The sequence below is a fragment of the Mustela nivalis genome, assembly GCF_964662115.1.
Source record: "Mustela nivalis genome assembly, chromosome: 3".
Taxonomy (NCBI): Eukaryota; Metazoa; Chordata; class Mammalia; order Carnivora; family Mustelidae; genus Mustela; species Mustela nivalis.
Window position 1 is genome coordinate 31,247,444 of NC_139022.1, and position 60,948 is coordinate 31,308,391.

At 52.5% G+C, this 60,948-nt stretch overlaps 1 protein-coding gene across 35 annotated transcripts; it reads left to right on the top strand.

The window, feature by feature from the left end:
• The first annotated feature begins 17,930 nt into the window (after positions 1-17,930).
• FLT4 (fms related receptor tyrosine kinase 4) lies at positions 17,931-56,831 on the top strand. 35 transcript variants are annotated; one of them, XM_082723521.1, is made up of 30 exons: positions 17,931-18,126; positions 32,052-32,148; positions 32,555-32,799; positions 32,971-33,083; positions 33,213-33,378; positions 33,536-33,675; positions 34,010-34,178; positions 34,462-34,579; positions 37,216-37,370; positions 37,491-37,653; positions 38,880-39,006; positions 40,041-40,149; positions 41,112-41,474; positions 41,754-41,900; positions 41,999-42,130; positions 42,315-42,421; positions 42,670-42,805; positions 43,231-43,257; positions 43,689-43,802; positions 43,947-44,035; positions 44,166-44,316; positions 44,825-44,919; positions 45,280-45,402; positions 46,482-46,593; positions 47,675-47,774; positions 48,085-48,190; positions 48,740-48,885; positions 49,877-49,997; positions 50,892-50,953; positions 51,102-53,421. In XM_082723521.1, exons 1-30 carry the CDS (start codon positions 18,060-18,062, stop codon positions 51,382-51,384), a joined length of 4,083 nt encoding a protein of 1,360 aa, XP_082579647.1. In that variant the 5' UTR covers positions 17,931-18,059; the 3' UTR covers positions 51,385-53,421. The 35 variants fall into 35 exon arrangements, with proteins under 35 accessions (XP_082579647.1, XP_082579661.1, XP_082579650.1 ...); XM_082723535.1 differs by having other exon boundaries at positions 17,932-18,126; positions 43,231-43,335; positions 48,743-48,885; XM_082723524.1 differs by having other exon boundaries at positions 17,932-18,126; positions 38,883-39,006; positions 43,231-43,335.
• Positions 56,832-60,948: the final 4,117 nt, after the last annotated feature.

The window sequence follows — 60,948 nt, forward strand, 5'->3', positions numbered from 1 at the left end:
TGTTTCCCTTCCTTCCCTTCCTTCAATCTTTCTTTCTTTCCTCTTTTTTTCTTTCCTCCTTTCTTTATTTCCTTTTTTTTCCCTTTCTTTCTCTCCCTTTCTTTTCTTTCTTCCTTCCTTCTTCCCTTCCTTCCTTCCTTTCTCCCTTTCTTCCTTGCTTGTCCGTGACTATGCTATTTTAAAATTCTTATCACACTGCAAGCCGTGTTCCACAGGAGTGCCACAGTCGAGTACCACATTCATCAGGGGGCAGCATTAGTGCCAGAGCTGAGAAATGCAAAGAAGAATCCGTGCTTGAAATCACATGTGCTATAATGTTATGAAGCCAAGGAAACGTCTCCCAACGTCTCCCACTGTATGCCATGCTATAATCCCAGAGAGTCTGTGAGGTGAAAGAGACGACCATGGAGGAGAGAAAAGACAGTATGAAGGTAGACATGCACAAGAGCCATAAAGAATGGGCACCAAGGAAATATACACTCACACACACGGGTAAGGGGAAAATTAGCCTTGATAAATATGTTTTCAATTACACAGGGTCTTCAGAAGCACATCATTTCCAGCAAAATGGAACCACTTGAAAAGACTGTGTTCCTAAATTGGCCCCCCAGCGACAGACGTCCCCCACAATAGCCCATTAGGTATTTGAGCATAAGTACTGTCCCCATGTGGGCCAGTCTCAGGGGGAATGAAGTCGAGGTCATGCCCTGTGCAGTGGGAGGGAATGAGGATGAACAGATAGGGTGGCCTGTACGGCAGGATCCGGGCTCCTGCTGTGCGTGGGGGGAGGGGCTCCACGTGGGCATCTTCCTTCCTCCATTCAGGTGGGCCCTGCAGCTTGGAGCAGCAGCACACTGACCATGAGACAGTGGCAGAACTGGCAGATCCTTGGATCTATCTGACCTTCCCACATGTCTTCCTGCCTGCCTTCCTTTTTCTGACACTATATGTTTACCCTGTCATTTGCTTTTTTTTTTCCACTTAGTCATATCTCATGGGCATCTCTCCACACGAGTCCATATAAAACAATCACCTCCTTTAATGTTGTCTGGTATTCCACAATATGGAGCTCTATTAATTTACTTAATCAAATCTCTTCTTGGATTTTTCTGTCTCACAACTGTGGAATTATTAGACATATAGCCTGATAGTATTAGACGTAGACAAATTGTAACTCAGAGGTACAGAAATACATGGTTCTTGGGATGCCTGGGTGGCTCAGTCAGTTAAGCGTCTGCCTTTGGCTCAGGTCATGATCCCAGGGTCCAGGAATCAAGTCCGGCATTAGGCTCCCTACTCGGCAGGAAACCTGCTTCTCCCTCTGCTTGCTTCTGCCTCTGCTTGTGCTCTCTCTCTCTCTGACAAATAAATCAATAAATCTTGGAAGGAAGGAAGGAAGGAAGGAAGGAAGGAAGGAAGGAAGGAAGGAAGGAAGGAAGGAAACAGACAGACATGATTCTTTATCCACAATTGAGTGAAATTACTATCGGGCAACCTCCTCCATTTCCACAGATATTGTAAACAAACTGTCCTCACACATTTCTTTAGCCATTTCTAGATTAAATCTCAGATCCTCCCAAGCTGACTCAGGCTCCATTGGGTAAATGCTTGGTCTGTCAAGTCTCCCACAACTCTCCATCACCTCCCCACTTCCCTGAAGGTGATCTAAGTTTGGGGGTTGTACAGGCTCCCTGGAGGTCACTCTCCAGCCTCAGCAGCTCTGGGAAGAATTAGGGTCTCCTCTTCTGTGATCACCGGCATATAGCCTACTGGCCTGGGGCCAAGGTCCTGCTGTTTCTTCCTATTGTGACCCTTCCTCCAGGCCACACCTGCTGGGGTGCGTGGTAGAAACCAGTTCTTCAGAGACAAAATGTCTGTTCAGCCTTCCTGGCATGCACTGCATGGGGCCCTGTCACTTGGAGCAGCTCCTTCAGCCTTTGCTTTTCTACCTTCTTCAGGCTATGGGCCTCCAGCACTGTGCTGGACATGGGCTTCCCTCTGTGAGTCTCATGTTATTCTCAGGCAACCCGCAAAGAAACAAGGAACTGCCTCCTGCCCTAAAGTATCCCCTGACCATCATTTCAAGACCAGCTTCCTGGGACAAGGTTCAATTACTGGGGACACCAAGTGCCCCCTGAAGACTGAGGTCTCCTTAAGACTTGGGTCCCTACCTTTCTTCCTGTCTACCTATGACATGCATGTCTTTCCCAGGAAAATGGTTCTTACACCATAGCTACTTCCCTATTCTGTGTCTTCATTTTTTAAACTCTATGGCCTGAGTCATCCATTCTTGGCCTTTGTGGGAGTTCAACCCAAATTTCTTCCTAACACTTGCAAATCGAAAGCTGCCTAGTTTTCAGGCTGGTTTTTCTGCTCTGAGCTTGATTATGTTTGAAGGTCTTTATTTTAATTCCAGTTAGTTAACATACAGTGTTATATTTGTTTCTGGTATATAATATGATTCAATACTTCCATACATTATGAGGTATTCATCACAGATGTCCTCCTTAATCCCCATCACCTGTTTCCCCCATCTTCCCGCAATCCTCTCTCTGGTAACCATCATTATAAAGTTTGTTCTTTATAACAAGGAGTCTGTTTCTTAGTCTCTCTCTCTCTTTTTGTTTTTCCCCTTGCTCATTTACTTCTTAAATTCCATATATGAGTGAAATCATTTGGTATTTATCTTTCTCTGACTTATTTCACTTAGCATTATACTCTCTATCTCCATCCATGTTGTTGTAAATGGCAAGATCTCATCCCTATTTGTGGCTGAATAATATTCCATTGTAGGTATATCTTCTTTATCCGTTCATCTATCTGTGGGCACTTGGGCTGCTTCTATAACTTGGGTACTATATATAATGCAGCTATAAATAGTGTTTTTGTATTCCGTGTGTAAATACCCAGTGGTACGATTGTTGGATCATAGGGTAATTCCATTTTTAACTTTTTGAGGAAACTCCATACTGTTTTCCAGAGTGGCTGCACCAGCTTGCATTCCCACCAACAGTGCACGAGGGTTCCTCTTTCTCCACATCCTCGCCAACACCTGTTATTTCTTGTGCTGTTGATGTTAGCCATTCTGACAAGTGTAAGGTGATATTTTATAGCAGTTTTCATTTGTGTTTCCCTGATGGATGAACATCTTTTCATGTGTCTGTTGGCTATCTGGATGTCTTCTTTGGAGAAATATCTGTTCATGTCTTCTCTCCATTTCTTTTATATATATATATTTTATTTATTTATTTGTCAGAGAGAGAGAGCACACAAGCAGGCAGAGTGGCAGGCAGAGGCACAGAGAGAAGCAGATTCCTCACTGAGCAAGGAGCCCGATGTGGGACTCAATCCCAGGACCCTAGGACCATGACCTGAGCTGAAGGTAGTGGCTTAACCCACTGAGCCACTCAGGCATCCCAACTTCTCCCCATTTTTTGACCGCCCATTTTTAAATTGAAATATTTGGTTTTGGGGATGTTGAGTTTTATTAGTTCTTTGTATATTTTGGATACTACCCCTTATTGGATATGCCATTTGCAAATATCTTCTCGCATTCCATAGGTTGCTTCTAGTTTTATTGATTTTTTTTATTGATTGTTCCCTTCACTGTGCAGAAGCTTTTTACTTTGATAAAGTCCCAATAGTTTATTTTTGCTTCTGTCTTTCTTGCCTCAGGACACATATCTAGAAAGAAGTTGCATGGCCAATGTCAGAGAGATTACTGCCTGTGTTCTCTTCTAGGATTTTTATGGTGTCCTTTTGTACATTAGGTCTTCAGTCCATTTTGAATTTATTTTTGTGTATGGTATAAGAAAGCAGTCCAGTTTCATTCTCTTGTGTGTTGCTGTCCAGTTTTCCCAACACTGTTTGCTGAAGAGACTGTCTTTTTCCCATTGGATATTCTTTCTTGCTTTGTGGAAGATTAATTGAGTATATAGTCGTTAACTCATTTCTATGTTTTCCCCTCTGTTCTATTAATTTATGTGTCTATTTTTGTGTCGATACCATACAGTTTGATCACTACAGCTTTGTAATAGACTCTGAAGTCCAGAATTGTAATATCTCCAATGCTTTACTTTTTCAAGATGGATTCAACTATATGGGTCTTTGGTGGTTCCATACAAATTTTAGAATTGTTTGTTCTAGTTCTGTGAAAGAATGCTGGTGTTTTGATAGAGATAACATTAAATCTATAGATTGCTTTGTGTAATATAGCCTTTTAACAACATTTGTTCTTCTATTCCATTGTCATGGAATGTTTTTCTATTTCTTTGCATCCTCTTCAATTTCCTTCATCAGTGCTTTATAGTTTTCAGAGTACAGGTCTTTCACCTCTTTGGTTAGGTTTATTTCTAGGTATCTTACTTGTTTTGGTGCATTTGTAAGTGAAATTGTTTTCTTAATTTCTCTTTCTGCTGCTTCATTATCGCTGTATAAAAATGTCACAGATTTCTGTGCATTGATTTTGTATCCTATGACTTTGAACTCATTTATCTGTTCTAGCAGTTTTTTGGTGGAGTCTCTTGGGCTTTCTATCATAAATGATCAGGTCATTGGCAAATACTCAAAGTTTTACTTCTTCTTTGCCAATTTTGGTACCTTTTATTTCCTTTTGTTTTCTGTTTGCTGAGGCTAGGATTTCCAGTACTATGCTGAATAACAGTGTTTAAAAGTGGACGTCCCTGTGTTGAAGCTCTCAATTTTTCCCCACTGAGGGTGATGTTAGCCGTGGGTTTTTCGTATATGGCCTTTATTGCATTGAGGTAGTAAGGGGTTTTACCATGAGTAAAGGTTGTAGTATGTTGAAATGCTTTTCTGCATCTATTGAAATGATCGTATGATTCTTGTCCTTCCTCTTATATATATGATGTATCAAAATGATTTGAAAATATTGAACTACCTTGCAATCCAGGAATAAAACCCACTTGATCGTGGTAAATGATTTTTTAAATGTAATACTGGAATCAGTTTGCTAACCTTTTACTGAGGATTTTTACATCTCTGTTCATCAGGAATATTGGTCTGTAGTTGCCCTTTTTCATGGTGTGTCTACCCATTTTTGGTATCAGGATAATGTTGGCTTCATATAATGAATTTGGAAGTTTTTCTTCCTTTTCCTTTTGGAATAGTTTGAGAAGAATTAGGTATTAACCCTTCTTTAAATGTTTGATAGAATCTGCCTATGAAGCCATCCAGCCCTAGACTTTTGTTTGTTGGTATTCTTTTGGATTACTGATTCTATTTCATTGCTGGTTATCAGTCTGTTCAAATTTTCTATTTCTTTCTGTTTCAGTTTTGGTAATTCCTATGTTTACAGTAATGTATCTATTTCCTCTATGTTGTCCAATTTGTTGGCATACAGTTTTTCATAACATTCTTTTACAATTATTTGCATTTCTGTGGTGTTGGTTGTTATTTCTCCTCTCTCATTGGTGATTTTATTTATTCAGGTCCTTTATCTTTTTTTCTTCATAAGTCTAGCCAGAAGTTGATCAATATCATTGACTTTTTCCCCAAAGAACCAATTCCTCATTTCATTGATCTGTTCTATTGGGTTTTTAAAGTTTCTGTGTCCTTTACTTCTGCTCTAATCTTAATTAATTCCCACCTTCTGCTGGCTTTAGGCTTCCTTTGTTCTTTTTTCTAGTTCCTTTAGGTGTAAGGTTAGGTTGTTTGAGATTTTTCTTGCTTCTTGAGATAGGTCTGTATTACTATATGTTTCCCTCTTATGATCACTTTGGCTGCATCCCAAAGGTTTTGGACCATTGTGTTATTTTTTTTTTAAGATTTTATTTATTTATTTGACAGAGAGAGATCACAAGTAGGCAAGAAGGCAGGCAGAGAGAGAGGAGGAAGCAGGCTCGCTGCTGAGCAGAGAGCCCGATGCGGGGCTCGATTCCAGAACCCTGAGATCATGACCTGAGCCGAAGGCAGAGGCTTTAACCCATTGAGCCACCCAGGCGCCCCCCCATTGTGTTTTCATTTTAATTTGTTTCCACATATTTTATTTCTTTTTTTAATTTCCTCATTAACCCATTCATTGTTTAATAGCATGTTATTTAACCTCCATGTATTTGTAGTCTTTCCAAATTTTCTCTTATGATTGACTTCAAGTTACATAGCATTGATATTGGAAAATATGCATGTGTGATCTGTATTTTTGTACTTGTTAAGGCCTGATTTGTGACCCAGTATGTGATCTATTCTGGAGAGTGTTCCATGTGCACTGGAAAAGAATGTGTATTCTGCTGTTTTAGGATGAAATGTTCTGAATATATCTGTTAAGTCCATCTGGTCTAGTGTGTCATTCAAGCCATTGTTTTCCTGTTAATGTTCTGTTTTTTAAAAAACTTATTTATTTGAGAAAGAGAGAGAGCATGAGCAGAGGGAAGAGGCAGAAAGAAAGGGAAAATCAGGGCCCCCACTGAGCAAGAAGCCCAATGAGGGGTTCGATCCCAGAATCACAGGATCATGGCCTGACCTGAGCAGAAGGCAGATGCTTAAGCAACTGAACCACATAGATACCCCTGATGCTCTGTTTAGGTAATCTGTTCATTGATGTAAGTGGGGTATTAAAGTCCCATACCATTATTGCATTATTATTGATTAGTTCCTTTATGTTTGTTATTAGCTTTTTTATGTATTTGGGTGCTCTTATGTTGGATGCATAAATATTTATAATTGTTATTTCTTCTTTTTTGGATTGCCCCTTTATGATTACATATGATTATATATGTCTTTGTCTCCTGTTGCAGTCTTTGTTTTAAAGTCTATTTTGTCTGATATATTGCTATTCCAGCTTTCTTCTGACATCCATTTGCATGATAGAAATTTCCCCAACCTCTCACTTTTAACCTGCAGGTGTCTTTATGTCTCTCTGATTGGCAGCATATAGATAGGTCTCGCTTTTTCATCCATTCTTTCACCCTATGTGTTTTTTTTTTAATTTTTTCAATTTATTTATTTTCAGAAAATCAGTATTCATTATTTTTTCACCACACCCAGTGCTCCATGCAATCCATGCCCTCTATAATACCCACCACCTGGTACCCCAACTTCCCACACCCCACCACTTCAAACCCCTCAGATTGTTTTTCAGAGTCCATAGTCTCTTGTGATTCACCTCCCCTTCCAATTTACCCCAACTCCCTTCTCCTCTCTAAAACCCCTTGTCCTCCATGATATTTGATATGCTCCACCCTATGTCTTTTGATTGGAGCATTTAGTCCATTTACATTTTAAGTATTTATTGGCAGATATATATTTATTGCCATTTTATTACTTGTTTCATGGTTGTTTCTGAAGAATTTCTCAGATCCTTTTTTGGCTCTTTTTCATGATTTGCTTATTTTTCTTTAGTGAAATATTTGGATTTCTTTCTCTTTATTCCTTGCATATTTATTAGTGGTTTTTGATACAAGGTTACCATTAGGTTTGTATATAACCTCTTCTGCACATAGAAGTCTATATTAAGTTGATGGTCATTTAAGTTTGAACCCATTCTTTGCTCCTCTCCTCCCACTTTTAAGGTATATGTTATTACATTTTATATCCTTTTTTGTGAGTTCCTTGAGTTATTTTTTACAGAAATATTCACTTTTACTGCTTTTGTGTCTCCAATTTTAAACTGTAATTTTTGTTCTCTCCTTTCCACTTATAGAGTCCACTACAGAATCCCCTCTAATATTTCCACTATAGAGTCCCCTCTAATTTATTTTGCGGGTCTGGTTTAGTGATCACAAGCTCCTTTAGTTTTTACTTGTCTGGGAAACTCTTTATCCCTCTTTCTATTCTGATTGAGAGCCTTGCTGAATAGAGTATTCTTGATGGCAGATTTTTCCCATTCAGCATACTGAATATATTGTGCCACTCCATTTTGGCTTGCAAAATTTCTGTTGAAAAATCTCCTGTTAGCCTTATGGGTTTTCCCTTGTAAGTTACTGACTTCTCTGATCTTGCTGCTTTTAGAGATTTTTTTTTCTTTATCACTATATTTTGAAAACTTAATTACAGTATGCCTTGGTGTGGGTCTGCTTCTGTTGATTTTGATACAAATTCTCTGTGCCTCCTGGATCTGGATATCTGTTTCCTTCCCTGGGTTAAGGCAGTTTGCAGCTATTATTTCTTTGGATAAATCTTCTGCCCCCTTTTCTCTCTTCTTCTTCTGAGACTTCTATAATAAGAATGTAGTTATGTTTGATGGAATCACTGAGTTCCCTAGGTCTATTCTCATTTTGTGTAATTCTTTTTTTCAGCTTGGATTACTTTCTGTTACTCAGTCTTCTAGTTCACTAATTCTTTCCTCTTCTTGCCCCATCCTGCTGTTCATTCCATCCAGAATGTTTCTCATTTCATTCATCAAAATCTTTATCTCTATTATGTTATTCCTTATCTCTGTGTTAAGGGTCTCACTGATGTACTCTACTCTTTTCTTAAGTCCGGTAAGTACCTTTATGATCATTCCTTTAAATTCTGTATCAATCATGTTACTTATCTGTTTTGCTTACATCTCTGGCTGTGGTTTTGACTTGTTCTTCCATTTGGGATAAATTTCTATCTATCTCTCTCTCTCTTTTTTTCACTCTACCTGTTTCTGTGTGTTAGGAAAGTCATATATGTCTTCTGCTCTTGAAAATAGTGATTTTATGAAGAGAAGGCCCTAGAATGCTCTGGTGTGCAGTGTCCCCTGAGAACCTAGAACTTCAGGAGAGTACCCTATGTGTGTTGCTTACACCATGCTGCCATATCGGAGTCACTTTTCCTCTCAGTACAGTTGTCATACTGACTTTTTGCCTGTGTGTGCTATACTTGCTCTCTTTGGTATTAGTGGGACCCATGCAGGCCAGCTCTGAGGGGACATGTATACCAGGGAAATTGGGAGCAGAGCAGCAGTGTTAGCAAAATTTGTATTGGGCCCCCTAGTTCTATGTCAGATCTGTCTTCCATTTGCCCTGGCATTATGTCAACTTCCACTTTTATACTACCTCTCTGTGCAGGCTGCTGTCTCTTTAAGTGTGGCAACCCAGCTATCACTCACTCTACCTGGTCACCAAGTGCTGGGTCAGTTGACTTTTAAAGATGAGGCCCTAAGTCCCAGTGATCCTAAAAATTCATGGCATTCAGCCCCTCAGGTTTATTCTGTTTCATTTTGTTATCTTAGAGAGAGAGAAGAAGAGAGAGCGCATGATCTGGGGCATGGGAGGACAAAGGGAGAGGGAGAGAATCTTAAGCAGACTCCATGTTCGCTACAGAGCCCAATGCGGGGCTCAATCTCACAAACCTGAGATTATGACCTGAGCCAAAATTACAGTCTGATCCTTAACCAACTGAGCTACTCAGGCACCTCTCATTCACGTCAAATTGTTTTCTAATTCCCTTTTTGATTCCTTCTTTGACCACTGGGTATTTAGAAATATGTTGTTTAATTCTGCATGTTTCTGAGTTTCTCAAATTTCTCTCTATGATCAATTTTTCATTTCAATCTACTGTTGTAAGAGAATATGATTTATCTAATTTCAATTGTTTTACATTTATCAGCATTTTCTTTATGGCTGAGCACTTGGTTTCCTCAGGTGACTCTTGCTTGTGCACTTGAGAAGAATGTATGTTTCTGCTGTTGGGAGGTTGAGTGTCCTGTAGGTTCTATGGATCCAAGTGGTTTATAGTATCACTCAGGTCTTCTGTTTCCTTGTTGATCTTGTGCCTACATGACCTATCCATTGTTAAAAGTAGGGATTAGGGGTGACTGGGTGGCTTAGTTGGGTGAGTGTCTGACTCCTGATCTCAGCTCAGGTCTTGAACTCAGGATCATGAGTTCAAACTCTCTGTTGGGTGGCTCAGTTGGTTAAGCAGCTGCCTTCGGCTCAGGTCATGATCCCAGCGTCCTGGGATCGAGTCCCACATCGGGCTCCTTGCTCCGCAGGGAGCCTGCTTCTCCCTCTGACTCTGCCTTCCACTCTGTCTGCCTGTGCTCGCTCTCACTCACTCTCTCTCTGACAAATAAATAAATAAAATCTTTAAAAAAAAAAAAAAAAAAAAAAAAAGTTAAAAGTAGGGTTTAAGATCTCCAACAATTTATCTATAATTGTCAGCATATTTGTTTATAATTGCTATATTTTCAGGATGGATTGATCCCTTTCTCATTATAAAATGTTCCTCTTTATATCTAATAACATCATTAGTTTTGAAGACTACTTTGTCTGATATTATCCTAGCCACTCCAGTTTTTGTGTGACTGCTGTTTGCATGATGTATCTTCTTCTCTCCTTTTACTTTCAATCCATTTGTATCTTTGAATCTAAAGTGTGTATCCTGTAGAGAGCCTATTGTTGCATCTTGTTTTTGTACAGTCTGATCATCTCTACCTTTAGATTGGATTATTTAATTCACTCACATTTAATGTTATCATTGATATGATGGGTTTATATTTACCATCTCATTTTCCTGTTTTCTATATGTCTCATATTTTTTTGTTATTCTATTTTCTTCATCTATTGCTCTTCTATTCTCTTTTACAATAAGTGCCTATTTTTTAAGGTTTATTTATTTATTTATTTTTAAAGAAAGAGAGATCAATCATGAGTGGGAGGAACAGAGGGATAGCATCCAAAGCAAACTCTGCTGAGCGCATAACCCAACTCGGGGCTTGATCTCACGACCCTGAGTTCCTGACCTGAACCAAAACCAAGAGTAGGACACTTAGCTGACTGTGCCACCCTAACTGAATATTTTCTTATGTAACTTTTTTTTCTTTAACAATTTTTCAAACTAAACTTAGTGATTGCTCTTGGGCTTACACATACATCTCGACCAATCAGAATCTACTCACATTTATACTAATGTAATTCCAGTAGAATATACGAATGTTACTGCTATATAGTTCCAGTTCCTTTCCCCCTTTCCTGTGGTATTATAGTTATACATATTTCATCACTATTACAAATGAAATACACTTTTAAAACTTTATAGCCTCTCCTATCATAGGATCCCCACTTGACAAACTAGCTAGAGTGAGGGTAATCAGGGATACGGATTCTCAGTGCACCATAGTTGAGGCAGACCCTCTGTCTGGGGGCCTCTCCTCTTGGCTACCTACACTCACCCAAAACATAACCTCTGCAATGGGTAGCCAAGGGACAGGATGAGAAACGCTGATATCCTGCCCATCCAGGAAAGAAATCATGGGCTTCCAATTGAGAGCTAGAAGGGAGGCTACCCTGTATTCTCAGGCACACAGGTCTGGAGTGGAATGTCCATCATTCTGAGCTTGGGAAGGGGAGGAAGGAGGCAAGTTGTACTTCAGTGGCCAGAGACTGTCACTGTTTTTGCCGAATTTTTATAGGTCTTCTTGAATAAATGTTCCTTTATTTTCTATTCTATTTCTATTCTAGGACCATTTCCAGAGACTTTAAATGATTGTTTTACGATAATTTTCACCAATGTCCACAGACTCCTGACGCTGCTCTGCCAAAAGTAGAGCCTCTGCTACCATTTTTACTAGGTTCCTATCTTTTTCTTTTTTTAATGAGTTCTGATGACATTTTTGAGTATGTGCTCCTGGTCCCATTTCCCCACTACACTGTGGTTTTGTTGTGGGATTTGCATAGTCTGATAATTTTTAGCAATGCATTAGAGGAGAATTGACTGTAAGTTGGGAGAAAAAGGATAGTGAAAGATAGACCAACACCTTCTAGTAAACAGAAAGCTGATGTGCCTGTAATAATGTCAGACCAAGTAGACTTTACATTAAGATGTATTACAAGAGATAAAAGGTACAAGTATTACATAAAGGGGCACTGGCCTGGCTCAGCTGGTAGAGCATGTGACTCTTAATTTTCAGGTCATGAGTTCAAGCCCCTTACTTGAACTTACTTGAACTTAAGCCCCATGTGGAGCTTACTTAAAAACAAAACAAAACAAAACAAAACAAAACAAAACAGACATCATGTACAACTCAAAATGTCAATTTAACAGGAAGTTATAACAATCTTAAATTTACATGCCTCCCAAACTATTTCCTCACATTACATGAAAGGAGGACCTTCCAATCACATTGTAAAAGGCATGGACACAGAGAGAAATAAAGAATGGTGGCCATCTTTACAATCTACCACATTAATTTAAAAAGAAGTGTAATGATAAAAAATACTTTATTAGTCTATTAAAAAGGATAAAAACACCTCATTAGCCCATAGAAAATAAATATGTAAATACATAATAATATACATTCAAATCACATAAAGCAAAAATTAACCAAACTAAAAAGAAAACTGACAAATGAAAATTTACATGCCTCCAAAAATATTCCCTCAGAATACATGGAAGGACCTGTCAATTACATTGTAAAAGGCATGGACACAGAGAGAAATAAAGAATGGTGTCCATCTTTGCAATCCTCTACATTAATACAAGAAAAAAGTGTAATGATTTTTTTAAAAAACCTGATTAGTCTATTAAAAAGGATAAAAACACTTTATTAGCCCATAGAAAATAAATAAGTAAATACAGAGTAATATACATTCAAATCACATAAGGCAAAAATTAACCAAACTAAAAAGAAAACTGACAAACCCAAATTGTGGGTAGAATCTTAATATACCCGATTCACTAACTGATAGAACAGGAAAAAAGGAAAAAAAAAACCCAAAAGTTAAAGATACAGGAGCTCTGTATAACTTAATTAACCAATTTGGTTTAGATGCTATGTGCCATGCTACACTAAACAACCTCTTAAAACATGTTCTTTCCAAGTACATATGGAATGTTTACCAAGATAGACCACATCCTGAGCCTAAAAGGAAGCTTCAGTAAATTTCACTGGATTGAACTCACTGAGAATACACTCTCTTGATCAAAGACAAACTAAACTAAAAATCAAAGCTGACTAAAAAAATCCCCAAATATTTATGAATTAAATAATTTCTTTCAAAGTCGCTCATAATTCACAGAAGAAATCATACTGGAAATTTTTTAATGTTATGATCTGAATTATAATAAAGATAGCAAATCAAAACTACAAAACATTAGGGATAGAAATAAAAGATTAGACTAATAGATGGACATAGTGTATTCATGATTGAAAATGATTAAGACGGTAATTCTTCCAAATCTATTCAATGGAATTCTGATTAAATTTCTGGCATATTTTTCATTTCCAAAAATGGACAAGCTGGTTCATTTTAGAATATGGAAATGCAAAGAACCAATAAAAAGGTAAGACACTCTGGAAAAAGAAGCAAGAGTTTTAAGCACTAACAATATCACATATTAAAATTTGTTACAAAATCACGGCAATTACAACTGTTTGGTATTGGGACAAGAATATGCAAGTACACAACACAAATGAAACAGTCCAGAAACAGACCAGAAATAGACCTCTCCATGTAAGTAACATTGTTTATGACAAATGTGCCTCTACAATTCAGGGTAGAAAGGCTAGTTATTTCAACAAATTATACTAAGGCAATTAAATAATAATATAAAAAAATGAATATTGACTCTTACCTTACACCATATACAGAAATCAATTCTAAATGGACTGGAAATTGATTTTTTTTCTTTCTCTCTCTCTTTTTTAAAGATTTTATTCATTTATTTGACAGAGAGAGACACAGCAAGAGAGGAAACACAAGCAGGGAGAGTGGGAAAAGGAGAAGCAGGTTTCATGTAGAGCAGAAAAGCACTGGGCAATGCAGGGCTCAATCCCAGGACCCAGGGATTATGACCTGAACCAAAGGCAGACCCTTAATGACTGAGCCACCCAGGTGCCCCTGAACTGCCAATTTAGCTGTGAAAAGGGAACACTAACATATTGAGCAAAAAATGTGGAGGAAAATATTTTTATGAGTTTGGAGTAAGCAGAAAATTTTTGGAATAGAATACAATAGAAGGTTATGCACAAGGAAAAGATGACTATATTAGATGGACTATATTAGAAATAACAACTTCCATTTATCAAAAACAGCATTAAAATAATGCAAAGGCTAAATACTTACCACAGCCAAGATATGGCAGTAACACAAGTGTCGATCCATAAGTGAATGGATAAAGAAGATGTGGGATATATATATATATATATATATATATATATATATATATATATATTAGAATATGACTGGACAATTGAAAAGAATGACATCTTGCCATTTGCAACATGGATGAACCCAGAGCTCCAACACTAAGTGAAGTAAGTAAGTCAGAGAAAAACAAGGCATGATTTCACTCATATGTAGAATTTAAGAAACAAAACAAATGAGCCGATAAAGAAGAAAGAGAGACAACACAAAAATGAGACTTAAATACAGAGAATAAACTGGTGGTTGACATAGGGATAGTGGGGAGGGGAATGGGTGAAATAAACAAAGGGATTAAGAGTACACTTGTTTTTTTTTTTTTAAGATTTATTTATTTATTTGAGAGAGAGAGCAAGCATGCAGGGAAGAAACAGAAGGATAGAATCTTCAAGCAGACTCCCTGCTTAGCACAGAGCCTGACCCAGGGCTTGATCTCACAACACTGAGATCATGACCTGAACCAAAACCAAGAGTCAGATGATCAACCAGCTGAGCCACCCAGATGCCCCAAGAGTACACTTACCTGATAAGCACTGAACAATGTATAGAATTGTTGAATCATGTTCTACACCTGAAATTAGTATAACTCTGTATGTTAATTATACCTCAATTTAAAAAATTAACTCAAAATCAAGTAAGACTTGAACAAGAACAAGTAAAAAACCTGAAATCATAAAACTAGAAAAAAAATATAAACAATAAACTCTTTGACATTTGTCTTGGCAATGACTTTTTGAGTGTGACACCAAAAGCAAAAACAACAAAAACAAAAATAAACAAGTGAAGAAAACTACCTACAAAATGAGAAGGCAGCCTACAGAATGAGAGAAATATTTGGAAATCATATACCCAAAGTATTAAAAGAATTCACACAACTCAACAGGAAAAAAATAAACAACTTTATTAAAAAATGGGCAGAAGATCTGAATAGATGGTTTTCCAAAGAAGATATACAGATGGCTAAGAGTTACACAAAAATATGCTCAAACATTATTCATCATCAGGGAAATACAAATCAAAACCACAATGAGATATCACTTCACACCTGTTAGAATGGCTATTATCAAAAAAGACAAGATATAACAAGTATTGACAAGGATGTGGAGGGAAAAGAACCCTCATGCAACTCAGGGACTCAAAAAGATATTTGCACACTGGTGTTCATAACAGTATCACTCACGATAGACAGAAGGTAGAAGCAACCCAAGTGTACATTGACATGAATGGATAAACAAAATGTGGTATATGCATACAATGGAATAATAGTCCACCTTAGAAAGGAAGGAAATTGACACATGCTACAACATTGGTGAACACTGAGAAAATTGTGCTAAGTGAAATAAGTCGGTTGTGAAAGGACTAATACTCTATGATTCCAATTGTAAGAAGTACCTAAGAGTTGTCAAATTTATATGGATGAAAAGTACCGCGATGGTTTCCAGGGGTTTAGGGGAGGGGGGAGTTATTGTTATTAAACAAGATAAAGAGTTCTGGAGATGGATTGTGCTGATGATGGCACAACAATGTGAGTGTTAAAGAAGCTGGACCTAAAAATAGTTAAGATAGGGCTGTCTAGGTGGCTCAGTTGGTTGAGTGACCTACTCTTTTTTTTTTAAAAAAAAAAAAAAGATTTTATTTATTTATTTGACAGAGAGAGATCCCAAGTAGGCAGAGAGGCAGGCAGAGAGAGAGAGGAGGAAGCAGGCTCCCTGCTGAGCAGAGAGCCCGATGTGGGACTCAATCCCCAGACCCTGAGATCAGGACCTGAGCCGAAGGCAGCGGCTTAGCCCACTGAGCCACCCAGGCACCTGAGTGGCCTACTCTTGATTTCAGCTCAGGTCATGATCTCAGTCAAGGTCATGATCTCAGCGTCCTGAGATGGAGCACCAAATGCGGCTCCACACTGCACAGGGAGTCTGCTTGGGATTCTCTCCCTTTCTCTCTGCCCCTCTTCCTACTCACGCACTGGCGCTGGCTCACTCTCTCTCAAATAAAAAAATAAATTTTTTAAAATATGTGCTGGGACGCCTGGGTGGCTCAGATGGTTAAGCATCTGCCTTCAGCTCGGGTCATGATCCCAGGGTCCTGGGATGAGCCCAGCATCAGGATCCCTCCTAAGAAGGGAGCCTGCTTCTCCCTCTCCCTCTACTCGTGCCCCTGCTTATGCTCTCACTCTCTCTCTCTCTCAAGTAAATAATTAAAATCTTTAAAAAAATATTAAAATTAAAATGTGCTCAACCTCAACAGTAATTAGGGGAAAGCTAATGAGAGTTATAATGAGATGTCACAGAATGGCTAAATTTAAAAAATCAGAACTGATGTCTGTGAAGATGCAGAGTATAGTTACACTGCTGCGGAGTCCAAAATAGTAGCAAAAAGAAAAAAAAAGTAGTTGGCACTGTCTACAGAAGTTGAAGATACACATTCTCTGACCTAGCAGTTTTACTCCTGGACACACACCTAGATAATAGGTCATATGTACAACAAGAAATATTTAAGCATGTTCTTAGCAGCAAAAAGTGGAAACTGATAACAACTCAAACTTTTATCAATAATAAATGGACAAATAAATTGTGATTATCACACAGCTATGAAAATGAGGAGAGCGTGGTTCATCATACTGGTAGATGAATCTCACAAAAGATGCTGGGGAAAAAGATATATGTGGGATGAACCAATTTAAATAAAGTTAAAAAACAAAACACATATTTGGATTTTAAAAAAAAAGATAATTGATAAAGCCCGGATTTAGAAGTCAGGGAGGCGTTTGTGATGGGAAAGATTAGAGACTTTTGGAATGCTGATGCCCTTCTGTATTCCCTAATCTGGGCAGCGGAGACAGATTTTAAATTTCCATTCATAACACATTGACATATCCTTCTTTCCGTATGTGTGTTACACCTTACAATAAGTTTTTACTTTAAAACTAAAACTATTGGAAGACCATCAACACACGGCAGAGAAAAAGTCTACCTTCATTTGTTTGGTTGTCCCGTTCCTCCAACATTATTTTTTTTACATCATCTGAACTATCACCCACCGATTTGTGGTTCCAACCTTACAGCATACTTAATACTCGCAGTTTGAGAGTTGGTCATGGTTGTTATCAACAATCCGGTCCTGGTCTTGGGCCAAGACCTACGGACTTTAGCATACAGGGTGGGGCCGGGGAGGGAGGCCGCTATAGTCATCATCAGGGGATTTATTCTTAAATAGGAAAATTCTAGAGACAGAACTGAAAAGAGAAAGGAAGTCTGTGAGAGGGTTGCCAAGTCTGACAGTAGAGTGTCACCTGATACAAGGACTTATGAATGAGCTCAGAGTAAAACTATTCGGGGGAGATCTAAGGAAGAGGCCGTGCGTCGGGGGGGTGGGGGATGGGGGTGGGGAGTGGTTCTACTGGATGCCGCCCGCGAGGGTACAGCCCCCATCTACACTGCGCAGGTGGTAAGATGAAGCTTGCAGAACATTCCCAGAGATCTCTCATACCGCTATCTTTAAGTTGTACCCATTGCTTTTTTTTTTTTTTTTTTTTTTTTTTACTTTGAACACTATTTATGGATGAAAGGAAATTACAGAAAAGTAGGCGCTGACACATTTCGTCCAGTCTTGACCGGGACGGGGTTCGTCGCCTTCTTAGCGCGCAGGGGAGGACTGGTGCCTTCCCTGCGTTCTCCGTCCACCCGGAGCCGCCCGCAGGCTTCGGAAGTGGGACCCTAACTAACCTCTAGCGACCGAGCGAGACGCGTTCGCTCGGACCTCGCCGGCAAGCCACCGGGGCTGGGGAGGGGGCTGGACCGATAGGTGCGAGAGGCGGTCCGACGGGCCTTGCCCCGCCCTCGGGGGAGGGTCCCGGCCCCGCCCCGGCCCGGCCCGGCCAGCCTCGGCAGCGCGGGCCCCGGCCCCGCCCGCGCTCGCTTGGTGCGCCCACACTCCGAGCCCCGAGCGGCAGCCGAGCAGGACAGACCCGCGCCTCAGCGGCCGGAGATGCAGCGGAGAGCCGCGCTGTGCCTGCGCCTGTGGCTCTGCCTCGGACTGCTCGACGGCGAGCGCGGTGAGCCCTCCGCCCGCAGGAGTGCGCGGCTGGCCGCTAGCGGGGAGGATTTCCCGGGGCGGCAGGGACGGGCGGGGCATTGGACCCCCGGGAGCCTGGGGCAGCAGGGGAGAGGGCACTGGGAGCCCGGGGATACGGACGCGGGATGGAGCCCGGCAGACAGGGCCGGGGCCCGCCAGGCTGAGGGAAGGGTGGGCGGAGACTGCAGGCGGGTCAGACACCGGGCATCGTCTGCACCGCAGTGCCGGGATGGTGCTCGGGGTCCTCGATCACCGTCCACTGTGGGTGGCTCAGCTCCTCTGGAGCCGGGCCGCATCGCACCGCATCCTCAGTGAGGATCCTGCCCTCGCTTATCAGCTACCCGGAGGAGTCCCGGCGCTGCACGGCGCTACGCTCCCCTCCGCGCAACTGGGACCTTACCCGGCTATCCCCGCCGGGCCGCAGACCTGGGTGTGCACTTCCCGACGCCTCCCAGCTGCTCCCGAGATCGGTCCCCCAGAGGGCGCTCGGGGCAGGTGTCCACCTTCCCCCGGCCAGAGATTACGGAGGCAGGGGTTCGGGGACCACCAGAGACTCGCGCCGTCCGGCGGATTGGGCGCAGGTTCACAGGGGAACTTGAGAATCTTGAGTTTACAACCCAGGAGAGATCCACAGAGCAGAAGAGGTAGAATGCCAGCGCTCCCCGCATTTGACGGGGTGTGAGCCTTTGGAGGCCAAACTCAAGAGCTCAGACTCTAAGGCAGGAGCACCCACGGAAGGGTCTTAAACACGCGGGGTATGGTCTGTGACAGGAGTATGACCAGAAGGTGCCCCCGTGTGGCTGGAGAAGAGGGAGTGTGGGAGATTAGCAAAGGAACAGGGAAGTGTCGTTGTACAGAGATGTCAGAGGAGGGGTGAGGATGAGCTGGATGTCTACACAAGATCTAGTGACCCAGACAGTCAGAGGGTAGAGAGAGGGTCACAGGACCGCAGTGGTTGAGGGGAAAGTGCTGGAAGGGCTGGAGGGGGCCCTTGCTACTTTTGAACATGGCAGATATTGAACACTTCGTCTCTTAACAATCCTCCCAAGGGAGTGTAAAAACCCATTTTACAGAGGAGGGAGCATAGAACAAGGACATCTGTAACTTCTGCAAGGTTTCCAAAGGCCAGCAGTAAGGGAAATGGTCCTCCCAGATCTGTGGGATAACAGAGACCTGTTCTCTATGCCTTCACAGGCTGAGGGGCAGGGGACTGGGGAGAGGAAGAAGGTGTGGATGAATCTAGAGGCAGGATGGAGGACGACTCTGAGTTGGGGCAGCCCAGAGAAGAGGGGCTGTCCCTTTGCCCTTTCTTGCTCCCCTGCATCCAGCCCAGGGCCAGGCTCTCACAGATACCTAGCGTGTTTGTCAAGTGACTGAATGAGTGTGGTGAGAGAAGTGAAATGTGTCAGGCTGAGGAGTGGGAGACCCCACCTTGAGGAGACATCCGGCTGGCCGTTGGGTGAGGTGTCTGAAGATCAAGAGAGTCTGGGCTGGGGAGCTGGAGAGGGAGCAGAGCAGAGTCCAGGATGGGATTCCTCCACAGGAATGAGGGAGGGAGGGAGCCAGAGGCTTCCAGGGAGGCAGGGAATGTTCTGTAAGGTGTGAGAACCAGGAGCGCCTGGGGTTGGGTGCTCTGGAAATGGAGGAGGAATGAGGGATGAGGCCAATCCTATGGGGAGCCCAGGTGGTTTGTACCAAAGTCAGGCAGTGACAAGGAAGGGAGAGGATGTTAGCTGAAGGGGCCCATGGAGGAGGGTGGCCCAGATAGACACCCCCCTCCCTGCACAGCTGCTGTGAAATACGCCCTGCATTTGCCCTGAGAAGCTGCCAGCCTGACCCGGGATGGGATGTGGGAGCAGAAGCATAAACACTTAAGTTGCAGCCAAGTGTCAGGACAGACGGCGTAGGTGGCCAGGTAGCATCAGGTGAGAATCTCATGGATGCTGAAGCTGACTCCTCCAAAGTACATGGCTGGCCATAGATCCAGATTCTTGTCTCAGCTCGGTCCCTAAATCCCTGACTGTGTTGTCTGGGCTGCAACTCCGCGCACCTCAGTTTCCCCCATGCATAGCAATGTACTGGGCAAGCATTTCAGGGGCTGTATGAGGCTGGACTTTATGGTTGGGGGGTCCCAGTCTAGTTCCAAAAGCAGTTCATTGACAGTGACTCTGGGGAGAGGGCAGGTCGCAGAGGACAGGCCTTTGCTTTTTGGGTTTAGTCTGGAGAGTGGCTGTCTATACCACTGGATGGTGGGCAATCTGCTCAGGAACAGCCGGGCAGCTATGTTGCCCTGGCCTGAGGACGTTGGCCCCTGCTGTGGGCTGAGTCTCATGTGGCCAGCCATTCAGATCTCCACTGTCCCTGCTCCTCAGGCCTGAGCCAGACCCAGATGTGGACAGGGCAGTGGGGGAGGGACAGGGCATGCCAGTCAGACAAGATGTGGGGGGCTGGGCCACCTTACTCGGTCCTATGGGCCACTGGTCCCAGCTCAGTCACTGTGGCTGAAGGGCTCTCTTCCTCCTCAGAGCACAGAGCCCACATGACCAGACACTAGACTGAGAATGAAGTGTAAGGAGGATTATCTGGCCAGCTCCCCACTCTGCCACCCCCATGCTGCCCCAGGCAGTGGGACCCCGACCCAGGGAAGGAGACTGCAGTTCTAAGCAAGTCACAAGATTCAGTGCCTGCTCAGAGTGGCTCCGGGAGGATTTGGACCAGCCCCATCCTGCAGGGGTTTTCCTGAGTGCCAGCCTGGCTGGGACACGGACATGGTATCAGACATCTCTATTGTAGGGACAGAAGTGCTCAGGACCCCCATGAAGCCCACCTGGTAGCCATGGGCTGCAGAGGAAGTGGGCATCGCTTCTAGCGATCTCTTGAAGAGATCTCCAAACTCCAGGGAAGGGAATTCCAAGGAGGTCCAAGAACCCCTCCAAGGCTCAGAGGTAGTAGAGTCCAGTTGGTGTATGGGGACCTGTGGGTAGTCAGATAAGACTAGAGTCTCCAGGGGGCCAGAGTAGGGTGGGGGAAGTGAGGCAGTTGGAGGTGGCAGGAGCCAGCAGCACACCTGCAAAAGGGAGGTTCTGGGCAAAACAAGGTGGGAGCCCACAGCTAGGAGGCTATGGCAGGGGAAGAGGCAGCTGGGGGAGTGGGGGGGAGAGGGATGCCTACTAGTTAGTCTCTGGCATAAACCACAGAATGGGTCATGAAGGTGGTTAACCAGGTGGGGACCCCGCGAGGAGGAGTGCAGGTGGGGCAAGACGAAGGGCTGCCGGGAGCCAGGTGGGAGTTCCCAGTTGATAGGTTCCCGGTGGGAGTTCCCAGTTGATACAGCTGGGTCAGATAAGGAAGAAGGAAACTTGGGGCACTTGACTATAATAGGGCAGAGGGCAATCAAGGAACCCAGGAAAATTAAGTGGGGTCTTAGCCAGGAGGGAGTGTCTGATTTACACTCCTCAGACTGTGGTTTGGACACTTTCCCCCACAGGGCAGGTTTCTGCCCACCAGGGCTTCCCCGTCCCCCAAGAATCTCTGAGAGTCCTCTCCGTGAGGGAGGTGGGCCAAGGAAGGGGTGTGGAGAGCCCCTCACACTCCCTGCGCTGACTTTGGAGCCAAAGGCAGCCGAAAACATATCCAGCTGGAGCCAGGGATTCCTGAGTTTCGATCCTTTTCAGACACTGGCTTCCTCTGGGATCTCAGTTTTCCGGTTATGCCAAAGGGAGAAGTCTGGGAGCAGGAAGGTGTGGGCATTCGGGGCTGGCAGGGCTGGGGTTGGGTGCAGCAGCAGCAGGCACGTCCCCAGGCCGGGTCTCCTGTGCCTCAGGGGTCCCCACACTCCCCCCATCTCTGCCTTGAGCCAGGCCAGGGTGTGGGAGCCTGGCAAGCAGGCACAGGTCACGGTGGTGAGTGGGGGAGTCCCGCCACGTGGCCAGCGAGGTCAGCAGGGGTTCATGGGAAAGGACTTGTCGGCCACAGGAGAGGACATCCTGCCTGCGTTTCCCTCTTCCTGCGGCAGGAGCCCACGGCCCAGATTTAGCAGCTGCTGGGGGGCCACCTCTGAGCCAGCTGGCCTGTCTGATAACACCGCCCGTCCTGCTGCTGTGGAGCAGAGTCCTGACCCCAGGCAGGCCACGGCAACTGTCTGGCACAGCAGACTGCACCCACAGCTGCAGGGAGCTCAGCCTCTGCCAGGGTGTCCCTCCCCCCCACCCTCGGGGGTAGTCTAGTGGCTCCTGGTCCCACTCAGCCTCACCTCCGTCCCTGCTTCCAGAAAGGTGCCCCAGCGGGGACCTTTTTAAAACACAGATCGGAGCTTTCCGCAGCACCCCAGCCAGCGATAAGCCCAACTTCTTGAGCCAGTGGTCCAAACCCTTCCTGCCAGGGTCCCAAGGGCATCCCTAACTCCATGTCTGCCTAGCCTGCACCCACCGCACACCCCAGCTCCCAGCACGTGACCTTTCTCCTGCTCTAGATACACCCTGCCTTCAGAGGGGCTGCCAAGAACTCCAGGCAGAGGATGGGACTGCTCTGAGTGGGTGGGTTTCCAGGGTGGGGGTGCTTCATTCCCACACGCTGTGTGCCCCCCAGAGCATTTGAACGAGGGCTTTCAGATGGGTTTAGGGAAAGAAGCTCTGATCTTCACCCAACCTAAAGCGTCATCCTCAGAGCTACCCCAGATTCTGCTGAATGGAGATTCATCCGTATAAAGCAGCACACAGGGGCACAGAGCTGTGCCTTTGGAGTATCTAGAAGTGGAGCCTCACCTCAGTGTAAACAGTTCATCAGACTGCTTTACACCAGGGTATGTGAAGGTTTTAGCTTTGTGTCACGGCTTACTGGGTCCGTCTTGGAGATCAGGAGTTAAGGCCGGGGGTGGGGATGGCTCACAAGGCTTTGAAGGAGTGTCGGGAGTCAGGGATCTGGTCCCAGATGGCATGGGGGCCAAGGGGTCAGAAGGGGCAGATGGTTGTCTGCATTTCCCAGTGAAGGGTCTGGTGGGGTGGGCAGGTGGGGGCCTAAATTTCTGACCATCCTTTGGACATTTTTATCTTGATTGTCCCAGAGACTTTTCAAAAGGAGCATACGCCCCACAGACACCTTGCCTTTCTGCAAAATCTACCCTTGGCCAGCATGCCTACCTCACTGCAGGACATCTCCACCTCCATCACTCACCTCCACACCTGCCCACCCACTCTTTGCTGTCCCTTTGCTCCCCAGACCCTCAGGGAGTTGGAGCAGTCACAGGCCAAGTCACGTGCTGGGGACCCCGCCATGAAAGACAAGCATAGGCCCCCTCCTTCTTGCACTGAGCAGCTGTCAGATGCAATGGGCCGACTGCTGCATGGAGCCGCAGAAACATGCAGCAGGGCCCCAAGGTGAGGGCCTCTACATGTGGCTCTAGGATTGGAGGGAGCAGCAGTCACCTGTAAGGCCGTGGGAAGAACACAGCTTCTGCCCCCAAGTAACATAGTGATTTTAGGTAGGAGAAGGACTTGTGTTCTAGAAAAATAATCTAGCCACTGGGTAACTCTAGACCAGTGGGGAGACACTGGCATGGCAAGCCAGAGGATGGACGTTGAGGCCAGCTGGACAGTGGGTTTGAGGGGTGGGGGACTGGACAGGGGCTGTCCCAGGATCTGGCTTTCTGGGCACAAGGTGTTCCCTGCTTGGTGTCTAAGCATGAAGCACTTTGCTGGGGAGGGGGTCGGGCAGGAAGAGAAGAGGGGCAAACCTGGAGCTCCCAGATTTGGGAACCCCCACCACCACCTTTGGTGCTGCCTCTGAGGATGGACATGACTTCATGACCAGTTGGCTGTGGGGGCTGAGTGGAGTTAGAAATGCCTGACATGTGACCACCACAAGGAGGGCAAACTGTAGTGGAAGGGAGAGCCGTGCTTCCAGGGATGTTGCAGAAAAGATAGTTTGAGCTGCAGAAACCCCAAGAATACAGAGTATTCTTGTACACAGTAAGGAGTAGCTTCCTGTGATCCTGTCCCCCAGAGATAATGTCTGAGCAGCACGTTAACCCCTGTACCTTTAGTTTTCCCAACTGCAAAATGACAAGAACAGAGCCCACCTCAGAGGGCATGACGGGGTTGGGGGGGAGCGGGTGTGCAGGTGCACGGGCAGGGCCTGGCACACAGAAAGTGCTAAATCCGTGTTTGCTATTATTACCCTAACAGGATGTCTGGGGTAAGCAGAATGGGGTGGGGGTGGGGAGGTCAACGAGTATGAGCCTTCCTTTAGTGCTGAGTCCCTATTTGCCTGTTTGCCTACAACCTTGCCAATACTGGGAATTCTCCACCTTTTAAACATGTGCTAGTCTTGTGGTTTGGGGGGTCATGCGCCCTATGGTTCTAGTTGTCCTGCCCCACAGTGGGTATGGTCTGGTCTGAGGGGTTGGGTGGGGTGGCCTGCCAGAGACATTTTGGAAGAAAGTCCTCCCTTCCCTCCCCACCGATGGCAGGCACTCAGGAAAGTTGCCAGGATGGGTGGAACAGCTCAAAGATAGGCTTGGAGCCTTGCAGGGTACCATCACCAGGAGGAGGGAGCACACCAGTGAGCAAGGCCAACAACACTTTCCTGTGGCCTCCTTGCCCCACATCTGTCCCATCTACCTGGCAGCCCAAGGTCACCCATATTCCAGCCTCACTTGTCCCCTCTGCCCTGTGTGTTCTCCTGAGCCAGCCAGCTCCTACTCACTCTACAAAGCACGTTTCATCTCACCCCCTCCCACCAGTAGGGCCTTCTCTGACCCACCACCACCACCACCATAGCTGTGGTGTGCAAAACACTCAGCAGGCGGTGACAGCCACAGGCTGGGCGCTCATGAGCCAGCAACAGTTTGTTCTTGCAATGGGTTGTGATGTGCTATCATGTTAGGTGTGCTTCCCTATCTTCCTAGGGACAATTCTCATTTTGCAAGTGGGAAAACTGCGGCTTGCAAAGAGGAAGGGCCCTCCCGGAGGCCACACAGCTAGAGATTGGCATTGTGGGGCACACAGCTAGGCTCGGAGGGCTCCAAGCACACTCTGGGAACAGCCCCTCTTATCCCAGCCATCTCAGTCTTGTAGGGTCAGGGGACTGTTGTCTCTTGACTATCACTCTTGGCCTCTGGAGGCACAGAGGTTACCAGCCAGGTGTGGGGGGTTTGGAGGTGGGGGGGACTCTAGGACAGAACATCCTTGTGCCTCCCCTCCAAGAGTGAAGGGAGAGGGACCTTGAGCAGGTCTCCCCAAATCCACCCACCTCTAGGACACATGCGTAGAGACCCCAAGCCCGGCCTCCCCAGCCAGCTGTCCCCCATGTTTCTCCTTCAGCTTGCCTTCAGTCTGCAGCCTGGCCCCTAGCTGCCTCTGTTGTCCTGGGCTCAGCTGCTAAGGAGATTGTGGATCAGACTGGCAGGACTTCCACCTAGTCCCCCCTGTCCACAGAGTGACCGCGACAGCGTCTGCAGTAAGAAATAGTCAGTGCTTGGAAGGGCACCCCTGAGCTCACAGACCCTCTGGACTGCATCCCTGGGTTGGCTATGCTGCATCTGAGGACAGAGCCATGACTAAGGACAGGGACAGGGGAGAGACCATGCGCTCAGTCATGGGTCTTGGAGTAGGAGCAGCGATTCTCCAAGCACAGAGAACAGGAAAGAACAAAGGACACCACCTGAGGCCCGCAGGGAGGTGGGCAAGGACCTGGTGGATGCTGGAGGTGGCAGCAGAACTGGGAGGTGAAGCTGGCCAGGAGGACAGGGCCTGTTGGGATGAGCTTCACCCTGGAGGCCAGGCCAAGGGTATGCACAGCTCCGGAAGGCCACAAGCAGCCAGCGAGGGTGTCCCCAGACCACGACAGTCCTCTAGGCTGAGCGACAGATTGGAAGCCAGAAAGGAGACTGCTGGAGAGGAGAGAGGCAGGCACTCAGGGTCGTGCTGGGAGAGAAGGAGACAGAGAGATGTGAGGACTGGGAACTGGGCAGGGACAGGCCTGGATTTGGCCAGACCTGGGCGCCTGCACGGCTGCCTCTGTGGGTCCTAGAGCCTCAGTTTCCTTGTTGCCGACTGGACTTGTGATTCTTCCCTTCCTCCTGGGTCGTGTGAGGATCAAAGGAACCAACAACTGCAAGGCCATGGTTAGTGCCTAACATGGAGGACTGCCCACACCCCCGCCTCCTGCCACTCGCACCTCACCCAGGATCCCAGTGTGCTGCTCCCACAGCCGGCTGCCTGTGGCTGACGGCAGGGTCCCACTGCCCAAGGCTGCTGACAGCACAGAGAAGAGGAGGTGTGCACTCTGGCCTCCCTGACCTCAGCCCGGCGCCTGCCCCGACTGCTCTGTAGTGAGCTGGGGGGCCAGGGCCATAGGCCAGGGGAAGGAAGAAGCCAGTTCCTGGGCCAGGAACAGGAAGGCAGGGGGAGTGCAGCAGAGGCCAGGATGACAGCGCTTCCTGCTGTAGGAAGGGAAGGACATTGGGGACAGACAACAGCCCTGCAGGAAGGATGCATCTTCGCTGGGTTTGCAGGTGGGGGCTGGGCAGCATGGAACCTCTGGGCAAGACAGTCATTGAGTCAGATCTGTTTTAGCTACTGAACATTCTAGGGTACGCATGGTCACCAGGGAGCTTGGTCTTTAAGATTGGAAATATATTTTGCAGAGGAATGACAGGTTCTGACCATAGTTCCAACCCAAAAGAAAACCTGAGGCCTGTTTAGCCAGCCAGTCAGCCATCCACCTCTCCATCTATCCACCCATCCATCCATGTATCTATCCATGCATACATCCATGCATCCAGGCATCCATCCACCCACCCATCCATCCATCCACCTCTCCATCCATCCACCTCTCCATCCATGTATCTATCCACCCATCCTTCTATCCATCTGTCCATCTATCTATCCATCTGTCCTTCTATCTATCCATCTGTCCATCCAACCATCCATCCATCCAACCTTCCACCCATCTATCCATCCTTCTACTCATCTGTCCATCTATCCATCTATCCTTCTATCTAGCCATCCTTCTTCCATCCTTTCATCCATTCACCTATCCATCCTTCCATCAACCATCTTTCCATCCATCCATCCTTCTATCCATTTGTCTGTACATCTGTTCTTCCACCTAGCCATCCTTCGTTTCAACCAACCATTCATCCTTGAACTCATCTATTTGTCCTTCTATTCATCTCTCTGCCCACCTGACAATCCAGCTAGCCATCTCTCCATCCATCCACACATATTCCCATGCATTCACTCATTTATTCATCCGTCCATCCATCCATCCATCTACTCACCCATTTATTCATTCAACAGGTGTTTAAAGAGTCTTGATTCTGTGCCAGATGCTGTGCTAGATGTGGGGTGGGGTAAAAAAGGAGACTGTCCTGGTCCTTTGAAATTTACCCCCACTGAAATTTACTGTCTAGTAGAAGAAATGGAAAAACATAAGTTGAGGGGCACCTAGGTGGCTCAGTCAGTTAAGTGGCTGCCTTCAGCTCAGGTCATGATCCTGGGATCGAGCCCCACATGGGGCTGCCTGCTCAGCAGGGACGCTGATTCTCCCTGTCCCTCTGCCTGCCACTCCCCCCTACTTGTGCTCTCTCCTACTCTCTCTCATATAAATAAATAAAATCTTTTTTAAAAAGAATGTAAATTGAACAGACAAATAAATAAGTTAGTTACAAATCACAACAAGAAGGATGAAGTAACCAGGAGGTTAAAATAGATACTAAAAGGTGACTTAGGTTTTGGACGGGGTGAGAAGTCATGACTAAGGTAAGATTTGAGGGTGAGAAGAAGCCAGCCTATGCAGGGCATGTGAGAGGGGGCAAATCAAGAGAAGTATGTGCAAAGGCCCTGGGACAGGAAGGAACATGCATGTTATGGGACAGCCTGAAGGTCAAGATGGCTGAAGGACATGAAAACAAGGTGAGAATGGCCCAAAAGGGTATGGAAAGGGGGTCAGTGGTCCAGCCACGAGTTTGGATTTTCCTGAAAATGCAGTGGGAAGTCACTGATGGAGTTGAAGCACAAGCATGATATGGGTTCTTTCTGTTTCTTAACTAACAACTATGTGCAAGACTGAAGAAAGGTAAGAGTAGGCCCAGGTACCCACTTTGGGGCTGAATGCTGTCGAGCAGGCCCCAGTATTAGAGCAGGGCCTGGCTCTGGGATGCTTTGGTGGTGGATTGCACAGGGTGAGTAGAATCTTATCCATTGCTTCTCCCACAGAGGATATGGGAACTATCAAGGAGAATCCTCAGCAAGAGTGAAAAAATGTATGAGTCTGGAGTTCAACATCAGAAATGTGGGACCTGGGGTGTCTGTAAGATGGCCAAGCGCTATGGCAACCGGATACTTCAGATTGGAGTTGAGAGAAGGACAGGAGGTAGAAGAAACTCTGGAGGTATCTGGACACTTAGGGGAGAGACCTATAAGGAAGAGAGTGAGGAGCGATACATGTGATGCTGGGCAGAGGGGAAAGAGGAAGACAAGGAGACAGTGAGCTCACAGAAGGTGACAGAGGAGAAGACAGGCCTGCTCCCTGCCTGAAGTGACCACGGTTCCTGCAGCATGGAGATCATGGGATGCCTTGACCGATGGCTCCATAAAGCAGGGGGGACATCTACACCCAGAGGGGGGATGAGCCAATGTGAAAGGAAGGGATAGCAAGCAGAGTTTTTGCTGTGAAGGGAAATAGGAAAGGGGGCAGGGCTGGAAAGGAATAGAGGATGAAGGAGCTTGGCAGGGGTATGTTGTTTATAGAATGGGAGATAGAAGGCTTGGCCTTAGGAGGGGGAGTGTCAGAAGGTTTCCAAGACCCAGGCAGGGAGTGAGGAGTTTGGATGTCAGAAGATGATCTCCATCTAATGGCTTTACTTCATTAATGCTGAGAATGAGGGAGAAGAGAACACCATGAACTTCATTCCAAGGGCCCATTTAGGTTCTGTCTACAGGATAAGAAAGTAGGGAGTGGCAGCACAGAGCTCTGGCTTTGTACTGAATGCTGACCCACTGGGGGCTATGATGGTGCTGCAGGTTTGGGGCGGAAGGTGAGAGGCAAGGAAAGAATACAAATGATGGGCTGAGGTCCCCACTGATCCAGGACAGGGATGAGGCCAGGAGGGGCTATCTGAGGAGGGGTCCCTGGACTGGGAGTTTTGATGAGGCTGAAGGACTTAGCAGTGGTGGGACAAGGGCATCTAGCAAGAGGCAGGGGAGATGAGGAGACCAGGACAAGAGGCAAGAACTCCGTGATGGCATAGGTTCTGGTAAGGACCAGGTCCAGGGTGTGCCCAGGAAGTAAGTGGCTGACAGGAGGAGGGAGGACAGTGGAGATGAGGACCACAAAGGCCAGGACACTGGTGAGTCATCTGTGTGGATGTTGAAACCATGAGGATTGGCCTGAGTTGGGGTGATGGGAGCTGGAGAGCCAGGAGCAAAGAATGAGGGGAAATAATCAGGATGCCAGCTAATGACAGCTTTAGCGGGGAGCAGGTGATACCATCAGGGAAGGGAGATGACAACAGGAAGCCCTCCACTGCCAGGCATGTACCATGGAAAGCGCTACTACCTCAGGGAAAGCGGTGCTTCAGAAGGTTTCAGGTTTCAGTTAAGGCAGGAGGGATGGAGGAAGACAGTGAGGTCTACAGCACAGTTTGCTAATCATTCAGGGCTGGGTGGAAGTGGGTGAAGACGGGGCACTGGGCGGGGGGTGAGCAACAAGGGAGAACCTTGCACAGATGGATGAAAGGGTGGCAAAGACAATAGACAGTCTGCCTGTTTAGTACAGTGATGTGGATTCTTCCTTTGGTGATATGGTGTCCTCTAGGGAGGAAGATCCTACAAGCCCCATTCACCAGCCATCAACCCACTCCAGCACCCACCCTTCCACCCACAATCCACGTACCCATCCACCTGTCCATCCCCATCCACCCATCTACTCCCATCTACCCACAATCCAACCATCCACCCCCATCCTCTCATCCTCCCACAATCAACCACTCATCCACCTGTCCACTCCCATCCACCCACCCACCCTCTGTTCCCCAAACCAGCCATCCACCCATCCTCCCACAATCCACTCATACATTCACCACCCATTCATCTACCCATCCACGGTCCACCCACCTACCCATCACTCATTCATCATTCCATCCATCCACTACCCATCTACCCATTATCAACCCATCTAACTATCCATCCACCCATCCACCCTCCCAACTATCCAAGCACCCATCCATTTACTTATTTATCTGATCATTCATCACCCACCCTACCATTACTGAATCCCCCCCCCACCTTCAGTGTGCCTCTCCTTTGTACTGAACCTAGGAAGGTGAAGAAAATACAGCCTCTTTTCAGATGTGACCAGAAAACCACAGTTCAGCTTGAGACGTATTCTTAACACCAGGGGCCCAGGAGGCGGAAGCTGCCTGAGTAACGCTGATTGCCCCACCACAGGGAAGGGATAAGTGAACAAGGTCCTGAAGAGGGGGATCCTCAGGAAGAAAGGAAGTACAAATGTCCAGGGCAAAAAGACAGGTGAAGGCAAAAACTTCAAGATAGGAAAAGCCTGAGGGTTCCTGGGTGGCTCAGTCAGTTAAGCATCTGCCTTCAACTCAGGTCATGATCCCAGGATCCTGGGATCTGGCGCCACATCTGGCTCCCTGCTCTGTGGGGAGTCTGTTTCTCCTTCTCCCTCTACTCCTCTCCATGCTTGTAATACTCTCTCTCTCTTCCTCTCAAATAAATAAATTAAATCTTTAAAAAAAAAAAAAAAAGATATGAAAAGCCTGGCAGTTTGGTCCCAATGGTGAGAGCTCTGTGCATCTCAGAGATGTATCAGGAGATGAAGCTGGAGAGAAGGCAGTGGGCAGAGTCCTGGTGTGCCCCTACTTCATCTGAAAGTGAGAGTGCCCTCCAGCAGGAAAGCCTCCATTTCCCTGTCTGTACAATGGGACTAGATGCACAGTGAGGGGTTTCTGCTTCTGGCCTACAAGGGTGTGGTGCCTGGAAAGTTTTGGCCAGCAGGAGGTAGGGAAGTGAGGGGTGAACCAGGCCCTGGCTAGCGGCTGCCTTGTCCCTAGGATGCTGAAATGAGATCTTGGTGTCCAGAATGTGCCCTGGGACTGTTTCCTAGGGCAGTCAGGGTCAGGGTGGTATAAAGCAAACTACGGTGGGGAGCCCCTGGGATCCACGTGCCACAGTTACCTGCCAGTATGGGACACTGGGCATCAGAGGGCTGGATTGGGGAGGACGGGGAAGCTGGATCTGTGGGACTGGAGAGGGCTTCAGGCTGGGACCAATAGTGGGCTATACCCCCCAGGAGGACAGGGACACAGGGGGAGGGACAGGACACGGCCCTGGGCCTCCAGCCACACAGTCCTCTCTTCCTGTTGTCTCAGGATGGTCCTGGCAGGATGCATCTGCCAGAGTTCCAGGTCCAGACCTCTCCCAAGGCCTGCTCCCACCCCAACCGGGATCTCACATGCACACGCACACACGCACACACATGCACACACAAGCCCATGGGCACACACACATCGACATGTCAGAGACAAAAAGTGAGGGTTGCACCTTCCAGGTGTCCCCCAGTGTAGGATGACACCTGTGGGCTCCCCCCTTTGAATTCATGCTGGAGCTCAGCGTATTTGGGGCGAGAGATTGGGGTTCCCTTAGGTCAGGGGTCACTGGGGGTGGGACCAGACTGCTGCCAGGGACAAGGTCCAGGGGTGCCTGAGCTAAAGATTTCTCATTGTCTTGGGGCCTTGCAGGTACACCCAGGGCCAAGAGCTAAAGCAGCCCCGGCCCTGGGGAGGAGTGTGCTCTTAGGGGGAGGGAAGGCCCATCAGGACCAGACTGACGTCACTGTGTAAACTCACGACCCAGCGCCATACTAACCCTGTGTTCCACCCAGGCCTGGCGAGGGGCTACTCCATGACCCCCCCGACCCTAAACATCACAGAGGAGACACACGTCATTGACGCCAGTGACAGCCTATCCATCTCCTGCAGGTATGCAGTCCTCAGCCAGGGGGACAGGGGCCTGAATGCCCCCAGGCCAAGGCAGGAGATGATAGAGGAGAATCCAGGAGGCGCCCCCTCTCTGTGAGGGCAGAGCGACCTCAAGGCTTGGGGATCCCTGGGCACCTGAGTGTGCGTGCCTGGAAGCATGGTCTGTCCCCGGTCCTGCAGACACCTGGCACCCACCCCAGCCCTGTGTCACTCCATGCTGACCCCAGGCCAGTCCATGCCCACCTCTCAAGTTACCCTGCATGGACCCCTGGTCCCCTACACCCACCGTCAGCCATGGCATGTGCCCCAAATTGGGGTGTTCCAACCTCGGGGTGAGACAAGCTACGGGCAAGGCTTGTGCCCTGGGGGCTGTGGCTCGGGCTTGAGTTCTCGTGTCCTCTGCCAGGGGGCAGCACCCCCTTGAGTGGTCCTGGCCAGGGGCTCAGGAGGCACCAGCCACAGGGGAGAAGGACGGCGAGGACACAGGGGTGGTGCAAGACTGCGAGGGCACAGACACCAGGCCCTACTGCAAGATACTGCTGCTGCAGGAGGCCCGGGCCAATGACACGGGCAGCTACCGCTGCTACTACAAGTACATCAAAGCCCGCATCGAGGGCACCACAGCCGCCAGCACCTACGTGTTCGTGAGAGGTGAGGGCCCAGTGGCTGCCCGGGAGGCACAAGCACCAGTCACCTGCAACCCCCACCCCCAGCCTACAGACCCGGTTTGGGGAAGGATTAGGGGCTGCCCCTCCCCTGAGCGGAGGACCGCCCCCCCCAAGCCCCGCCTTCCCCTCCCACAACCTGCCCCCCTCCCCTCAGACGTGGAGCAGCCCTTCATCAACAAGCCAGATACGTTCCTGGTCAACAGGAAGGACTCCATGTGGGTGCCCTGCTTGGTGTCCATCCCTGGCCTCAATGTCACGCTGCGATCGGTACGGTCCTCCTCCTCCTCCTCCCAACTCCCGCCCCATGCTCCAGTCCCTCCCATCCCATCCTGTCCCTGGGAAAGGTGGCCGTGGGTCTGGCCAGGAGAAAGGGCCCTGAGAGCCACCATGTCCCAGCAGCAAAGCTCAGTGCTGCGGCCCGACGGGCAGGAGGTGGTCTGGGATGACCGCAGGGGAATGCGCGTGCCCACACCGCTGCTGCGGGACGCCCTCTACCTGCAGTGTGAGACCACCTGGGGTGGCCAGGACTTCCTATCCAACCCCTTCCTCGTGCACATCACAGGTACGGGCTGCCCAGAGCAGGAGGATGATGGGGCGTCCCCCAAATCCCAGGGATGGGGCCATCGGAGCCGCAGCTGGCCTCTGCGGGCACCCTGTGCCCTGTGCTCTGTGTGCCCATCCCGTGAGGGCCCTAGGGGTCACTGTGCTTGTGTCACCAGGCAATGAGCTCTATGACATCCAGCTGTTCCCCAAGAAGTCGCTGGAGCTGCTGGTCGGAGAAAAGCTGGTCCTGAACTGCACCGTGTGGGCCGAGTTCAACTCGGGCGTCACCTTCGACTGGGACTATCCAGGGAAGCAGGTGAAGCCGACAGCCCCTGCAGGGCCACACTGGAACCACCCCCAGAGGCCTCATCCCTGCCTATACCTGTCCTATGCCCACACTGTCTGCAGGAGTCCCCCTCACTGCCCACACACCTCCCACCTGCTTGGTGCACACTGGCCTCTGAATAGAAGAGGTGTGGACCCAGTCCTTCCCAAAGACCCCCTGTCGGATGAAAGGGGTTACCCCAAGGAACATTCTGGGTCCAGGTCCAAGGCTTCCAGAGCCACAGCTGGGCTGGGGTATGTGCCCTTGGTGCTATTTTTTCCAGAGCCCGACTGCTCTGACCCTGGGCTTCCCTGGGTGTGGGTAGGCAGAGCGGGGTAAGTGGGTGCCAGAGCGGCGCTCCCAGCAGACTCACACAGAGCTCTCCAGCATCCTGACCATCCACAACGTCAGCCAGCACGATCTGGGCCCATACGTGTGCGAAGCCAACAACGGCATCCAGCGATTCCGGGAGAGCACCGAGGTCATTGTGCACGGTACCGCCTGGGGCTGGGTGGGGCGTCCGTCATCAGGCCCTGGGAACAAGGGTCCCTGTGCACTGTGGGGGGGGGGGGTGGTCAGAGCGTAGGGTGCCCCTGAGCAGGGCGGAGTCCAGCCAGAGGAAAGGGAGGGCAATGACTGGGCCCCCAGAGGGCAGGGCAAGCCGGGTCTGCAAATTGTCTGGTGCCTGGGGCTGCTGGACCGTGGCTGGGAGTCCCTGGGCAGGGGTAGGTCAGTGACTCCAGACCCAGCCTTACATGGATGCCTCCCATCCGGCAGAAAAGCCCTTCATCAGCGTCGAGTGGCTCAAGGGTCCGGTCCTGGAGGCCACAGCAGGAGACGAACTGGTGAAGCTGCCCGTGAAGCTAGCGGCGTACCCCCCGCCAGAGTTCCAATGGTACCAGCCCTGGCCCCTGCCCCTCTCACAAGACACCCCCCCCCCCAGGCCCAGAATGAGAACAGACCACAGGGCGGGAAGGGCAGCCTCCCCCACTACGAGGCTCCATGTCCTGAGACCCCTGAAGACACTCTAAGGAATGTGCACCTGATACAGCATTTAAGCCAGAGGGAAAGTTATCTTGCTATGACACTGTGCAAGCTGGCATCATGTGAGGGCGTGCTGGATGCTCTGCAGGACTTCCTCTAACCCATCCCTGCTCCTGCTGAGTATCTCAGAGGGCCCCACCAGCAGGAGGATGTCCTGAGGCTCTGGCCCAGCCTGCAGCAGCAGCTTTGGGCTCCTCAGGCCCCCTCTGAACACGTTGCTGCCCGCCCCCCAACCAGGGCCCTCCTACCCCGAAGTTCGGAGATGCCACAGGTTCCACAAAGTGTTGTAGAGTCAGGCTCTGGGCTGAGCCTGAGCTGTGTGGCAGAAAGCAAAACTTTCCAGGAGGCCCGCAGGCTCTAGGGCCCCAGCTCTGGCCTGTGACCTGACAGTAAGATTTCCCCTACGGGGTGTACCAAGGGCCAGTGAAGGGGGATCCCTCCGTGGTGGCTCCACACTTGCTAGGTGCTCCCCGAGAGCTCTCTAAGAGCTCGGGTTGGCATAGCACCCCACACACACCCTCAGGTCATTGGAACCCTCAGTGTGGTCCCGTGCTGGGCTGTCACACTCTAGCCTGACCCCCATGGTGCAGACAAGGAAAGAGAGGTGGGAGAGGGGAGAGGGCTTTCCTACCAGAATTCCAAGCCCCCTGCTAGGGCTCTGCCTCATCTTTCCCCACCCTTCCCAGCCTGGGGTATGTCCCTCCAGGCAGGATGACCTTTTCAAAAAGCCTAGGGCTGAGCAAGCAGAGGCCCAGATATTCTCAGTCTCACTGTGCTGGCTTGCCTCCTGGGAGGACCTCAGGATGCCCCAGGCCTGGCCTGGAAAAAACCTTCCTCTGAGGCCACAGGCTTTGGGGTCCATTGGAGGTACCTGATACAGAGCCAACATTTGGGGGGCCGGGAGCAGCCTGGACCCTCCCTTGCATGTCAGCCTCCTGGAGACCCCTGGGACTCTGTCTCCTGCCCTCCAAGGCCAGCAGGACTCAGCTGCTCTGAGAGGCTCTGCTTTCCCCAGCTCTGCTGCATCTGGGGTCTGACCCAGGCCTGATGCTCAAGTAGCTGGGGCCTTCTCACCATTCCCACTGCCTCTGGCTTTTCTCCTCTCCCTCGACCAACACCGACCTCCAAGATGCACTCGGCCAGGTCACTGTCCACTGAGACACTGGCCCCAGGGACTAGTAGCCCCCACAGCCTCACAGGGCTCTCTTCAAGTCAAGTGTGTGATGGTTATAAGTGAACGGATGGAGAGCTAGTGGACAGCTAGCCAGGCTGGTCCTCCGCTGCTAGAGCTTGTGGCTGGAGCAGGGCTCACACTAAATGCTCAGTTAAACCTCACGACCCTGGCAAGAAAGTTCATTTTGCTTCCCCAGTCTTCAGAAGAGGACCCTGGGGGCTCAGGGACATGAAGGGGTTGGCATGGGATCACTGACACAGCAGGTGGTGGACTCAGAAGTCTGCAGCAGAGCCCTGCGGACTCCACAGCCTCAGGCCTGCTCTGACCTGCCCTGTGTGGGACCCCAGATGAGTCAGGTCTCTCCCTGACATCTCCCTGTTGGTCTCTGACAAAGGGTGTGCCTCTCCCGCGGCTCCCTGGCTGAATGCCGGGGAAGACCTCTGTCTGAGGGAGGACCATTTCCAGGTGGAGCCCAGGCTGCAGAATGGCTGTGCTGTGCCCCCCAGCTCAGGCCCGGGTTTGGGGTGTAAGGCCATGTATTTGCACGTGCATTTGTTTACATATGGGTAGGCACTGCAGGTACTGCTGTGTAGGCAAGGGCAGTACAGGGACGGTCTCTGCACCACTCCTTAGGGGAGACAAATGGTCTGCAGACACATGCATGAAAACCAGGGTGCTCGTGGGCAGGCAGGTAGAAGAAGAGCAGAGGGCAGGAGCTGGTTCCTAGGGCGGTAGGGAAACACTGCTCTAACGTTGCTCTCCATATAGGAGAGAGGGAGCCATACATGTGTCTAGAGGACTGGGCATCCAAGCGCGGAGGGGACAGCGAGTGCCCAGGCCCCAGGTGTGAGGACAGCAAGAAGTTCCTGTATCTGAAAAGCTCCAGGAAGGGCAGAGCTGGGCTCAGAAAGTGAGGCAGGGCCCTCCCCCATGGGGTAAGGGTCTGGACCGTGCTGCAGGGGGACTGCACCTCCAATCCTTCCCACACACACCACAGTGAGAGACAGGGCATACTGGGCATGGTAGCCAGTCCTGAGCCTGCAGGCACGGTGAGACCAGGGCAGGCCTGCAGACCATCCCATCCCCATAGCTCTCCAGTCCGGATCCAGCTGCTCCAGCCCCAACCCTCGCCTAGTCTGGTGCAGGAGGGGCTGCTCGCTGGAGCTAGGCCCATGGGGACTCGCAGCCTCCTCCTGCCTCCCCTGACAGCATGATCGCTGCCCTTGTTGGGGCCTGGCTGTGGCAGGGAAGGCACACCAGGATGGGGCAGGAGCCTGGTCCATGCAGTCCACTGAACTCCCTTCCTGCGCCAGGTACAAGGACAGAAAGTCAGTGTCCGGGCGCCAGAGTCCGCATGCCCTGGTACTAAAGGAGGTGACAGAGGCCAGCGCGGGCACCTACACCCTGGCCCTGTGGAACTCCGCGGCCGGCCTGAGGCGCAACATCAGCCTGGAGCTGGTGGTAAATGGTAAGAGGGGGAAGGGGGATGGAGGGGAGGGAAAAGAAGAGCAGGCTGGAAGAGGGGATGCCAGGGGGTGGCGGGTGGTACGCAGGGGCCTACTGACCTGCTGTCTGCCTATGCCCCCAGTGCCACCCCACATCCATGAGAAGGAGGCCTCCTCCCCCAGCACCTACTCCCGCCACAGTCGCCAGGCCCTCACCTGCACCGCCTACGGGGTCCCCCCTCCTCTCAGCGTCCAGTGGCACTGGCGACCATGGACTCCCTGCAAGGCCTTCGCCCAGCGCAGCCTGTGAGTGGCTCCAGCCTGTTCCTTCCCGCTTCCCGGCCCCATCCCCAACCTTGGCTGAGAGCCCCACTCCCAGCCCCCACTCCTTCCCAGAGCCCTGCTCTAAGCTGGAACCTATGGCAATTCAACAAGAGCCCATCCCTGACCTAGCCTCACCTCCCCCTAGCATGGGTCAGGTTGGGCTGGACACTGGGCATGGTGCGGCCCCCACCCAACCCCCACTTGAAAGTTAAGCCCCCAGGACACATAATTGCATCATCCAGGGGGACCACAGGAATGAGGCTCCAAGTGGGTGGACCTGAGCTAGTTTTATGAGGCTTGTACTGAGCCTGATGACACACCACCCATGCCCAGTTAGCTTCTCCTGAGCCCTGTTTACGATGATAGCTCATAGAGGAGGCAACGGAGGGTCGGAGCGGGGACCTGCCTTTCCCCAGGTCACAGCTGTAAGCTGCAGAGCCTGCCCCACCGCTGGGCCTGCTGGACCATGCCCCCCTGTGCTGAGCTGGGTGCCACCAGGACAGACAGGCCCAGGAGTATGCTCTGAGCAGGGACAGCTGGGCCAGCAGGGGATGGGAGAGGAGGGTGCCAAGGTGGCCAGAGATCTGGAGGGCATTAGGAGCAGTGAAGGGCACTGAGTTGGGGGAGTGGGAGGGTTGCATTTGCTGTTCAGCTAGAGAACCTTGTGGGTTGGGTAGAGGGGCACAGCCTGGGCAAGGATGGATGCTCGGGACCCAAGGAGGAAGCAGACAGCTACAACTGGAGACGGGCCGTAGCCCCATCACAGAAGAGGAAGAAGCTCTGTAGGGCTGGCCTGTTACACCTAAGGCTCATAAGAGATTCTTCTAGACCACCGGACACTTCCAAATTGGCTTCCCTCTGATGCTCTACCTTTATGCTCTGTGCCAATGGACAGAACTCTGGGGTCCTGCACTGCTCTGCTGGGGGCAGACAAGAGTCTCCCTGGGAACCCCAGACCCATGGCTCAACAAGAGACCAAAAGTGCAGGGGTCACACCCAGCCCAGGAAGGGGCTGCAGCTCTGGGAGGAGGAGAGAGAGGGCTTCTGGAACAGGAGAGGTGACTCCACTGCCCCTGGGAGATCTAGGTGGACTTTGCAGGAAGGGGCACATCGTGAGTCCAGAGGGGAACCGCAGAGCCACAGGTGTGAGCTCCTGCCTACTGGGGAAGGCTGTGTCCGGCAGCCCTCAACCGACACGCTGTTCCTAGCAGCCGGCGGCAGCAGAGAGACCACATGCCACAGTGTCGGGACTGGAGAGAAGTGACCACGCAGGATGCCGTGAACCCCATTGAAAGCCTGGACACGTGGACCGAGTTTGTGGAAGGGAAGAATAAGGTAGGCACCAGCCGTGCCTCTGACGGGGTAGCAGAAGGGAGGCAGGAAGGGGCCCTCTCCGGGCTGTCTCCATCTCGACCAGGCTGCAGAGCTCAGAGAGTTGGTGGTCTTTCTGCAGTGTCCTGGGCCTCAGCTCCCCTTCCTGCATGTGGATGCAGAGGGCCGGATCTCCAGCTGCTTCCCAGACTGGAAAGCTTAGGTTGAAGGGAGCCTGGCCAGGCCCCGGGCCCCAGCTACCCACAGGCCCCAAGGCTGGGAAGGTCAGGCCTGGGGCCAGCCAGGTCCCCTCCGAAGGCAACGGAGCTGCTGGGTGCAGCCTGGGGGCAATGCCTAGAAGAGGCCAGGCGGGGGAGGGGACTGAACAAAGGCACCCACTTCCTACAGTCACTTCCTGTTTTCCTACACACCTCCAGAGCCTCTTCCTGTTCCAGGCCTGGCCAGGATGTGCCCAGCTTGGAATCGGGTGGGGTGGGGGGGTTGTTTGGTGGTAGGCAGGGCCTGTGGCCCTCTCTCCTCCCCCTGCCTCCAAGAGTCCTACTCCCCAGGCCAGAATCCTTCGGGAGACCTGTGACCCATCCCATTTCCTGGCCACCACCCAGGCCTTGAGAGAGGGGCCGTGAGCCGCCCTGGGGTGAATGTGCCTTGGGTGAATGACCAGCCTTACTCTAAACCCCGAATCTTAAACCTGGCTTGGACTGCCCCATTTCTAGGCTGGGCCTGTCCCCTGCTCAACCCGGCCACAGCCCAAGCCCATCCATAACCAGAAGCCTGCCTGATGTTGCCCCTCTGACCTCAGCCACAGCTTAAGCCTGCTGTTACTAGCCATGTCCCTGATGTTTTCAGAAAGCCCCCCTTACTGTGCAAGGCCTTTCCCTTCTGCACCCAACCTCACCGTCTCTGGTCCTGTCTCTGAGCTTTGGTCCTCTTGAGCTGGAGGCCTCAGTTAGCCCCACTCCTCCCTGCAGAAAGGAAGGACGGTCAGGGTGGGAGGAGCTTGGGCAGGAAATGGAGCCCTGTGCTCATGCTTTGCGTAGACGGTGAGCAAGCTAGTGATCCAGAACGCCAATGTGTCTGCCATGTACAAGTGTGTGGTCTTCAACAAAGTGGGCCAGGATGAGCGGCTCATCTACTTCTATGTGACCAGTGAGTGAACGGGCAGGGGCGGGGGGTGGAGGTCGGGAACCAGTGGGAGCAGAAGGCCAGAGAGAAGGCCTGGGAGAGGACCGTGAGGTCAGGTTGGGCCCACTGAGTTTCCGAAGATGTGGGACACTAGGCTCCTTAGTCTCAGAGGGAGGGATAGATTTGGAGGTCATTAGCACATGGACCAGGGTGCTGGTGCAATGGGATAGAGGGGCACACTCTGCCCCCAGCCCTGGAGGTACATCCCCACTGGTGCCCTTCCATTCCTGTGGTTCCATCTCCCACCCACTCCCTTTCCAAACAACAACTGACACACAGGTACACTTTTACTGGGGAAAAGGCCCAGAGCTTCTTCCGATGTTCAAATGTTTTAGTGACCCCAGGAAAGCTAAGAAGCCCATTAAAGGCAGTCACTGGGCCCAGGAGCATAGATGAGACATGGGGACAGAGGCAGCGGGGAGAGGACTCCACAGGAGCCCAACAAGGAGTGTGATCAGATGGACAAAAGGAAATCAGGAGCGAGGCATTGCCACAAACTAATGGAAGGATAAGATTATATTCGGGAGAGGACAATGGTGGAGTGTGGTCAGCAGCAAGGGAGGGTGGGACAGGACCACACCAAATGTGCTGACAGGGACCGCACTGATCGTCTGGGCTCCGGGGAGGATATGGGTCATGTCCTGTAGAGGGCTAGAAGGTGAGACTGGAGGAGTCCGTGGGGCTGACTGCAGGGAGCTGGTCCCATTGGTCAGTGTTGGGGAGAACAGGGGTGAAGAGGGCTCCTTGGAGGAGGGTACCCAGCCCAGGTACATGTGATGCATGCTCTGGTTGAGAGCAGAGTGAGTCCAAAGGCAGTCGGGCATGGGAGAGCAAGCCAAATGGCAGGCAGAGAGGTGAGCAAAATCAGGGGGCGGGGGGGCATTGTCACAGAGCTGCCTCCTCCCTCGCCTGCCCTCCACCCCCAGACATCCCCGATGGCTTCAGCATAAAATCCGAGCCATCGGAGGAGCCCCTAGAGGGCCAGGAGGTGCGCCTGAGCTGCCGGTCTGACAACTACACCTACGAGCAAATGCGCTGGTACCGCCTCAACCTGTCCACACTGCACGACGCCCACGGGAACCCGCTGTTGCTTGACTGCAAGAACGTGCACCTCTTCGCTACGCCTCTGGCCGCCCACCTGGAGGAGGCAGAGCCAGACGCACGCCACGCCACGCTCACCTTGACCATCCCCAGCGTGGCACCTGAACATGAGGGCGACTATGTATGCGAGGTGCAGGACCGCCGCAGCCACGACAAGCACTGCCACAAGAAGTACCTGTCAGTGCAGGGTGAGGCAGTAGGGGAGGGCTGGCAGCGCTTCCCGAGAAAGGAAACTTTCTCCCCTCCCAGAGCTCACCTGGGCTGCCACTCCTGGAGCCTGAACTTGCAGGAGGGTCCTACCCAACCCCACCCACTCTGTGGAGGTCCACAGCCCTCCCGGCCCTGCACTCAAACCCGATCCTTCCTAGAGCTTGGCGCAATCCCTCCCCACTGTGCTCCCAGCCCTGGAGGGATGTCCTCCTGCTTTCTGCAACTCCACTTAGCTCCCTGTCCACCACCACCCCCAGCCCTGGAAGTCCCACGTCTCACGCAGAACTTGACGGACCTGCTGGTGAACGTGAGTGACTCCCTGGAGATGCGGTGCCCAGTGGCCGGTGCGCACGTGCCCAGCATCTTGTGGTACAAAGATGAGAGGCTGCTGGAGGAAGAGTCTGGTAGGGTGGTGGATCCGGGCGAAGGGCAGGGTGCGGAGGCTGGCCGCGTCAAGGCCCCAGACCCATCTGAACTCCAGGCGACACGCCATCCCCTACAGGAATAGACCTGGCGGACTCGAACCAGAAGCTGAGCATACAGCGTGTGCGTGAGGAGGACGCGGGCCGCTATCTGTGCAGCGTGTGCAATGCCAAGGGCTGCGTCAACTCCTCTGCCAGCGTGGCTGTGGAAGGTCCGGCCTCTCCCGGGCGCCCTTCCACCCACCTGCCCTCCCCACCCCACCCCTGCACTTGGCACCTTCTCATAGCCACCTCCCCCAAGTGGTGCCCACCAGAAGGGGAGCTCATCGCAGAGTGCACCCTCTTGCCCCTAACACGTGCACACACACACAGGCTCGCCCCTTTCTGTCCACTCAGGCTCTGAGGATAAAGGTAGCATGGAGATCGTGATCCTCGTTGGCACTGGTGTCATTGCTGTCTTCTTCTGGGTCCTCCTTCTCCTCATCTTCTGTAACATGAGGAGGGTGAGTGCTCCTCCCCCAACTGATCCTCTCCTTGTGGGGTCTCTGTATGCCCTGGCTCACCTGGAAACCTCACCTGGGAAGCCTTTCTGACCCCTCTGTGCTGGGCTCCTACATGACTAGAGGTGGTCAGTCTGTCTGTCCCCTCCTTGCCAGAGAGTCCCAAAGGAGGTCCCATCTGTCCTGGGGGAAGTCTTACCCAAGACCATGGTATGGCCCCATCAATTAGTTGCCCCACCCCCCCAACCCAGCCAGCCCACGCAGACATCAAGACGGGCTACCTGTCCATCATCATGGACCCCGGGGAGGTGCCTCTAGAGGAGCAGTGTGAATACCTGTCCTATGACGCCAGCCAGTGGGAGTTCCCCCGGGAGCGGCTGCATCTTGGTGAGGCCATCACCCAGCCCGCCCCACCCGCCTGCAGAGACTGCTTCCCTCCGAAGTGCTGAAATCCCTCCATCCCAGGCAGGTCTGGCTCCCACCTGGCCTGCCCTGCCCATCTGGGCATGCATCCCAAGAACTGGAGCCAGGATCAAGTTCTCAGGCCCCCCGGGGTCACTTCCTGCTGCTCGGAGCAGGGCGGGCCCATCACACCTGCTGGGAGAGGATGCAGGCCTTCCTGTCTGCTTCTCCTCTCCCTCAATGCCCGCTCCTGCTCTCCCTGCTCTTCCTGTTTGGCAGAGAGGCCCCCGAGTTTCCTCCCCCTCCTGGGCCTTCCTTCCTGGCAGTTGGCGCGGGTGGCCCCTGCTGCCCGTCCCTCTTCACCCTCGCCCTTACACAGCTCACCTGGACCCGGGTCCCTGCCCCCACAGGGAGAGTCCTTGGCCATGGAGCCTTCGGTAAGGTGGTGGAAGCCTCTGCTTTTGGAATCCACAAGGGCAGCAGCTGCGACACTGTGGCTGTGAAAATGCTGAAAGGTGTGGGGGTCAGCGGGTGGAGGGGGCGGTGGGAGTGGCGGGGGCAACGCCTGTGGGTGGCCTGGCGGGGCTGTGCTTCGGGAGGGGAAACTGACGGTCAGAGCCAGTCTCGTGCAGAGTTCTTCATGGAGGCCCTGGGCTCATTTCTGGGGGATTCTTCCCAATTCCACCTGAAACCCCAGCCTCAAAGAGGCGAGCAGGAAGAGTTGGGGACCCTACGCCCCCACGGGCATGATCTCTAGCTGCCTCTTAGCAGAGTCGGTGGCCGGGAGGAGGGACGCGCAGGGACGGGGGTGGGGGGGTGCTGCGCGCGGCGGGCCCAGCCCCACGCGAAGCACCCATGTCCCCTCCAGAGGGTGCCACAGCTAGCGAACATCGAGCCTTGATGTCGGAGCTCAAGATCCTAATCCACATCGGTAACCACCTCAATGTAGTCAACCTCCTGGGAGCGTGCACCAAGCCGAATGGTACGTAGCTTGCGGCCCCCGGCTCCCCGGCGGGAGGGGCCTGTTGGGCTGTGTGGGGGCGGGGCCGGGGGCGGGGCGTTACTGCGGTGCCGGCCCTCCCGCCTGGCCTCGGTCCCCAAGCCCATGGCTCTTGCCCTGCCCCAGGCCCCCTCATGGTGATCGTGGAGTTCTGCAAGTATGGCAATCTCTCCAACTTCTTGCGCGCCAAGCGGGAGGCCTTCAGCCCCTATGCGGTAAGTGGCGGCCCTGCGACTGGCCCGAGCTCTGCCGGGAGCCCGCAGTTCGCCAGGGTGGGCTGGGGAGGCGGGGGTGCCTGTGCTGTGGGTGGCGGAGCCGCCCTCGGACCCACTTTTGCCTTGGCAGGAGAAGTCCCCTGAGCAGCGAAGGCGCTTTCGAGCCATGGTGGAAGGTGCCAAAGCGGACCGGAGGAGGCCGGGAAGCAGCGAGCGGGCCCTCCTCTCCCGGCTCCTGATGGGCAAGGGCGGGGCTGGGCGGGCCCCTCCGGCCCAAGAAGGTAAGAAGAGCCTGGTTTCCCCTTGCCCAAAGAGGTCTGGTGATCAGGGGACTGGGGGAGAAGCTGGCCTGGGACTCTCCTGGAGGGGCTTACCTGGAAGAGCGTGCAATGGGCTTTTCCTCTGGAAGGGAGGACACCACAGGGACAGTTTCCACGGAGGCGTTTGGCGTTGGATTGGGCATCACTGGCTATCTAGGCATTTGTCTTCGGGAGGAGGGTGGGAGCAGACAGGCAGAACCAGCAGGTGCAAAGGTCCAATGACACAACAAGATTCCTGGCACTGGGCGTAGTTAGTGGGTGTTGCAGAGACCCAATGCTGAGGAGCAGGAGAGGGGGTCCACAGGCTTGTTAGCTAATTCCAGGGGCTTCAGGGGCCCCACCAGGAGGGTACGCCAGGGGTGGTGAACAAATGCTCCCTTTGGGGAAGGGTAGAAGATGGGAGCCATGGAAGAGTCTTCCCCTCACCCCCCGCTGACCTCCCCTGAGCCTCACTTGCTCCTTTGTGCAGCCCAGGACCTGTGGCTGAGCCCACTGACCATAGAGGACCTCATCTGCTACAGCTTCCAGGTGGCCCGAGGGATGGAGTTCCTGGCCTCCCGCAAGGTGACTGCCCCAGCAGGCCCCTCGGAGGGGAGAGGGTACAGACCACCAGCATATCAAGGCAAGCCCTATCCTAGCTCACCCTCGAGTGATTCCGTGGTTAGCACGTGTTTCTCCCACTTTGCAGAGGTAGAAACAAAGCCCAGAGTGTGGAAGTGATTCCCTGAGATCTCTAGCTAGTCAGTGGCAGAGGGGACTTTGGCATCTGTCCCACCCCACGGCCTCCTCTGCTGTCCCCATTGTTTCATGGGGAGTCCTGGGGGAGCATAGAAATCTCTCTGTGACAGAGCAGGGTTCAGGCATGGGTGGGCCCCAGGGACCTGTGCTCCCTACCCCCACACACCACCACCACCGTCCCCCCAGTGCATTCACAGGGACCTGGCTGCTCGGAACATCTTGCTGTCAGAATGCGACGTGGTGAAGATCTGTGACTTCGGCCTGGCTCGTGACATCTACAAAGACCCAGACTACGTGCGCAAGGGCAGTGTGAGTGCAGGCCATGGAGGGAGGGCTGGGGATGGGGGCATGGACCTCCTATCCAAGAGCCATCTCCATAGAAGGTCAGAGAGCCCACCCCTACAGGGACCTGAACGGCCCCACCAGGGCACATGGGGACAGGGGGAGTAGGGACAGGAGCCGACAAGCAAGGACCCTGATGCTTCAGCTGGAGCTTTGTCTATGAGGCGGATGCTGACTGACCCCACATGCCTACCCTGCATGCCTACCCTACAGGGGCTGGGTATCAGAGGCAGACCCCGCATGGGGCATGTGGGTACAGAAAAGCATGTGGGTACTGGGAGCAGGGTGCTCGGAGATGGTCAGGCAGGCACTTGAATGAGCTCACAAAGCTAATTGGGAGTTTGTGCCCCAGAGGAGGAAGGAAGAGGCTTGGGAGATGGGCAATGGGCAGGATGGGTCTAGGATGAGGTGGGCCACCCTGACAGCCTAGAACTTCATTATATCTCACAGGTGAGTGGAGGTAGGTGGATGGGAGAGTCAGGTGCGCCTTCCAGAAGTGCCCTCTGCAGGTTTCGAGGAAGGACGAGAGGGTGTGCTGGGTGTGGTGGGGAAGGCAGAGGCCAGTCAGGAGGGGCCAGGGCCCTCAGGGCTCCCAAGTAGAGGGCCCAAGAGGTAGAGAGACAGGCAATGGGGAAGACACATCATGAGCCCCAGGACGAGCAGTCAGGAGTGAAATCTAGCTTGTGTGCAGACTAAGTGAGCCGCTGAGGTGGGAACGGTGAGGGGGTGCAGGGTCCCAATTCCTCCAGAGGCTGGGTCTGGAGTCTGGAGGGGGAGGCTTTCCGAGTGCGCCCCCGAAAGAGCACACAGGAAGAAAGGGACCCAGACAGACCCAGGAGAACAGCAATGGGGCAGAAGCCTTCACGGAAGGGGCGGAATGTGAGAGTCTTCTGAAGGCACGAGGGGCAGATATGGCCCAAGGCCTTTCTTGGGGTATGGCTCCAGAGTTCTGGACAGGCTGGGGGTACAGGGTAGCTACCAACGTGTCTGTCCTTCTTCCTCTCTTCCCTTTCTCATGGAGACATGCTTCCTTCCGTCTCCCCCAGGCCCGGCTGCCCCTGAAGTGGATGGCCCCTGAGAGCATCTTTGACAAGGTGTACACCACACAGAGTGATGTATGGTCCTTTGGGGTGCTGCTCTGGGAGATCTTCTCCCTGGGTAAGTGTGGGGCAGGCTGTGGGGGAGGGGAGAGGTGGGATCCCAGGCCGGGGGTCATAGCACCAGGCTTGCGAAGCAGGGGGCTGCTCCTGCAGCAGGCGGTCTTTCTATGGCAAGTGGTCCAAGAGCTCCACTTCTCCCCTCTGCCTCCAGCATGTGCCCCCACACCCTCCCCTTCCGGAAGCCACCTCTGCAGGGTGGTGGGCTCTGGCATCAGATACCGGACAGGGCCCAGCCTGTGTTTATCAGGCAGTCGCCGGGATCGCCACGGTCCCCAGATGTTCATCTCCCTGGATGAGCCCCCCCAACCCTCAGTTTGTCAATGGCAAGGCTGCTCCTGCCTTCAAGGGCCAGGGAGCATCCGGCGGAGACTGGATGCTCACTCACAGGTGTACCTACTTATGAGGGCTCCACGTGGGCCCCAGGGCCCCACGGGGACCAGGAGGAAGCCTGGTGCTAAGCAGGCCTGGTGCTTAGCCTATGCTAAGACAGAGCTGGGCAGGAAGCAAACAGAGAAATTAATATAGCACCATGAATGCTGTCAGTACAGATGCCAGGGCCTGGAGGGCACAGGGAGGACAGGGCTATGTGTGACCCAGAGGGGAGCACCCAGCTGAGGAAGGGGCTCAGGGAGGGCGGGTGACCTGGAGAAGACAGCAGGTCAGGGTAAGGGAACAGCCAGGGTCCTGGTCCCCACGTGTTGGAGGTGGGCCGGTTGTGGGCAAGAGGCGTTGGGAGGTACAACAAGGGAGGAAGGGGGTCCCTGCAACCCCTGTGAGCTGGCCTGGGTGAGGACCTGTACTCTGAGTCCCTGGAGAGCCACTCAGAGCTTGGAGCAAGGGAAAGAACAGAGGATTGCCCTGATCCTGTGGGGCTTGCCCTGGGGGCCCTTTTAACCAAATGAAGAACTATCATTGGGGGACAGAAGTGCCTTGGTGGGCCCCCACCCCACCCTAGTCCTGTGCTGGGAGCAGCAGGACCAGTCCCTGCCATAGGGGGCAGGAGAGAAGCAGTTTGAGGGGGGCTGCTGGGCTGAGAGCAAGTGCCCTCTCCCCACGCACCCCTATCTCATCCTGTTCAGGGGCCTCCCCCTACCCAGGGGTGCAGATCAACGAGGAGTTCTGCCAGCGGCTAAAGGAGGGCACACGGATGCGAGCCCCAGAGTTAGCCACTCCTGCCATGTGAGTTTCTCTAGGGAGATGGAGGGGAAGGTTGCCATGGGTGAGGGGTCTGTACACAGGCAGGGGGCAGGGGTGGGGAGGGGGTGCAGGCTCAGGGTTGGGGTAGAGACCTGCAGATGAAGTGTCTTACTTCACCCCTGACCCACCCACTGGGCCACAGACAGCTCTCCTCCACCTTGCCCCCCGGGACAGAAGAGACTGGGTGGGCAGATGTGGGGGGGCGGGGATGGGGTTTAGGCAGGGGAGCTGGGATCTGCTGCAGGGTGTGGGCGTGCTCAGACCACAGGCCAGCAGCCAGCTCTACCCGTAGACGCACCATCATGCTAAGCTGCTGGTCAGGGGACCCCAAAGAGAGGCCTGCGTTCTCAGAGCTGGTGGAGATCCTGGGGGACCTTCTGCAGGGTGGGGGCCGACAGGTAAGTCCTCTGCCCGCCCTGTCTAGCTGCAACAACCTCTGGCCAGCAGCCCCAGGGCCCTTGAGCAACTGGCCAGGGCCCATCTTTGGCCATGAGGAGCCCCGGGTGGTCTTTGTGTCGAGGGGTAGTTTGCAAGGAGCCCCTGTCTCTGGGAGAAGGCTGATGTGTTCCTCCACCTCCTGCTTCCTGCAGCCCTGTCCCCCGCACCCACCCTTCCCACCCTTGACTTCTGTCTCCTCCACCTGGGGTGACTGGGGGCACAGGGAGCAACGCCAGCTCAGGGCTGACCTGGTGCCCTGGGAGCTGGAGAAGCCAGAAGGGGAGCCCCTGGATCAGGGTGACCCCTGCTGCACCCTGCTGCTTGTAAATGGGGCGCGTGTTGGGAGAATTTGCTGGACAGGCTCACTGAATCCCCAGGGCACCTTGGAATGCAGAACTTCCTCAGTCAGGAGCCCCCCCCCCCAACCCCACCGGCAATCCTGAGCTCAGGGGTGGGGACAAAGGGGCACAGTGGTCTCTGACCCCCAGGGCCTCTGCCATTCCTGCCAGCAGGAGGAGGACTGCATGGCCCCTTGTGGCTCTCAGAGCTTGGATGAGGGCAGCTTCTTGCAAGCATCCACCACTGCCCTGCACGTGGCCGAGGCAGACCCTGAGGACAGCCCATCGAGCCTGCACCGGCACAGCCTGGCCGCCAGGTCAGCCGCCCTCGCGGGGGTTCCCGGATCCTGCGCCCCCACCCCCCACTCCCCAACCCCACCAGGACAGGGAGAAAGCAGGTTGGATGCAGCATAGTTGATTGCCGCCAGTCATCAAGGAACAGCAAACTAAAAGGCCTTGAGAGATCTCTGTACCCCAATGGAAAGAGCACAGTGATTTTAAAGGACATACTGGGTTCTGCGGCTCCCTGGGGGGCCTGGCGAGCCTTGGGGCCCCCCTCCAAGGCCATGTAGTCTGCGACTTTGCCTTCCTCCACGGCCCCTCAGACCTTCTCTCGGCCCTGCAGCCTCCCCTGCATCTGGCACTCCTGGCTCCCAAAAACCCTTCCCCCCTTTGACATTTGGGATCCCAGGAGGAGGATGGGCCAGCCACCCACCCGCATTCAGGATTTAGAACTTAGCCTGAGTTTCCAGAGATCTGGATATCTCTTGCCCACAGCTGTCTACACTTCAGGAAGGCTGCTTGTGTTCCCACTGGGGTTGCCGAGAGAAGGGCTCTGAGACCCACTTTCCCTCGTGCCACAGCGGAGGGGGCAGGGCTGGGCCTGGGGGACAGGAACAGCCAGCTAGCAGGTGCCCACCAGCCTTCTTCCACCAGCCACCCAAGGCATACAGATGCACACACACAGGTGGGGGGTGGCTGGCACAGAGGGGTTCCCCATCCATCTCACCAACCCCCATGCCACACCCAGGTTGGGTGCACTCCACTCACCTCCCACGCCCTTCCCAGGAGGTGTTCTTCTCTTGCACAGGAGAGGAGACAGTTCAGCACGGTGTGGGAGAGGGGGGTGCTGGAGGGCTGCGGATTTCCTCCCCACCACCCCGGGAAGAACTCAGACCAGCACTCAGATCTAGGCCCCACAACTCACAGCCCAGGCCTGGGGTCCTTCTGGGAGGAGAGGGGGCAGAAGGAGAGGTAAGGAGGGCTTTCTGGGGCATGTTCCTTCAGCAGGCTGTTTTCCCCCCACAGATACTATAACTGTGTGTCCTTTCCCGGGTGCCTGGCAAGAGGGACTCAGATGCAGGGCTCCTCCAGGATGAAGACGTTCGAAGAATTTCCCATGACCCCGACGATCTACAAGGCCTCTGTGGTAAGTGGGGCAGGCAAGACTATGCACACAGAACAGGCTTTCCCAGCTGGGAGGAGGTCCAGGCCCAGCTCAGGAAAGGGTGCCACACTGAAATGTCAAGTCCGAATTGCACATGGGCATACTGGGGTCTCAGCTGCTTTCCCCGTGCCCTCCTCACCCATTACCAGTCTCCCCTCTGCACAGCAGAGAAACCCAGTGGAAAGACAGTTTCTCCTTCTAGATGGTTGTTGTTGGATTAGCTTCCCTTTGGTGGCCACCAAGCCATGTGGCCCAAGAGAAAGGGATGGTGACTCTTGAGAAGGAGGCCGGGATAGGGGGCACGGGATATAGCGTTGTTCTCAGATCTGCTCAAGCAGAATGGGCCTCTCGGGCACTGGGAGGCTGGAGCCCATGGGTCTATTTTGCAAAAGTACAGACTCAGCCTGGTACGAGTGTCTACAGCCGGAAACCTTCCTGCCCAGGACTTTCTCCAGACAGGCCTGGTCAGCGAGTGCTAGCCCCCAATTCATGTCCCCCAGGGCCAGATGGATACATTGGGGTCTCCCAGTCCTGACAGGAGCCAAGTCACACACCATTAAAGGGTGACAGAGCCCCATTAAATGTGGAGTGTGTCTCCATGAGGACCATTTTTTTTTACACCATAAGCTGCCAGATTCTTTCGGGAGGCTCCCTGTTCTCCTTGTGTTCCTGCTCTGCCGGCAGCCTGAGCCTCAGTTTCTCCCTCTCTGGCAGGGGTGTGTGACCCTCACCTGCATGCTCCAGCAAGGAATGGACACCTGCTTTCTGATCTGTTTCCACAGGGCAGGTGTCAGACCAGCCACGGAGGTCCATGCCGTGCTGTCCTGGCTTGGGGGGGGGGGGCTGCCTGCAGACGGGCTTATTCTCTCCCCGCAGGATAACCAGACAGACAGTGGGATGGTGCTGGCCTCCGAGGAGTTTGAGCAGCTGGAGAGCAGGTACAGACAAGAAAGTGGGCTCAGGTAGGGCTTCCAGAGCCTCTTTCCCTGCAAGGGGCCGGGAGGGGGAAGCCGGGCCTGGGCATGCCTCTCACTGACTCACCCGAAACCTACCATGGCTCCCTATTGCTTTTTTGGGTGTTCAAAGCACGCTGCTCTGGGACTCAAGGCCTTTGGCCACTGGAGAAGCCCCCTCTTCCACCAGCATCCTGGCCCAACACACCCAGATGGGGCTGGTCCCCCCATCTCTCTTCCATCTGACAGGTGCTCAAACGCACCCTCTCCATGAAATGAGTAAGATCCAGCATGCCCACTGTGCCTACACATCCCTCCTGCAGCCAGAAGCGCCACCACTACACCACATTTACGCTCCAGTTGCCCCAGAACCAGACAGATCATGTGACCTGGAGCTGGCTGGTGTCCTAGCTTGATAAGAATGCAAGAACCACCCCCCCCCTCAAAAATCCCTGAATGTTTCATCTTTTAAGGGTGTAGATGAGATAGTTAAATATCTACCCACTTACTCTAGTAGTGGACTTGCACACAACTGTTTAAAGGACAGGACCTATGAGGGAGGCGGGCGCCTGGCGGGCTCCATTGGTAAAGCAGGGGACCTATGATCTATGTCTTTGTTCGGAGCCCCCTTCTGGGTTCATCTGACATGGTTTTTGGGAACAAATCCTAGCCTCTGCCTGTGCCATTTTTTAATCGATGTATGACGATGTCACTGAGTTTTTTCCCCCGAGACTGCAAACATTTATTTGTATCACGTTAGGACAGTCGTGGTGAGGCTCCACTATTCTGGCAGGTGTCTTTACCATCTCTGCTGCTGAACCCCTTAGCGGTGATTTTCCCAGCAGCCTACAAAGGGTGTGTTTGTGGCACTGTGGGTGCTGGTGGTTTGAAGGCTCACATGTCCAACCGAATTTACTGTCTGTTCCATGCATCTTGGTCCCCTCTTTTGTTTCTATGGATTTTATCGGGTGATCTCCATTAGTAACCTAATTTTGGGGAAATGAACGCTGATTGCATTATTGGAAGTAGTGTCTGGATAACGTTTCTTTACACAACAGTATTTTATATCAACCCTCCAAAAAAACATAATTCATTAAGAGGGTAAGCCAGAGGACGGTTGTTACTTCTGTTATAATCTCCACACATCTTCATAAAACAGCCCCTCAGAGCTCATGCCTGTGCCATAGGCAGGAGAGAGAGACTCGGGTTTATGGGTGAGTAGGAAGCTCAGTGCTGGGACCAGCAGAGCCATACCTGAGTCACGGTGGAGGGAGAAGATGATGGGCCCCGCACCCAAAGAGAGGAGTGTTTTGTGGTCCTTGGGACCAGCCAGGGAGATGAGGGAGGAGGCAGAGGTCTGATGGAGGAGGCTCCAGGGCAAGTGGGAGGCTCCAAGGGCAGCCGTCTGGGGAAGGCACTGCTTCTGCATGGCCCGTGAACAGGACACAAGTGCTTAGTGCTGAAGGAAGAAGAAAGTCACAGCAGAGTCTCCAGAAGCAAGAACCCAGAAGACACATCCACACCCAAGGGAACCATTTATTACAGAAATTGTACCTCACAATAGCAGCGACACGAAGTCCTCTTGTCCACACGAGTTCTCTTGGCAACACATCCAGACCAGCAATGAGAGGGGCACCTGCGTTCCCTTGGCATGTGGAACGTTCTCCAAACAGGTGCGAGGACAGAAGGTGCCTTGGACAGCTCCGTGGGGAGGAGGAGGAGAGAGTCCCTCTGCCAGTCCTTTCCTGTCTCCTGCGAACTGCTGATCAGCAACCCCCATGGGCTCCTCACCTCCAGGCCATGCAGAATGCCCAGTCCACACCCTGCGGGGAGGGTGTCTCCTCCAAGTATGTAGGCAAGAGGAAGGTCTGGAAGCCCTCAGCTTGTGGCAGGTTGGCATGGCTGCATGACAGCCACCGAGAGGGAACCCAGCACTACCGGACAAAGCAACTGGTTGGTTCTTGGTGGCAATACCACATCATAACAGGACTGGAGCCTTTGCAAAGAGGGATGCCCTTGAAGGAATTCAAGGTGATACCGAAGATGTGGGTGTAATGCTGCCTAAATGAGGAAGCTTCCCAAACCGGCCATGTCCCAAGCCACTTCCATAGGATAACCAGATTTTTCTAGTCCCAGAAATCCCAGCACGAATAATCACAAACAGAAAAAATAAGCATGGGACGCCTGGGTGGCTCAGTCGGTTAAGCGTCTTCCTTCCGCTCAGGTCGGGATCCCAGAGTCCTGGGATCCTGTCCCGCATCTAGGCTCCCTGTTCGGCAGGGAGTCTGCTTCTCCCTCTGTCCCTCCCCCAGCTCATGCTGTGTCTGACAAATATATAAAATATTTTTTAAAAATAAAAATAAATCCATACACTATCCATAAAAAAGATAGAATAAAGTGGATTGAAAACTTTTCAGTAGATGTCAACACTCAAAAAAAAAAAAAAAAGAAAAGAAATGAAGCAGAGAAAAGCTGATACAATACTCCCAATGCAAATTAAATATATAATTAAACGACAAGCTGCACCAGGAGTTGGAAATTCAAACACTCAGAACGGAAATGAACAGTGCAAAGGTGTTGAGTGGTGGCTGGCTACATTCGGGAAAGAAATTGAAATAAAAGACAGATCTCCCCCTCCAAAATGAAGACAGGGTGGCGGGGGCATGTGGAGGGGGGCAGGGATCAACAAATATGATATCGATGCTCCCTTACGGGGAAGAACACAGAAGATGGACCAGAAAAGACAAAAGAAAAGAAAACCAAAATAAATAAAGAGGTAAAGAAGAGCATAGAGAAAGTTGGCAAGTGCAGCGGTTGAGGGGACATGACCCAATACACGTAAGATTTGGAGTTTCCGAGGGAAACGATGCCGGTGGCGGGACAGAACTGATATTTTAAACTTTAATTCAAGGGACCCTCTCAAATGAAAGAACTGAGTTGACACAGCAGAAGAGGGCCTGGAGAAAGCGCCCCAGGACTGCAGACTCGGCTGCATGTCTGAATCTAGCTGTTAGATTTTCAAGGTAAACCTTCTGGGAATTCAGGCAAAAAAAAAGGCTGAGTCATTTACAAAGGAAAAAAAAAAATGAAAGAAAGAAAGAAATATCAGGCTGAACACCAGACATGGCAAAAACAACATCAGAAGAAAGGAAGCAAGTCTTTAAAAATCTCAAAGAATGGGGCACCTGGTGGGGGTAGGGTGGGGTGCAGTCTGGTAAGCGTCTGACTCTTGGTTTCGGCTCAGGTCGTGATCTCAGTGTTTTGGGATCAAGCCCTGTGCTCGGCCGGGAGTCTGCTTGAGGATTCTCTCCCTCTGCCTCTCTCCCTGCTAGTGCTCTTTCTTCCTCTCAAATAAATAAATACATATAGTTTTAAATCTTGGAGACCGTGAGAGGTAAGCAGGGAGCGTCCTAGGGCCTTCAGGGAGGAGGCAGGGGAAGAGTGAGGTGTTCTCACTCTTCCCAGGGTGAGAAGCCCTGTGCTCATTCTGAGAGTACCTAAGAGCCCTAGCAGGGATCTATGGGGAGAAGGATGGTCTCCGGCAGAAAGGATCTCTGAAGCAGGGCTGGGAGAAGAGACAGGGGCCAGGGGAGCGCCGAGCATCAGAGGTGGGCGCTCGCCCTGGAGCAGGAGGGCACGCAGAGAGCAGCCCGGCACATTCCAGAGTCAGCACAGACAAGACTTCTGTATGGACTGGGTGTGAGGGGTTTGGGGAAAGGGAAGAGCAAGGAGGATGCCCAGGGGCCTGAGCCACAGAGTCGGTACTTATAGGGATGGGTGGGTGAGTGTAGGAGAGAAACAGGTTTGCGGGCATGAGTGGGCCTTTCCCGTTGTCCCCTGCATCCAGGTGGGGTACGGAGAAAGCTCCAGGGTTTGCCAACACTCCCATCAGTCCTGTTCTTTGTGTGAGTCAAGTCTGTGTCTCTGAGGGCTCTGGGCTCGCTTAGCCCTCCAGTGCTATCTTTGGTGACTCCAGCCGGACCCTGATCAGGGTCCTGTCCCTCTTCTCTTCTTGTCTCACTGACCATCACCTTCCCTGTCTCAGCAGCTGTAAAGGACCGGGCCGGAACGTGGACGTGACCAGGGCTCACCCTGATACCCAAGGGCGGCGGCGGCGGCCAGACCGGGGGGCACGGGGAGGGCAGGTGTTCTACAACAGCGAGTACGGGGAGCTGGCGGGGCCCCAGGATGAGGGCGACCGCCCCCCATCTGCCCGCGCACCCTTCTTCACAGACGATAGTTACTGAGTTACTTGCCCCGGGCAAGGCCCCCAAGACCCCGGGTCTGACAGCTGGTGGGGGCTGTACCCAGAGGCAACCAGAGGGCTAGGAACTCTTCTCCCTCAGCTTGGATAGGAGATGTTTCCTCCTCCCTAGTTAGGAAGGGCAAGACCCAGGCTCCAGGGCTCCCCTAGACTCCATCACTGCACCTGCCTCCCTAGGCCACCCTCCAGATCCCCTGAGACCTTCTTCCCTCAAGATTCAGATTCCGTTCAGCCCCATACCCATGGGGACAGTCCTGATTGCCTCCTCCCACCGTGGTGGGTGGGGGCTTGATCCCCATTTTCTGAGAAGGACTATGAGGATCTGAGAGTCACAGTGACGGACATGGAACCAGACTTGAGCTGCAGACCCCAGGTCCTGCCCCACTGTCCAGTCCACTCATTCCCGTGGGAATGGCTTTCTTGGCTCTCCAACGCTGAGAGAAGGCGCCATATTTCCATCTCAAATGATGAACGAGAAGTTGGGGGATGGGATGTTCTCTCCTGAGCCCGGCCAAACAACTTGCCCTCCAGGGGCTGTGGTCTCTGCTAGGCCAAGCGTCACAGTGTACCTTCCCGTGGGTGTTGACAACTATCCAACAGATGGTTTTTCATTAGAACTTTAGAGACTATGAGCTGATGTGAAGAATGTACTTTTCAAAACTTTAGTCTGAGGGGAGCCCAGGGAAGGTCTTTGTGAATCTAGACTGTTCTTGCCTCTGACCCCCAGTCAGGTGCCGACATAGCCCAGGCTGCTGTGGCCCCACCTTCCTGGCCCAAAATGGGAAGAATCCACGGATGGTCCCAAGTGGCCCAGTGTGAGAAATGGCTGGTTTTTCCCTTGGGGGCCTGGATCTGCCACCCAAACACCTTCCAAGCTGTGAATGGCCCTTTGAGGAGCAAACACCGCGGGACCCATTGAGGAAGGTCTTTGGTGCTGGCCCAGAGGGTGTGTTTCCCCCTAGTCTGGGCCTGATGTCCAGCCTCTGCCCTCCCAGGGGAGTGGCCCAGGGCCCTCTGGAGGCTGGAGCTGTTCTGCCCAGCACCCCCGCCCCCATTCCAGCACCCACTGCCACCCCTACCCCTGGCTGGAGAAACCCTTCTCCAGTTAGCACCATGGAGAAGGACATCACCCCCCTAACCCCCCCCCCCCCACGAGACGCTTGCAGGACAGGCGGCCGTGCAGCAAGCAGGGGCTGGCCCAGCAGAACACCCCCACCCCCCACCACCCCCTGTGTACTGTGCCTTTAAGACACGTTGAACACACGTGTGACTCTAACCCTCACGGTCCCAGTGGCCCTCCTCCTCTGATGTCACCAGACCAGGAGACCTGGGTCTCAGGTTTAGCTGGTGGAAGCCCAGAGGCTGTTCTCCCCCAGAGGAGCTAGGCTCCTGAGGCAGGGGCAGGGGCGGCCCCCAGGGCCCTCCCTCCATGCATACCACCTGTTTACGTCACCTCTCCCCCATCACTTAACTACATACACAAAAATGTACTGGGAAGAAAACCCACCATGGCCTTGTAGACCACGTGTTCTGAAAAGATCTAAAATATTTAACAAAAGATAATAATAAATTTGATGCCAGTCTTTGAGTTACAGTGAATGGGTTCTCAGCTCAGTCCTGTCTTTGAAGGTTGGGTTACAGCCGTCCTCCCATGGGATCGTCAGCCCCACCAGGCCCCTGGGCAGGCCACAGGAGGGACCCCAACTGACTGGGGCTCTGGGTCCCCACCCCAGCTGGTTTGCAGTTCCCCAGGGCCACCAGCAGAGGGCACTCGGGAAGCACAGGAGGCCCCACCTCCTCAGATGGGAAGCGCCCAGCCTGGCCTTGGGCAAACCCGCTCTCTTCTCACTTGATGGGGAAAGTGACACAGCTCTGTCCCCGCCTCCTAGAGCCAAATGCCTCCCACCCTGAGTACAGGAACCCAGGGGCCTGTCTCACTGGGCCCAGCAGGTGCCTTCGACCAACCACCCCCATCCACACCCCGAGGGAGAGTGGGACGGGCCCAGAGGGATGCAGGGAGCATCCGGGTCACCTCACTGGTTAAATGTGTGTCTGGACTCCGAGATCAGGGAGGTCTGAGCTGGGATCCCAGCCTCAATCACCGCCCCCTTCCCCAGGGAGACCAGCCAGGCAAGGGCAGCAGGGCCCCCCACAAACTCTGCCATGTTCGTGTGATTTCCCTGCACACAGGAGTGCCTAGCATAGAGGCAGCTGCAGATGGGGACAGGACGCTGGCCAGGTGGATGTGACCTGGCCACAGCCTCAGGGGTTCAGGGCAGGGAGAGCAAAGGAGACCCCTAGACCTGGATTTGGGCTGCACCCAGGGGACACCACACCCAGGGGAGCAGATAGGATGGAGCCTAGCAAGGGTCAGGAGCCAGAGGCCATCCTTGTCCAGGCCTCTCCCAGGCTGGGGACCTTCTGGGTGCCCAACCCCTCCTTGGGCTGTGAGGCCCACTGTCCTGGCCTCATTTTCAACTCTAGTGGGAAGAGCCCCTCCCCACAAAGGCAGCTGGTAATGATGAGTTTATTGTTACTTTTACTTCTATAATAAATCTGTGAACACAGAAAAGACACATACCACCTCTAAGTTTGGACATTTTAACGTGACAATTTCTTTGGTTGGAGGTAGCCTCTCTCCCTGGATACCTCAAGCCAGGTGTCAGCCATCGGTTGGCTGCCGGCACAATGCATGCCCACAGGCGGGTCCGGGTAGGGCTGCGCTCACACTGCCAGGCTTCTCGGGTCCTACCTGGGCTGGACACCCAGGGCCGCACTCACTGTCCCAAGGTCCCAGAACCTCACTCCCCAGAGCACCAAGGTCTCCAGATGTGAATGAGAACCCAGCCAGCAAGGGGCCATTGGGGGCGTCCCAGCAGTGTTTTCCCACCTTGGGGTCCCTCGCTCCATCTCCGGCTCTGCCCCAGGCCCACACTCCTATCAGCTATGACTCACCTTCTCTAGGAGGCATCAGGCCGAGGGCACGCTGGCGTGTCCCTTGGTGCCCCGATTCCATCCTGACATCATCTTCGCAGGTTGAGGGGCCCACACCAGTGAACAACCCGTTATCCTAGGCCATGGGACACGGCAGAGCCCCAATCCCCACAGAACTCATAGCCCAGAGTCTTTGCCGTAAGGAGTGACACGTAAGCAGGAGGAAGATTTGTAGCCAAGGATCAGTTCAAAAGGAAAGAGGGCCCAAGGGGGTAGGGTGAGGTGAGGAGGAAAGGCCGGCATGCTCTCACCCCACACCATTCCATTTAGGGAACTACGGCTGGCAGCGCCTTGGGTCCCAGGAGGCTAGGGCCCCACTCGAGCCCAGGCTGAAACAGGAAAACGGGACCTACGTGTATACAGGACATGGCTCAGGCCACCTGCGGGGTCACCACAGCACTCAGAGTGGAGGGACCCAGGGAACCTTGTGGAACAGGCCCCCCGCAGCCCTGCATCATGCTGGGCAGCTTGGTGCTGCGGCCCCAGGCCTGGGGCGGACAGCCATCCAGGGACCCGGAACTTCCGTGCAGGCCAGCTTTTCCGCCACATTCACTAAAGCCTCCAGCCCACACAGCCAAAGCCATATGGCCAGCGACTGACCCTGCCCAGCCTCCCCTGCAGCAGGGCTCTACGGGAACGGGGCCCCCATCAGGAAAGAGGCAGAAAGAAGGAAGTACTCAAAGAAGCCAGATCAATATTGACCCAAGCAAAGGCCCCACAGAAACAGAGACAATTCCCAGACCCACAGGACCCCAGGGCCTGGATAACCAAGTTATGAGGAAGAGGAAGAACCCCCAGGGTGAGGTGGTGTTCCTGCTGCTGCCCCTGGGCACGACACCCCAGCTCTGGTCCTGGCAGCTGAGGCCAGCACCACGCTGCCAGCCTACTTGCCTTCAAGCCACTCCAAGGCCCCACTGGGATGGTTGCATCTCAGCTCCCAGAGGAGCCCCGGCCAGGCCCAACTGCCCTCGTGGTGATGACGCAGGACAGGAGAGTGGGATATCTTCTATCAGCTGGCGTGGCTGTCCTGGCCCAGGAGAACCTTTCTTGGAGGAGACAGGCAGCCAGGGCCTCTGGGGGAGTAGGAAGGGCTCCAGCCACTCACAGGTGTGGAGGCACGGCTGGGCCTACCTGCCCAGAGTGACCACGCTCTTCCCTGAGAGAAAAAAGTACTGTCACCTGTCACAATCCACCAGGTCACTAGGCCGGGCTCAGATACAGAGAGGCTGACCCAGCACAAAGGGAGGAAGAGACTAAGGGAGCTCCCGGGACCTCGGGAATGGAGGGTGCAGTGCGTGGTGGCCCCAGGCGGAGGTGAGGGGCTGCTGCCTGGGTCACAGTATGGGGAGGGCTGTCAGAAGTCCCCTGTAGGTGTCGGCTAAAGTCACAGCCAGGGTGGGGTCTGGCTCTGAGGTCCGGCGGGCTTCCTGGTCCTTCTGACAGTGAGCAACTGACTCACCCGTCCAGGGCCACCACAGTTCTTGTCCACCTTCAGCACCTCATCCCCAGAGGAGCAAGCCAGTGTCTGTTTGGGCCCAGAGGAAGGTCTGCCAACATCCAGGCTGACCATGTCATCAGCAGGAGGCAGGGCTATGGCAGCCAGCCTCTGCCTCTGCCCATCCTGCACCCTGGCCTCATGCCAGTTGTGCCCTGATGCCCCTCCAGATGCTGTCAACTGGCCTAACCTGGGGAGGAGGCTACAGAGAGCTCAGAGGCTGTGATGCATAGAGAAGCACCCAAGACTACCCAGGTCCTAGTTCCTGAGCCTTTGGATGTTATCTCATATGGAAGGAGTGTTGGCAGATGTGACGAAGTTAATCATCTTTTCTTCTTTTTGAAGATTTTATTTATTTATTTGAGATGAAGAGGGTTACACACACACACACACACACACACACACACGCACACGCACACTGAGCAGGAAGCCCGAGGTGGGGCTCCATCCCAGGACCCTGGGATCATGACCTGAGCCGAAGGCAGATGCGCAACAGACTGAGCCATCCAGCTGCCCCAGGTTCATCATCTTGAAAGGAAGATGAGGAGACTGGTGCCCAGAATGCAAGTTGTCGTATGTAATGTTGAAGAGGGAGGCATAGAGATTTCACACACACACACATACACACTCATGCACATGCACACGGAAAGGGAAGAAGGAATATGGGCAGCTGCCAGAAGCTGGGAGAGGCTCCCTGAGCCTCTGGAAGGAGCTTGGCCCCAACGCACCCTCACTCTGGCCCAGAGATACTGGACTCGCAGTTTCTAGACTATGAGCAAATAAATGTTGCTGTTTTCAGCCAGTAAGTATGTGGTGAGTTGTTACAGGGGCATCAGCGTCCCCTGCTCGGCCAGCTTCCCTGGGTTTCAGGACCCTCAGCTGCCCCCCCACCACCTGCTGCTAAAGGTTCACAGGGGGTTGGGGGCAGGGGGCTGGTGCAGGAGGGGCTTTAGGGAACTGAGGCCAGTCCCTCGGCCTCAGTGGTAAAACAGCGACACTGGGATACACACTTTGCTGGGTAGCTGTGGGGACACATTTCGGGGGTTGGAAATCTTGGGGTGCACTTGAAGCCAGCCTCCCACCACTTTGCAGGCTCATGGGAGGCCAGGAACAGGTTTACTCCATCCACAAGGAGCCAGAAAGGGGGCACACAGGAGCGGGTGGGTACTTTAAAAGTAAAGACCTCCAGGAAGAGGGTGCAAGGGCCCAAGATGCGGCCAGGAAACC

Bases quoted from the DNA above. Each gene is read 5' to 3' on its own strand.
- FLT4 (XM_082723541.1), top strand. From the start codon at position 18,060: ATGCAGCGGAGAGCCGCGCTGTGCCTGCGCCTGTGGCTCTGCCTCGGA. The intron at 44,920-45,279 runs GTGACTGCCCCA...CCGTCCCCCCAG, and splicing joins AGTTCCTGGCCTCCCGCAAG to TGCATTCACAGGGACCTGGC. The intron at 46,594-47,674 runs GTAAGTGTGGGG...CATCCTGTTCAG, and splicing joins CTGGGAGATCTTCTCCCTGG to GGGCCTCCCCCTACCCAGGG.